The sequence below is a fragment of the Camellia sinensis genome, chromosome 10 (assembly GCF_055761805.1).
Source record: "Camellia sinensis isolate YWXY chromosome 10, ASM5576180v1, whole genome shotgun sequence".
Lineage (NCBI taxonomy): Eukaryota > Viridiplantae > Streptophyta > Magnoliopsida > Ericales > Theaceae > Camellia > Camellia sinensis.
Genome location: NC_138970.1, coordinates 145,324,874 through 145,385,821, shown reverse-complemented (window position 1 = coordinate 145,385,821; position 60,948 = coordinate 145,324,874). Strand labels below are relative to the sequence as shown.

General features: G+C 42.2%; 2 protein-coding genes across 2 annotated transcripts; both read left to right on the top strand.

Moving 5' to 3' along the window:
• Positions 1–15,807: 15,807 nt before the first annotated feature.
• Positions 15,808–17,057, top strand: LOC145800745 (uncharacterized). The gene is made up of 2 exons (XM_082890480.1): positions 15,808–15,885; positions 16,464–17,057. Exons 1-2 carry the CDS (start codon positions 15,808–15,810, stop codon positions 17,055–17,057), a joined length of 672 nt encoding a protein of 223 aa, XP_082746606.1.
• Positions 17,058–17,545: 488 nt separating this feature from the next.
• LOC145800744 (uncharacterized) lies at positions 17,546–18,697 on the top strand. The gene is made up of 2 exons (XM_082890479.1): positions 17,546–17,696; positions 18,081–18,697. The coding sequence occupies exons 1-2, from the start codon at positions 17,546–17,548 to the stop codon at positions 18,695–18,697; spliced, it is 768 nt and encodes a 255-aa protein (XP_082746605.1).
• The last annotated feature ends 42,251 nt before the right edge of the window (positions 18,698–60,948 follow it).

Below are 60,948 nucleotides of genomic sequence, written 5' to 3'. Positions count from 1 at the left end.
GAGGGGCTGACCGTGAGGAAGGCGAGCATGAAGGGTGACCGAGTGGAGGGATCAATCATGAGGGGGGCCGACCGCGAAGGGTGACTGAGTGGTGGGACCGACCATGCGGAGGGCCGATCGCGAAGGGTGACCGAGTGGTGGGACCGACCATGCGAGGGGTCGACCGCGAAGGGTGACCGAGTAGTGGGACCGACCATGAGGGCGGCCGACCGCGAAAGGTGACCGGGTAGTGGAACCGACCATGAGGAGGGCCGACTGCGAAGGGTGACCGAGTGGTGGGATCGACTATGAGGGGGGCCGACCGCGAAGGGTGACCGAGTGGTGGGACCGACCATGAGGAGGGCCGACCGCGAAGGGTGACTGAGTGGTGGAACCGACCATCAGAAGGGCCGACCGCGAAGGGTGACCGAGTGGTAGGACCGACCATGAGGGGGGCCGACCGCGAAGGGTGACTGAAATGGTGGAACCGACCATGAAGAGGGCCGACCGTGAAGGGGAAATGGTGGTGCGCGGGGCTCGAGGGGCGGCGGGGCACGTGATGAAGTCAAGTGGAATAGACAGGGAAGGGGAAAGGAGCAGTGGATCGTGGTCGTATACGTGGTGGAATCCCGTGATGGGGAAGGTTAGGCGTTGAGCGAGAAATGAAGCGATAGGTCAACATAGGGTGTTGAAAAGACAGTTTTGACAGATTTTTGAAAATTTTCAAACTGGCAAAATTTAATTGTGACCCTTGGAATATAGGCAAGCCTTGGGCTTTTGGTATTATACGTTTTATCCATCTCTTTGCAAAAAACCAAAACATCCCAGAAGTAAACTCGTTCGTTGCCAGTGATGCACCCCTGCAACATTTTGTGAATTTTCTTGTGCCCGCATCCGAAGTCATTTGCAGACACACAAGAGAGATGGCCCAGGAGGAAGCAACAACCGCTAGGGTTGATCCATTGGGCGACGATGATGCGGTGGATTTCGCAAAGCAGTATCGTGTGGAGCGTAGGGAAGCAGGGGTAGTCGGTGAGGCGGTGCGGGCTCGTTCAGGGACGATGATTGCAGCCGCGAAACCTATTAGCCAAGTGGAGCCGGACCACTAGCACACCAAACCAGACAGATCTACATTGACGAAGGAGGAGTTGGAGGGAATAAGGAAGAAGTACCAGATTCCCTCGGAGATAAGGTTAAGATTGCCCACATCCAAGGAAAGGGCGTCGAATGTGCGGCCGAGGGAGTTCAGCTTGTACGAGGAGGCCTTGTGAGGAGGTTTGAGGCTACCTTTCCCCCAGGTGGTGGTGGATGTGTTGAACAGGTTAGAGACGGCGCCAGGGCAGCTGATGCCGAACGCCTGGAACATAGTGGTAGCCTGCGCGAGTGCCTGGCTGCAAGGAACTGAAGGGATGGCAATGACAGTAGAGGAGTTCTTCTCCTGCTACAAGGCCTCCGGTCTGCAGGAAACTTGGGTGACTCTGCAAACAGTAGCGGGGTGAGGACTGGTGGCGGGTTTTCCATCTTCAATGAAGGGGTGGAGAGTGAGATGGTTCTTTGTGACGGCGAACGGTGGGGCTGGGGCGCATACCACGTGGAAGGTCCCCACCAAATCAGTCGAGCCGAAGTTAGACGGGGCGGCCAAAAACCAAGTGAAGAGGGTGAATGAATAGAGGGAAGAGAAGGGGGTGAGGTGGGACGAGCTGGTCCTTCCTTTAACGTTGTTTGCCCTGAACCTGAGGCTGCAACCGTTGAGAGAGGACCCAGCAAGGGGAGAGCTAGAGGCGCAGAGGAAGGCGGAGGAGGAGAGAAGATTGTTCGCCCGAACGGACAAGTATAAAGAGGCAAATTTGGGTCCTGCTCCAAAATTGGTAATGAGGGAGAGGATTTGACCTCGCTTTAAGCCTTTGGGTGATAAGAACCTGATTGAGTTTGCCCCATTGCCATAACCCATAGACCCACTGAAGGAGAGGGGCAGACGAGAGGTGGAGGTGGGACTGAAGAGGGCGAAGAAGATGAGGGTTGGCACTGAGGGGGCTAAAGATGCGCCTGGTTTGAAGAAGATGAGGGTTGGTGGAGAAGACACCCCCATAGCGGAGAAGGCAGAGGAGAGGGGGGTGAGGGCTGCTCTAGAAGGGGTGGTTGTCCCAGAGGCATAAGGGGACGAAGGTCAAGGGGCCCAAGTGGAAGGAGAATACATGAGTGCCATGGGCCCCAAGATACAAGTGGAAAGTGGGTCAATTGGCTCTGAAGAGTGGGTGGAGCAGCGGCCCTGAGGAGTGGGTGGAGCAGCGGCCCAAGGAGAGGGGATCAAGCTGAAGACTGCCATCTACTATGCTCCAGCAGTATCTGGGTGACTGGAGGGAGAAGGAGGCCCAGCCAAGACAGCTGAAGATCGCCCTTTGGGAGTAGTAGAAGACGCAGTCGTGCGCTCGATAGCCAGTTTCACTGAGGCTGAGCTGCTAAGGGGGTTGTGCTCTGCCCAAATAGAAGCGACCGCCTTAGTAGGGGCCCTACTGAACAAGGCAGAGGCTGCAAGAGACGAAGTGAGGCCATTGAAGACAAAGTTGGGGGAGGTGAAGGCCCAACTTGAAAATTTAAAGAGGAAGAGCGCAGGGTGGAGGAAGACCGTGTGGAGTGCGTGTGTCAGGGGGTTGGAAGAGGCCCAGAAGGCGAAGAAAATTGAGGTTTTAGCTGTGGTGCAGGGCAATGTTGCCGACCGTGCCCATGTTGAGCTACTCGTGGCCAAGTTGGAGCTGGAGACGGAACGCCGTAAGGTGGTGTCGCTCAAGTTCCAGCTGGTTGGCAAGCAGAAGAAGCTGGAAGAGGCGTAGAAGGCCTACACCGTCGCCAACGAACGGTGGGATGAGGCGATGATTTGTAATGAGGATCTGCGCGCCCAGTCGATCAAAGAAAAGGAAGAAGCAGATCTGAAGATCGCTGGGTTGGGGAAGGATCTGGCAGACGAGCGCGCCAAGTCAGCGGCAGAGAAGGTGGGGCTGGAGAAGGCCTTGGAGGAAAAAAGGGCTAAACTGGAATCTGAGAGGGCGGTGTACCCCGACCTATGTATTGCAACGGTTGAGCAGTTCAAGGGGTTCGCCGACTTCCAGATGGCCATTGATGCCCCGATCACCAGCAACTTGGCAAGAGAGGGGTCTGGGGGACTGGCCCGTCGGAAGCGACCGTTGGGAGTAGGAGTGAAGAAGAAGTGATCCAGAGCTTCCAGCGGTCTGACTTCTACAAACATGAGATGGCTGAGTTCTGGGACAGCGGCTGGAAGACTTTCAAGCACAAAGTAGAAGAGCTGCTCCCAGACTTGGACTTAAGCAATGTAAAGATAGACGAAGACAACGTGGCCCAGACCTCCCTAGACGAGGGCGTGGACGAAGAGGAACTTGTCTCAAGTGAAGATGAGTGACTGGTGTGAACAAATTTTGTAAATAAAATTTTGGTTTTTGTTGTTTTTGTTTTTGTTTTTTTTTTTTTTGGGATTTCTGTAGTAGACTTATGTATAAGTTGTGAATAAATGAAATTATGTGTTGTGTATTCTCATTTTTTGTTGGTATAAGGCCCGTCTGACAGCAGTGGTCTCTCGGAGCTCTTCGATTAGGTCTAGGTCTGCTTGACACAACTCTTCAGTTAGTTCCTGATTCGGGGTGCACAACCCTTAGGGTGGGCAGATCGATTTCCACTGGGATGACTGCCTCAGCGCCGTATGTTAAGCGAAAAGGGGTCTCCCTAGTGGGGTTTTGAGCGATATGGCGGTAGGCCCAGCGTACATTTCATAATTCCTCAGCCGAGAGTCCCTTAGCAACTTCCAGCTTAGTGTTGATGATCTTCAGAAGAGAACGGTTGGTAACCTCAACTTGGCCATTGGCTTGGGGATGACCTGGAGACGAGAAACATGGCTAGATTTGAAGTTCTGCACAGAATTTCCTAAACTTGGCATTGTCAAATTGTTTGCCGTTGTCGGAGACGATGGCTTGAGGGATGCCAAATCGGCACACGATCGACTGTTAGATGAATGTGGTTGTGTTCCGCTCGGTAAATGTGGCAAGGGGTTCCGCCTCCACCCATTAGTGAAGTAATCAATGACGACAATTGTGAACTTAGTTTGGCCTCTGCCAGTGGGCAATGGGCCAACTAGGTCGATCCCCCATTTGGCGAATAGGTAAGGACTGCAAAGTGTGATCAATTTTGTAGGAGGAGCATGGGGGATGTTGGCATAACGTTGGCACTTATCACATTTAAGTACAAAGTCAGCTGCATCTTGATTGAGAGTAGGCCAGAAATAACCAGTGTGAAGTATTTTGTGGGCTAGGGACCTGGCACCCGAATGATTACCACATATACCCTCATGGACTTCCCTCATCACGTAGGTCGCTTGAGCTGGATTGAGGCATCACAAGTATGGGCGTGAAAAGCCACGTTTGTACAAGAGGTCGCTGACGAGAATGTAGTTGGACGATCGGGCCCTGACTTTGGTGGCCTGCTGTTTGTCGTCTGGCAGTTCCCTCGTTGTCAGAAATAGAAAGATGTCGGCTGCCCATGGAATAGGTTCACTTTGGAGGAAGTGGACTTGCTGCTAGTTTGGGGAAATGGCAGGGTGGGCCAGATACTTGAGGCGAACACCGTGGCTGAGTTTTGATTGGTCTGCAGAAGCTAATTGAGCCATCTTGTCTGCCTTAGAGTTTTCCACCCGAGGGATGTGCTTGATGTGGAAAGTGTTGAAGAGGCGAGCAAGGAGGAGTGAAATATCCCTGTAAGCCCGCATTGTGTCTTACTTGGCATCGAATTCCCCCGTAATTTGTCCGACAATGAGCTGGGAATTGCTGAACACTTGGATATGGCTAACACTAATGTCTCTGGCTAGGCGGTGACCTGCTATCAATGCCTCATATTCGGCCCCATTATTGCTTGCGTCGAATAAGAAACGGAGAGCACACTTGAAATAACCACCCTCGGGGGTGGTGAGGATAAGGCCAGCCCCACTGCCTTCTTTACTGGATGATTCGTCGACGTTGAGGGTCTAAGAGTGGGGGTCTTCTACCTCAGTCTGGGGTCGCGAAGGTGGTGGGGCCGTGGTCGGAGTGAGATTAGTGAATTCCAGGACAAAATCGGCGATAGCCTGCCCTTTGATCGCCGTTCGAGGTCTGTAGGAGATGTCAAACTGGCTGAGCTCGACTGACCATTGCATGAGTCTGCCAGACAGCTCTGGTTGTTGCATTATCTTTTTCAAGGGTTGGTCAGTGAGGACCACTATGGAATGGGCTTGGAAGTAAGGACAGAGTCGTCTTGAGGCGGTAACCAAGGCCAAGGACATTTTTTCTAATAGTGGGTAGTTCTGTTCTGCGCCTCTGAGAGCCCAGCTAATGTAATAAACCGGACGCTGTACTGAACCATCCTCTCGGATGAGGGCCGCATTGACTGCGGTGTTGGAGACGGCTAAATAGAGAAAAAGGGGCTCACCTGTGAGCGCTTAAGAGAGTAAGGGAGGGTTGGCCATGCACTGTTTCAATTGTTGGAAAGCCTCTTCAGACTCGGTTGTCCACTCAAAAGTTTACCGAAGAACTTTGAAGAAGGGGAGGCACTTGTCCGTTGCTCGAGAAATGATGCGGTTGAGGGCGGCGACTCTGCCAGTAAGCCTCTGAACCTCCCTAACCATTCTGGGTGACTGCATTTCTATTAAGGCCTTAATTTTTTCGGGGTTAGCTTCGATGCTCCGCTGACTGACCATGAAACCCAAGAATTTCGCAGATTCTACGCCGAAGGCGCATTTCTCCTAGTTGAGCTTCATTTGGTACTTTCGTAGGGTGCCGAAGGTCTTTCGCAGGTTGGCCAGATGATCAGTGGAGAGTTTGCTGTTGACTTGCATGTCATCAACATATATTTCCATGTTCCGGCCTATTTGATGATGGAAGACGGCGTTGACTAGCCGTTTGTAAGTGGCTCCGGCATTTTTCAACCCAAATGGCATAACACGATAATGGTAGGTTCCTCGGTCGGTAATGAAGGAGGTGTGTTCTTGGTCAGACGGGTGCATCAGAATTTGGTTATACCCAGAAAAGGCATCCATAAAGCTGAGCATTTGATGACTGGCCGTGGTGTCAACAAGCAGGTCTATGCGAGGAAGAGGATAACTGTCTTTGGGGCAGGCTTGGTTGAGGTTGGAGTAGTCGACACAGAGTCGCCATTTGCTATTATTTTTACGAACTAAAACCACATTTGACAGCCATCTAGGGTAGTCCACGTTTGTGATAAATTGTGTCTCAAGGAGCTTATCTACTTCAAAAGCAATAAGGATATTGCGTTCCAGGTGAAAGATGCGCTGCTTTTGGCGGATGGGTCGAAAATGGGGTTCAATGCTGAGACGATGGGTGATGAATGAGGGGTCAATACCCGGCATGTCGGAGTGGGTCTAAGCAAATACGTCGTTGTGCTCAATCAAGAGGGCAGTAAGGTTGGCCTTGGCCTGGAAGGATAGTTGGCTACTGATCTTGGCGGTTTTTGTTGGCTTGGTGGGATCGATGGGGACCTCGACAAGCTCTTCCACTGGTTCCCCTCTGACCAGCTCATCCTCGTCCCTGACGTCGAGCCCTTCAATGATCATAGCCTCCTTTAGTTTGACCTCTTTAAGTGAAGCGACGTTACATTCCCTGGCCACGGTCTGCTCACCGCTCAATATGCCGACCCCAAGATCAGTGGGGAATTTGATGGCAAGATGGAAAGTGGATATGATGGCTTGGAAAGTATTTAGGGCGGTGCGGCCGAGGATGATGCTGTAAGTAGAGGGACAGTCGATGACGAGGAAGGTGAGCAATTTTGTGGTCTGCCATGGGTATTCTCTGATTTTGATGGGAAGATCGATGGAGTCGATAGAGGTCACCCAATCTCCAGTAAAACCGACCAATGGGGTCTGGAGAGGGGACAGACTTTCTTCCCCGACCTTGAGCTGGCGAAAGACATTTAGGAAGATGATGTCTAAAGAACAACCGTTATTGACGAGAACCCGTTTGACTTTGTAATTGGAGAGGAGGGCAGAGATGACGAGGGGGTCGTCATGGGGGTAACGAATGCCTGTGCAGTCAGCCTCCGTAAAGGTGATGGGCTCCATCCACTGCTTGGGCTGTTTACAAGGGCGGTCCAATGTGGCAACTTCTTTGTCTGAGCCCTGCCTTATCTTTCTGAGTTTTGCCCGCTGAGCCGAGCGGGATGGTCCTCCACAAGCAAACCCGCCAGCAATAACTCTGATCTCTCCGATAAGGAAGGCAGGGTTACCTTGTGCCCGAGGCTGCTGTGGAGGGCGATCATGACGTTGAATAGGTTGTGCGGGTTGCCTGGAAGAGGTACGCCGGCAGTTGTTTCTAATAGGTTCAGTCTTTTGTCTCTGCTGAGGGCGAGCTTCCGTGAACTGACTGAGACATCCCTGATGTATCATGCCCTCGACCTGGTCTTTGAGGTTAACACACTCCTCAATATTATGGCCGCGGTCCTGGTGAAAAACGGCAGTATTTGGACTGGTCTTGCCGGTTGGAAGGGGACCGTGACGGTTGTGGCCATTTTAAGGGGGTAGGCTTGTTGGATTTGGTTGAGGACTTTTTCCATGGGGGAATTAAGGGGTGTGTATCGCTCGAACCGGTCGGGTGGTCGGGTTGGCGCCGACCGGTCGGCTCGGGGTGGTCAGTTGGTATACTAAGGTGTTGGGTAAGTGCATTGGGTGTGTCTATTTTCGGAGTCCTTTCTTTTCTCTCTGGGGGTCGGGTGTTTGGCTATAGGATCTTGTTGGGCGACTAGGGAGTCTTCTGCGTTCATGTATTTTTGGGCTTTGGAAAGTAAGGTCGCCATGGAGGTCGGGGGGTTTTTAGAAAGGGAAAAAAGGAATTCAGATGAGTGCAGACCGGCCATGAAAGCCGTGAGGATGACCTTGTCATCGTTTTCTGCTACATGTAGGGCTTCGGTGTTGAAGCGGGTGACAAAGCTGCGCAGCGACTCCCCCTCGGTCTGACAGATATTGAGGAGTTGGGTTGCCGGACGCCACTGGCACTGGGCACCAATGAAATGGCTGAGAAATGAGTCACTTAGGTGTTGGAAAGTGGAGACAGAGTCTGCTGGCAGTTGACTAAATTAGAGTCGCGCCGACTCCTTAAGAGTCATAGGGAATGCGCGACACATGATCTCGTCAGGGAATGCATGGAGGATCATGAGGGTCCTGTAAGTTTCCAAATGGTCGACCGGGTCTGTTGTGCCGTCGAAAGAGTCAAGCGAGGGCATCTTGAATTTAGGAGGTAAGGGTTTGTCCCTGATGGAGGTAATGAATGGTGAGTTGGCTGTGGTTGATGGTTTATTCTGCATGTTCTGCATGACTCCTTGGAGCTGGAGCTTCATGGCTCGGAGTTCTGCGTCCCAGAGAGGAACGTTGTCACCATCGGAATGCAGCAGAGGCTGGACACTACTAGCCTCTCCCTCGGGGGTGGGTGCCTGGACTGACAGATGAGGGATTCGGGGAGGCGGGTTCATATCTGGGGGAGTGGGTTGCAAACCCTCCAGGTTGGGGGGGTAAGGCTGTTGGATGGGATGACTTGGAGCTCGCTCTTGGTTGGGTGGAATACCTGGAGGTAGTGGAGGAGGCATGGGAAGGTTTCTTTGGAGTAGAGCATTAATCAACGCTTGGTTTTGCTCGGCCAGGTGGTTAATGCTGTTGGTGAGCTCGGTAAAATACTGCGGTGGGTTGTTTGGATTGGGAGGGTCAGTTTGGTGGTCGGCAATATTGTGGTGAGAAGCCATGGATCTAGTTGTGACCATCCACCTTCGCAGGTGGTAGGAAGAGGTTATTGGGAAAAGGTCTCCGGCGATAATGAGCACAACTAGCGCTCAGAGCAAAAGGTTCCCACAGACGGCGCCAACTAATGATGCAGCGTGTTTCGGATGGAACGGGTCGGACTGATCCACGCTTCCCAAACCAGAGTCCGAGGTATCAAGCCCACCAGAAGACCTGCACAAGAGTTCAACGGGGAACGGGGAGTCTCCCAGCGAACCCTCTGACGAGCAAGTTAGAAAGAGAGGTGGAATGTAGAGATAGATTAGAGATAAAAAGCTTAACCTTCTTCTTGTCTTCAACGTCTGCTTATATCCTTTGGTAATCATTTCGTTGTCCCTTCTGACCTGTCACCATGGCCGAAAGTCTATGCTCTAACTTACCTTGTTCATGGTGAGGCTGTTCTACCTCGACGGGGAGGGCTTATCGCAATAAATGCTGCAAGGGCTTTCATTAATGGCTGATGTGCAGTGTAATAACTTTGCAAGATCTTTGTCTACTTATGTGGCTTGTCCTTCTCTTGTCACGTGTTTAGGTGTTATTGGTTCTTAATGCCATGTTGAGCTCCAACAGCGTTGGGCCTTAATATTTGAGTTATGTATTGGGCCCTAAACGGTGGGTTGTAGCCTGTATAGGCTTACCCGTGTCATCTGCCATTGTGATCTTTGCTATCACAATCGTGTCTTCCATCACCGACACCATCATCAGCCTTACATCTATACACTCTTCTTGTTCTTCTTCATTATCATCATCGTGTCTATCTCACTATTTTCTTTTTCACACGCATTTCTCTCTCTCTTTCTTTCTCTTTCTCTTTCTTTTATTCTACAACTCAAGAAAGAACAACATCGGTAGAGAGGAAGAACGACGCAAGCCCTAGATCTAGGGTTTTCAGAAAAGGAAATAACAAGGAAAAGAAAGAAATGAGATGGAAGGTTGCGACAATGATAGTAGGGAGATGGTGACGTTAGTAGTGGAGGGAAGAAGGAGGTAGGAAAGGGTTTGGGAGTGAGGCTGGCAGTGGTGAAGTAGGTGGAGTAAGGAGGAGATTCATCGGAGAATAAGAAGGAGGAGGTGACGGCGATGGGCTACAACCATGAGCAGCAACGGCTAGGGTGGAGGTGGCGACAGTGGCTAGTTAGGGTTAGAGATTAGGGTTAGTGTTGGAAGGATGAATAAAAAGGTATTTATGGTATAATGGTTTTTTTTTTTTTTTCGAATTCATTAAGTGTGTGAACTGAGATATGATATGCAAGAGAGTGTTTGGGAAGAAAAAGTTTTGGCTTTTTTTGGCTAAAATAGCACTAAAAGATAACAATAAATAAAATGTCACATCAAACTCATAATTATTTCACTTTTTCTTTCATAAAACATCACATCTAATTACAAAAAAATTCAACTCTGTTCCCAAACACAACTATTTTAACCTACTAAAATAGCCAACTTCCCAAACACCCAAAAAGAGTGTGTATAAATAGAATTTCCTGAAAATGAATAGGCAGATAGGATTCAGTTAAAATATATGTGATTATCCTCTCTATTTTGTAAATTTTTATAGGGTAAAATATGAATTACCTTTTGTGGTTTTAAAAATTACATCCAGCCTCTTAAATTTTTAATTTCATAACAAATGACATCTTTTATCAATAAATCATTAAGTCAATTAATAGTTTTTAATGATGTCATAAATATATTTCAATTAATAATCTAGGTAATTTTGTTATTGTATAGGAGAGCTATTAGAATTTTTTTTAATTAATTTTGTTAAATAAAAAAATTCTTACAAAGGTGTATTTATAATTTTCCAAATCGTAAGAGGCAATCTGTATTTTAAGTATATCTCAGGAGATTTTTATCTATTTTTATATTAGGCTAAGGTTACTCGCACATCAGGTCGAGTCTGGTGTCTGTCATCCGTTATTTGTATTTTATTGTTTTGGATCTTTTTCGAATTTCAATAATTTTTTACTATTTTGACCCCAAAATTATTAATTCTTCATTTTCTATATTTTTTTTTAAAAATTGAACCTTCATATTTTATAAATACCAAATATAATTACTAAATAAAAGGTCTTTTTTAACACATAATATAAAAGCATAATAGCATTTTCTTAGGTGCGTTGGTGAATCGAGTTAGGTCGGGTGACCTCTCATTTGCCATATGCATTTACATTTGTCCACTTAGACTATTGAAATCATTCATTCTATGATGCATTGGTTCAGGCCATCCAATTTTGGCGGATTGAATGAATGCTTACCCAACCCTAGGTTGAACATCTGTAACAACCAAAGGTTCGTTTGGAAAGTAAACTTTTTAGTTACAATATGAGTTAAAAATATAAAAACTGTTTGGAAATGATTTTTTTGATTTTTTTTAGGGAGCTTTTTCCATAAATCCATATTTAATTACTTATGTTCCATCCAATTCATATTCTTTTGGACTATTCCATTAGGTCCTATTTGAGATAAGAAGACCAAAATACTCTTTTCATCTACTTATGTTCTATTTAGTTCATATTATTTTCTTATGTTTCAATAAGTCCTATGGGTGACATAATTACCAAAATACCCCTAATGTGAATGTTCACACCTTCAATATGAATGTTCACATCGTCAATGTGTAGGGGCTCGGCCCATGTACAATGTGAATATTCACATTGACATGTTAACATTCACATTGATAGGAGTGTAAAATTAGCCCGCGGCCTGTAGGCGGCCCGGGGCGAGCCCGGTCCGGCCCGTGACAATGTGAATATTATTCACATTGACATATTAACATTCACATTGATAGGACTGTAAAATTGGCCCGCGGCCTATGGGCAGCCCGTAACCCGCCCGTTGCCAGGACGGGCCTGACCAGTTGATAATGTGAATATTTACATTGACATGTTAACATTCACAGTGATAAGAGTGTAAAATTGACTCGCGTCCCATGGGTGGCCCGAAGCCCGTGGGCGGCCCGGGGCGAGCCCGGCCCGGCCCGGCCCGTGACAATGTGAATATTCACATTGACATATTAATATTCACATTGATAGGAGTGTAAAATTGGCCCATGGCCCGTGGGCGGCCCGAAGCCCGCCCGCTGCTCGGGGCGGGCCCGGCTCAGCCCGTGACAATGTGAATATTCACATTGACATATTAACATTCACATTGATAGGAGTGTAGAATTGGCCCGCGGCCCGAAGACGACAGCCTCGGGTCGGGCCAGTGGGCCTAGGCCTAGGCTCGAGCTTAGGCTGGGCTTGGGCAGGCCTGGCCATTTTTTTTAATTCTTTTTAATTTTTTCTACCAAAATTTTATTATTTTCCATAAAAAAAGACATTGTGTCTCAGTCGGGCTGGGCCTCGGACCGAGCCTTGAATGGGCCTTAAGCAGGCTGATGGGCCGGGCCGGGCTTCAAAGTGATGGCCTAGGCCCTAGCCTAGGGTCTTGGACATGCTCGAGCTCGGACCCAAACGAGCCTGCCCCGGGCTGTGGGCGGGCTTTGAGCAGCCCACGGGCGGCGGGCCAATTCTACATTCCTATCAATGTGCATGTTAACATGTCAATGTGAATATTCACATTGTCAACGGGGCGGGCCTACCCCAGGCCGCGGGAGAGCTTCAGGCAGCAGGCAAATTTTACACTCCTATCAATGTTAATGTTAACATGTCAATGTGAATATTCACATTGTCACGGGTCGGGCCAAGCTCGCCTCGGGCTGCGGTCGGGCTTCGGGCCGCCCACGGGCTGCGGACCAATTTTACACTCATATCAATGTGAATGTTAACATGTCAATGTGAATATTCATATTGTCAATGGGTCGGGCCGGGCCCGCCTTGGGTTACGAGCGGGCTTTTGGCCGCCCATGGGCCGCGGGCCAATTTTATACTCTTATCAATGTGAATGTTAACATGTCAATGTGAATATTCACATTGTCAACAGGCCGGGTCGGGCCGGCCCCGGGCCGCCCACGGGCTGCGGGCGGGTTTCGGGTAGCCACGAGGCACGAGCCAATTTTATACTCTTATCAATGTGAATGTTAACATGTCAATGTGAATATTCACATTGTCAACAGGCCGGGCCGGGCCGGGCCCGCCTCGGGCTGCCTACGGGCCGTGGGCAAGTTTTGGGCAGCCACGGTGCGCGGGCCAATTTTATACTCTTATCAATGTGAATATTAACATGTCAATGTGAATATTCACATTGTCAACGGGCCGGGCCCGCCTCGGGCCGCCCACGGGCCGTGGGCGGGTTTCGAGCAACCACGGAGCGCGGGCTAATTTTACACTCCTATCAATGTGAATGTTAACATGTCAATGTGAATATTCACATTGTCAACGGGACGGGCCCGCCCTGGGCCGCGAGCGGGCTTTTGGCCGCTCACGGGACGTTGGCCAATTTTATACTCTTATCTCAATGTGAATATTCACATTGTCAACGGGCCGGGCCGGGCCCGCCTCGGGCCGTGGGCGGGCTTTTGGCCGCCCATGGGCCGCGGACCAATTTTATACTCTTATCAATATGAATGTTAACATGTCAACGTGAATATTCACATTGTCAACGGCCCGGATCGGCCCCGCCCTGGGCCGCCTATGGGCCGCGGGCGGGTTTCGCGCCGCCACGGGACGCGGGCCAATTTTACACTCCTATTAATGTGAATGTTAACATGTCAATGCCAATTTTAAGCAAAAGTTTATTTTTTTTGAAAGTTGGCAAAGGACTTTATGAGCTTAAAAATAATAATTATAATAATAGATAAATTATAAATTATTGTCAAGTACGCGCACACATGGTGTTTTGAATCTATAAAGATAATTTAGAATCGTGCTAACACAAAAAAGTTTTAAATATAGAATATACAGATATGAAATAAAAAATATTTGTATTTATAGATTCAATTCTTTCAAACATAGAAGCATAGATGTGAGACTAAATATGTAAAAACAATTATTAAAAAATTCCTTGAATAAAACAAAATATAAAAACATATTAAAAGTTTATATATATATATTTTGTGTTTAATGAATTTTTTTTTAAAAATTGTACAAATTTCATATTTTTAAGTGTATCTAGATTAAATGAATTTAAAAATAAAAAAAAATGACTAAAATATTTAAACAAATTTAGTATAAAATATATATATATATACAGATTAAAAACTCAAAAAATTATTTTTAAAATTTCCAAACCAAATAGAGTTATTTTTGTGACACGCTGATGTACATATTAAAGGGGATGAATAAGTTTAATTTAAACCAATTATTTTGAAAATTATAATGTGAATCAAGTTTGAAAAATCTAAAATCCTCGAGATATTGATTTGTGATGATGTATCAATTTTAACTAAAATTTGGCAATACCAATCAAACGATCAAAGACAAATCGTCACTACGATTTTACGTGAAAAAATCACAATAAGAGAGCCTCCAATTGTGATAAAAAAACACGGGCAAAAGCTACAAAACAATTTACTAAGAAGACACAAAAAAATTACACAAGTGTACTCTCAATTACCTAGCGAATCCACGCCTGAATTGAACCAATCCCTGTGTGCCTCTTCCAACCCCATCTTGACCTTGAAATTATCTTGCCTAACGTTGAATCCACAACACCGATGTCGAATCTACAACGATAAGCTAATCCGAAATCCACCAAAACTTCAGGCCCAAATTTCACGGAATTCACCAAAGAACAAATCTCTCTTTTGTGAATAAAACAAAATAAACAAATTCTTTGATATAATCTACTTAATTCATGATATAAACTCTCAGAGATTTCAAAGAAAAGTAGCAAAGAAACTCCAAATGAAAACCTTACTACCCAAGAAGAAGATTTGGAAGCCGTACCCTAGAAACTAATTTAATTACAACTTTATAGCAGATCGAATTGCGATCTCTACTCGAGCGTAGGAATGGACGATCAAGTGGACTGACTAAAACCCATGTTTCAGAACATGATCTATGCTCGAGCGCAAGAAAGGCCGCTCGAGCGTAACAATACAACTCTTAGTATTTTTGCAAGCGAGTGAAACTTCTGAAAGGATTGCATCTTCGCTCGAGTGCACAATCGACCGCTCGAGCGCATAATCGGCCACTCGAGTGATCAAACAACTTCGATTGCAATTTTGCTTTTTGTTTCGGGACGCTACCCCTCGACCCCACCTAGGCGCTACCTCGGACCCGCCATGGGGCACTGCCCCCTACACCCCTACGAGTTGACTAGGCAGCTTGATTCCCGACATAGTCAGCGAAGTGGCAAACATGATAGGATTAAGATCACAAACTGTTCTACGTAGGCACAATTCGGTTTGGATTTGCATCTAAATACTCATAAACTCACTTAAATAAAAGATCGAATAAAATTACAACTGAAGAGAGTTTTGTCAAACGAGATTGCCAATAATAAAAACCAAACAAAACTATAATAAAACCATTTTTAATTTATTAAAACTAGAATCTAAATAGTCACGTAAAAAATCTAAACCAAATATAGGGGTGTAATTTTGGCTCGCAAGCCAGTGGTTCAGGTGGGCTCAAAAATTGGTTAGGACTGTGTGTTCTGGAGCCTGGCCCGAATTTTTTTTCCACTAGCCTGGCTCATCCCAATAGATCTCTACGCCTGCACTATGCAACAATAAGAAATTTGAAAAGAAAAAAATTCAAACAGTTAAATGATCGTGAAATTCACAACAACCATATTTTTTTTATTATTATAAATTAACCCTTCATTCCTCCTAACTTCTACAAATACCACCCCTCTCCATTTTATCTCTTACAAACAAATCCCTCTTTCAAACTCTCATTCTCTCTAAATTCTGAACTCTCTCAATTAATTTTGAAATCTCATCCCTAAGTGGCAATTACAATTGTATAAGGAAAAACTTTTATTAGAAGAAGCTAATTTTTGTATCGCATTCGCCAGCCGGTAACATTAATTATTTCTTAACATATATTAGTTGTTATTGTTTACTTGTTATTGTTTACTCATTATTTTAATTAATTGTTGTTCATATATATTATTTTACTTATATTACTATGGATTCCAATATTCCTAATGTTTATGTCGATATTGATGCATATACACAACATGAATCTGTTGATTCTCCTTCTACTGTACCTAATATCCAGGGCTGGCCCTGGGCATAGGCCCACCAGGCCATGGCCTAGGGCCCCTTAAAATAGACCCAAAAAAGAGGCCCCCTCCTATTATATGTTTTAAGTCCGAAAAAAAAATTAAAGAAGGCCCAAACTAACTTAAAATAAATTGACCCATTAAAAAATTGAAAGGCCCATTCAAAATTGAAAGGGCCTATTCTCTCTCCCTATCTAATTCCTAACCCTAACTACTCTTAATCCAATTTTCCTAACAGCTTGACAGCAGCAGCCCAACAAAGAGCACAACGGAGCAGCACTGAGCAGTGAGCAGCACTGAGCAGTGAGCAGCACACAAACAGAGCATAATGGAGCAGTACGGAGCAGTATAGGTAGGTTATTTTTTCTATTCAATTAATTAAATATTTGTCTTGTCTTTTGCTCAATTGTTATTATAATATTGGTATTTACATCATCAAGAAGAATTTGTTTAAGTTTAATAGTCCACATCATATAATTTAAAAGTTTTGTGTTTTGTTAAGTGGTGGTGGTGGTGCTCTTGTTTTGAATTTTGATCTAAAAAAGAATTTTGTTCTCAGGTTATCATGACTCTTAAAAGAAATTATTCGTCTAGATTCGCGAAAAGAAAAAAGAAACAAAGAGTCAAAAAATTAGTTGAGTGTCAAACAGGAGCTATTGATAAGTTCTATACGAGTGACAAACAAATAGAACAACCAGTTGAAAACTTGAATAATGAGAATGAAAATTTGGTGGATAATGAGAATGAAAATTTGGTGAATAATGAGAATGAAATTTTGGTGAATAAAGAAGGAAGTGGGGAATTTGGGAGTGCAGAAGCCAATCAAGATGATGAGATAAAAGTGGAATGTGAGGATTCAAATATAGATGATCTGGGGACTTGGAAAATAATTGACCAGAATTTACGAGATTTTTTAGTTGAAAGAGATCCTATGAGAAGAAATTGTGAGTTCAACTTCCCTAAGGATGATTCTTCTAGGCATAGGCATTTCTCACCTATTCATTACATTCGACATTTACCAAATAGAGAAAAATTTGATAGGACATGGCTGATATACTCGAAACTTTTGGATAGAGTATTTTGCTTTTGTTGTAAGTTGTTTAAGCGAGAGAGAAATAAGACTCAATTGGCTACCGAAGGATTTAAAGACTAGAGAAATATTAGTGAGAGACTAAAGGCTATAAAAGTGGTAGCGAGCACATTACTTGCATGAGTAAATGGATTGAGTTGAAGGAAAGATTAGGAAAGCATCAAACAATAGATAAAAGTATATAAGAATAAGTCAACAAAGAAAGAAAGCACTTGAGATGGGTTTTATTGATGATAACTGCAGTTGTGAAAACACTTGCCAAGAATAATTTGCCTTTTCGTAGAAGCCATGAGAAGATTTATGAAGAGAGCAGTGGACTTTTTTTAAGCATAATTAAAATGATTGGCGAGTTTGATCCAACGATGGAATAACACTTGCAGCAGATAGAAAAGGGTAAGATTCGTTACCATTATTTGAGTCACAAAATTCAGAACGAGGTGATACAAATGTTGGCCGGGGAAGTCAAAAGTTCAATTTTGTCGATAATCAAACTAGCAAAATATTTTCCGGTCATACTTGATTGTACTCCGAATATAAGCCATCAAGAACAAATGTCTCTTGTTGTACGATGCATAGAGGTTTCAACAAGTCCAATTACGATAAAAGAGTTTTTTGTGGAATTCTTGAATGTGGATGATACATCGGGGCTAAGACTTTTTGATAAACTTCAGGAAGCATTAGTTAACCTTCAACTTGATATTGGTGACTTAAGAGGGCAAGGACATGACAATGCCTCTAACATGAAAGGCAAAAATAAAGGTGTTTAAACAAGAGTACTTCAAGTAAATCCTAGAGCATTCTATACACCTTGTGGTTGTCATAGTCTTAACCTTGTGCTTTGTAATATGGCCAACTCTTGCTTTAAAACAAAAACTTTTTTTGGTGTGGTACAACGCATATATGAATTGTTTTCATCTTTCGTTCAATGTTGGACAATTTAAAAAGATAATCTAAAGGAAGGCCTCACGGTTAAGTCGTTGTCGTAAACACGTTGGGAAAGTCGCATTGAAAGTGTTAAACCACTAAAATACCATGTTTCAAAAATAAGAGATGCTTTAGCTGACTTGTACAACAATCCTACCACAGATTCAATTGCAAAAAGTGAAGCTAAATCCCTGGTAACTCATGAACTTGAGACTTTTGAGTTCTTGTTTAGTATTGTAATTTGGTATAATTCGTTGTTTCATGTAAACTCTGTTAGCAAGCTTCTTCAAAGTGAAGATATGGATACAGCAGTTGCTGTAAAGCAACTAGATGGGCTTGTTAAGTATGCTGCAATGTATAAAGAAGTTGGTTTCATGGAGGCTATGGTTGAAGCTAAAAAAATGGCAAGTAAATTGCGAATTGAACCTATATTTGTTGAAAAGCGCATTATTTCTAGAAAGAAACAATTTGATCAGAATGTTAGCAAAGAAGTGATCCAGTCGGCTGAAGAATCATTTAGAGTTGATTACTTCTTCTATTTTGTTGATCAAGCCCTTTGTTCACTCAAAAATAGGTTTGAACAATTTAAAGTATATGAGGCAAACTTTGGCTTTTTGTTTGACTTGAAAAAGTGCAGCGATGCATCATTGAAGGCGGGGTGTGTGAACCTTGAAGAATTTTTAAAATATGGTGAGATTTCCGATATTGATGGAAGAGATCATCCGCAGTTGATTACAAATTGTTTCCCAAATTCATGGGTTGCTTATAGGATACTTTGACTATTCCGGTTATAGTTGCATCGGGGAAAGAAGCTTTTCAAAGTTGAAAATAATCAAAAATTACCTTCGATCAACCATGTCACAAGAAATATTGAATGGAGCATTGTTATCCATTGAAAATGATTTTACAAAAAAAGTAGATTATGCAAGTATGATTGATTTATCTACTTCTAAAAATGCAAGAAAAGCGAGGATCAACTGATACTTATTAGTTGTTGTAATGTAATGCTAAGTATTTTTTGTGATGTTGATACAAATATTTTGTCCTTTACCTTCAAAAAAAAATAAATAAATTCATTCAATGAAAAAAAAAAAATGTGAAAGGCCCCAAAAATTTATTAGTTGATTATCGGTTTTAGGCCCTAGAAATCTCAAGGCCGGGCATGCTAATATCTCTCTTCTAATAGTAGCATCATCATCTAGGGGCACATCTAGTACTGTTTGAGAGCATTTTAAAATAGTATTTGTAACTAGTCTTGATGGTACAATTGTATTTAAAGCAAAATGTAAATATTGTGTACATTTACTTAGTACTGCATCGGCAGGGGGTTACTAGCTATCTAAAAAGGCATGCTCAAAGACATTTACAAAGTCAACAACCTAACATTAGAATTCAAATGCAATTAGAAGGTTCATCAATTGATAATTTGTAAACATTTTCATATGATCCTATACATGCACAAAATTTTGTAATTGATTATGTTACTAAAAAAGAACAACCTTTTACTACTAGTAAATGTCTCGATTTTTTAGGAAAAATAATTCGCAGAGGTTTTGCCCTGCAATATCAAGGTTTTTCAAAGATACTACTAGAAACAAAATTTTAAAGAAATTTAATAATATGAAAAGTAAATTATTTGACATTTTAAAAAATCTGAATAGAAGAGTTTGTTTAATATCTGATCTGTGGTCAAATAACGATTTAGAATATCAAGGTATCACTGCACATTTTATTAATAATGATTGGAAATTAAATAAAAGAATCATTTTATTTAGATTAGTTGAACTTCCATACACTGGCCATTCACTTGGGATAGAAATAAGAAATGTATTATATGAGTGGACTTTGCAAAATAAAATTTTTATCATTAGTTTATATAATGCAATATATTACAATCAGATTGTAGCCTATTTGAAATCAACTTTTGTAGCGATCCTGGTTTCAATCCTTCTATCATGTTTTGCCACTGTGACTGGGCCGGTTGGGGGTCGACCTGCCCGGTCAGCTCGCGGGCGTCCAGGGGGCAATTCACGACAATTGAAAACTCATGAGAAAAATTCCCCGACGCATGATCTAGAATTAGCAGCTGTGATTTTTGCTTTGAAAATTTAGAGGCATTACTTGTATGGTGAGAAGTTTGAAGTCTTCTCCGATCATAAAAGTCTAAAGTATTTGTTTTCTCAAAAAGACTTGAATTTACGACAACGGAGGTGGATGGAATTTATGGAGGATTATGACTTTGAGTTACACTATCATCTAGGGAAGGCCAATGTGGTGGCCGATGTTTTGAGTCGAAAATCTGTGAGTAGTTTGGCAAGTGTGGCCATTCGGGAATGGGATATGCTACATGTTATTAGCAAGTTTGATTTGTACTTGGATGAGTCTGGAGAGAGTGTTACCTTGTTTACTTTGAATGCTCAACCTACCTTGGTTAGTAAGGTCATAGAGGCATAACGAGGAGGCCGTGATGTAGAATGAATCCGTGTTAAGATTTCCAATGGGAAGGAAGAGAAAGGTTTGAACGTTCACTCGGATCTGAGTGTACGTTACCTAGACCGTTTGTTTGTACTAGAATCTTGTAAAAAGGAAGTACTTTGGGAGTTGCATCACTCACGCCTTGCGGTACACCCGGGAGGCACTAAAATGTATCATGATCTTAGTCGTCAGTTTTAGTGGAGGGGTATGAAAGGGGATGTCGCTTGTGTCCTTGATTTTAAGGGGTCTTGGGAAAGGCACTTACCATTGATTGAGTTTGCTTACAACAATAGTTACCAAGCTAGTATTGGGATGGCACCAATTGAGTCCTTATATGGCCGACCTTGTAGATCACCGATTTGTTGGGCTGAAGTGGGTGATGCACCGTTACTGGGTTTGAAAATTGTTAAAGAGACAACCGAGAAAGTTGTTCTCATTCGGAAGAGGTTAGCTACGGTCTAAAGCCGACAAAAGAGTTTGCTGATAAGAGGAGACGACCTTTATCTTTTGAAGATGGTGACTGTAGACATCCCCGAACGTCCCGGGAGGGAATCCTGTTTTGTTCATTAGGCTCACTACAGTTCAGGACTCAATGTCACGGTCCTGTATCTAATCTCGCAGAGTGCAATGCAAGACCGATGAATCATCAAAGAGTCCAAATCCGGCAAATCGTTTTTGAAACCAGATTTTTTTTTGAAAGAAGTGCCAAACATGGACTGCTTTTCCAGATACAGAGTCGCCACCTAAATATTTTATTTTGGAAAATTTAGGAAACCCTGACTCGTTGCCTAAGGCCACGTATCCATCATTACCAAAGTTGCCTTGGCTCGGGAACTTGGGTACGATTGGGGAAGGTCACTTCGTGAGCAACCCTGCTCGCCCAATCAAAGATCGACCTCTATTAACCATGATATCGAGTTTTGAAAACATTATGTGCTCTTATTTCGGTTATTAGCCTAGAATTACTATGTGATGCACACAGCATACAAGTATAGACTGGATCGTTTGAGTTGGAACAAAACATCTTATGTTCGTTTTGAAAAACGGTTTGAAGGTGCTACTCGCAAGTAGGCTAAGACACGGGTTTTGCCACCCTTAGGTGGGCTTAGAAAACATGATTTTGCCACTCTCAAGCGGGCTTTTTTTTAAAAAAAACTCTCATTCAATGCATTGCTCCAATTCAAATAACCCAACCTCCACCCACAGGCATTCAGGCAGTTATATCACATAAGCACATAGCCTCATGGTAAGCATGCTATTATGGCAGTCACTCACACGCATGCAAGGATGCTAGAGCGTAAATACTTACCGAGTACTTCAAGCCAAAGAAAGAAGCTAATTAGAAAACATGCATGAATCCTAACTATGCTGAAATGCCTAATGCAACATATGCAAAAATGCAATTAAGATAGGCTCGGCTATTCTAAGATGGCATATGAGATGCAACAACTGATACACATATTCAACTCGGAATTGAAATACAATGCAGTTAGTATGATGCACCGAGCCCGGTGCATGCAAACAGATGAATGGATGCAAACATACGAGCATAAGGATGCTAATTTAAACATGCCCTAAAACTAACCATCATAAGCTGGTAAATAAAAGGGAGAAAGACACAGGGTTGGAAGACATACATCACACACACGCACACTTATTGCAACATTGCCCTCCTCGGAGGGTCCGAATAAATAATACACAACCAAATGAATAACGAATTACAGCTAATTATTACATAACCCTAATTAATTAACAAATTAACTAAGATAAATAAATTGGCATGCAAATTAAATGAAATGCACTGCCTCAGCTCGGTCTTGAATGATAAGGAAAGCATGCATGCTTGAGTCGCTTTGTCGGGAAATCCGTTGCAATGCCCCAATTTGCCTCTGTTTGCAACTGGTCCCAGAATGCTGTACAAAGCTCCAGAAGGTTGCTGACCAGTTTTTGCTGCCGGTTTCCGGTTTGCTACAACAGAGAGCGAGAAAGGGGCATAGCAAAGTATTTTCAACATATGTGTGCATGACCACTCTCTCCATCATTGCATAAGCTCTAGGGAGTGTAGTCCTCGATCCTCGTGCACCAATCACGTATCTCGATGCATGATGGCCGAGGGGTCAATTTGCACGACTCGATGTAGAATGAATGCACATATAAACACAACAAGGCCTAAACTTCGTCATAGGTAATCCGGAGTGTCGGCGATCGAGAATCGAGACACGTTTTGTCACACCTCAAATCCGGGCGTGACCGGCCGTGGCCCACAGGAACTTAACCCAAGGCACACGTAAGCCTAAACACGAATCCAATCACATTGAGAATTGAGAATCGAGAATCGAGAATCGAGAATCCAATCACATTTAGCCCAAGGCACACGTAAGCGATCGAGAATCGAGACACGTTTTGTCACCTTTTATTCCTCAGCTCTCTTTTCCTCTTCTACTCCCCTTTCAGCTAGTAATGCCTTGCTTACCAATGCAGAATATGTCTTCATCTCCAAAATAGCTACTTTTGCATAGATCTCTGACCGCAAGCCATTCTCAAACAACATCACTCTATCTTCCTCTATGGCCACCTGATGTGGGGCATACCTCGACAACTTCGCAAACTTGGCTTCATACTGAGCCACTGACATGTCATTTTGCTTCAAATTGAGAAAATCCACTTGCTTCTGCCTTCGCACCGCTTCAGGGAAGTATTTCTCATTAAACAATTCTAGAAACTTGCTCCACACTAGCTCTGTTTCTCTACCCTCATATTGACGCTTCACCATGCGCTACCAATGCTCTACTTGACCCTTGAACCTAAAAGCTGCGAAGGCCACCTTCTGGTCTGCTGAACAACCTAGAACATCAAATATTTTCTCCATCTCTAGTACCCATGCCTCTGCCTCCGTAGGGTCCACTGTTCCGTGAAATTCTGGAGGTTTTGCCTTCATAAACCTCTCAAATAAGGAACCTCTATCCAAAGTTAAAGTTGGGTGAACTGCTGGTTGTGGGGCTACATGACTGTTCAGTAATCCCAACAATGACTGTAAAACCTGTGCGGCTGGTGTAGCAGGAACAACTCCTGGTGCTTCAGGGACGACTGGAGCAATAGGTGGTACGGTAGGGGGTATAGGAACAGGGGGAACTCTACGATTAGTAGCTGGTTGATCAGTTCCAAGAGCATTGACATTTCTTCTCCTAGGTGCCATCTCTTAACCTTCAAAACGAAATTAAGAAAAGCTCAACACAAGCTTAAACAAAACTAACTTAACCAAACACTACTAAGGACTATAGGGACTTGGACCTCGTCTAAATGATGAAATGCAAGATATGTAACTCGATAACCTGGCTCTGATACCACAATTGTCACACCCCAAATCCGGGCGTGACCGGCCGTGGCCCACAGGAACTTAGCCCAAGGCACACGTAAGCCTAAAAACGAATCCAATCACATTGAACAATTGAACAATAGTCCAATAATAAATAACCAAAACTCAATCCTGACATGTCACAATTATAAACGGCAAAATCAACCGTAATAAAAAACCATCCAAACTTATGGGATATAAACAACCCACATATCAAAAATAATCCTAAATGAACTTCGATAAGAATAAATATAAATATGCACAAATTTGACAAAGCAACCTAAAACAAATTAAATAAACGCCCTAGAGGTCCATGCAATTGAGTCCCTGCTACGCCATGAGTCCACTCTAAGTCCTCCTAACACCTGGAATTGGTAAACAACTAAATCAGCTGATAGCTCAGTGAGCAGCAACATGGATAGTAAATACAGTTTTGAAAACAGGGTTCAATTCCAAAATAAGATATATATCACAGAAACTAGATTGGCATACAGTTTGGTAAATACAATCTGTTTCAAAAAGCAAGTTCCACAGTTCAACACTTAAAATACTCATGTCTCGCAAGAACATGATAAACGACATTTTCTACTTAAAACAGATTATAACATGAACACCAATAATTTTCTGGGTACCAATAAAAACAAATAATCTGCCACACAGTTCTCAAGGCTATAAGCCCCGTTGGATCCAATACCGAACTAAGAGTCATCCTCAGGGTGGCACCTGTGCCTTTTCTCAAAGATGATCCGATTGAAGGTCACCTAGTTGTTTTTAAAGGTCTTTTCTTTACAATCGTTGAGCACTAGAGTCATCACGACCTAACCCGGATTTGTTCCCTAGTGGCTAGAGTCACCACACACAGTGGAATAATTTCCCTGGACTAAATACACACATGGTCCCAATAATCAATACACATCAGTTTCACAAAACATGGTAGTTCATCATTATAAACATGAGACCAAAACAAATAGTTTACAGTATGCCAAGTTCACACATGTTTCATAAATAATTTGATTCAATTGACAATATAATAATTTATCAAAATAGTTTAGTCTTGAAACAACAATTTAATTTTCCAACAGTTCAGGGTAGGGGAACATTTATAAAAATACGTAGCATGAAACTACTCACCTGAAACCGAAATAATATAATCCTCGAATAGAGTGTAAAAGTCCAACTAGTGCCCTGAACCAAGTATAAAAACTATACGTCACAACTAATTTAAAAATACTAAAGAATACGAACTAAGTAACCCCAAACTAAAGCGCACTAACATGGCTCAACCCAACTCACTGTTACTCTTAAATATTATCTAAGTTCATGTTCTTCAAGGTTTAAAATCACCCAAGACATGGGTTCCGGCTGAAACTTAATTAAATGTGACTTTGAGATAAAACAGAGTTTTAAACAAATTTTCCCAATCTATTCGCTAACTTGGAAAATTACAAAACCCACTCCACGCTATTCGAAAAATTCCAAAAACCTCCAGATATCAACTAATATATCCTAAGTTTCAAAACCAATTGGTTTCACTTGATTTTCTTATCAAAATAATTATCTACAATTTATTATATCCAAACAGGTTGTTTTCTGCAGCACTTTAAAGAAATTGACGGTTCTCTTAATATACACGATAAATCAATGCAAGGCCAAAACGTACAAAACTAGACTCGTAACCGGTTCTAATGACACTAATTTGATAAGTTTTGGATTTATACCCAAAGAGAACAACACTCCTGAATTTACTGTTTCGGACTGGTTTCCTAGACAGATTTGAATACCTCAATTTATATGGATTTCGACTCCCAAAAATTGTGAAAAAAATCAGATATGCAATTCAATATGTAATTGATCTACTGTAAAAATTTCAGTTCAAAATTCCTCCGTTTGATATGATTCCTCAAAATTTAAAGTTTATGTTTTTAGGATCAAGAATTTCCATCCACCATAAATTTATTTTAGGTTTAAAAATTAATTAAAAGATCCTTCAATAATATTTAATTTGCACCTTAGAATTCACCACCAAAATATTTGAGATTGTAATATTATTATTTAATTATTTACTTAATTTTTATATTCAGGTTCTCACACGTTTCGTCACTTGGAGTACGAAATGTCCATCGTTTCCCGTGTTTGGACTAAACCCTATTCTAAACATAATGAAATAATGCGACTAGCATGCAATCTTAAACGAAATACAACTAAGACATGTGGACATGCAAGGAATGACATGCAAAGATGCAACTAGCATATGCAATGCTATGAACTACAAATGGCATACTCAATGCACGTGAAATATATGGCATACACAATGCACATACAAAGATGGACATGCATGAAGACATGAACAAAGCATACACAATGCGACGATTGAGCATGCGACAACATGGATATGGCATACATAATGCAAGATGGACTTAAACTAAAATGAGTGGGCCTCAGCCACACTCAAATCAGTGGCCAAACATGATGGAATTAGGCAACAAAACACATGCAAATATGTACCAATGTAGGGGACCGACCCTAAGGCACCAAATGCAACTTTATCGATGAAATATGGCATACAAACACACATTTTTCAGCCCTGAAACATGATGCACAATGGTCCCGAATCATGCAAATATGTCACACAATGCATACTAGATGGCCCGAATACCGAAACTAGTGAAGTGGATTACACTAGAGGTACACAAAGCAATGCACAAATGGCAAAACCAACCCCAAACAGACCCTAGGCAGGTCTAAGACAATGGAAAAATGGCCTAAAATGATGGCTCAACATGCATAGAAATGAAACTCATGCAATGGTCCAAAAACGGGGCAAACAAGCACGACTCTCAAACGCATTCAAAGAGTGGAAAACATGGGAATATGGCATACATATAAGCTCTGAAATATGATGCATAGTGGCCCCAAATCATGGAAACACCTCAACACAAGCATGCAATGGGCCCCGAAACTCAAAGCTAGGCAAGGGTATTAAACTACAACCATGCATAGAAAGCATTATTTGACCATGCGGCATAAAAATAGAGCTAAGGTAGTCCAAAACATGCACAAGATCAGTTTAAATCATAGCCAAAAAGTGCTAGAATCAAGGACCAAAATAGCATGCAACACAAGCCAGTAAAGAGGATTTGCACTACAAGTATATAAGGCAACCAAGTGGCCACCAAACCAGAAAAATTTAGGGGTATGACATGCTAAATAAAGTCCATAAACTCAATGAAACATGGTCCATGCATGCAAGAATGATAGGCTCCTTTGATAGGCTATAAAGAGGGTTATTCTACACATGCATGATGGACACCAAAAATGGAAAAACCACCTCTAGAAAGAGGTTATGCAGGCCCTAAAACTCACTGAAAGGGGCCTGAAATAAGGCTTGGAAGCATGCACACATGGGCTCCCTTGTTACGCCAAATATGCTAGAAAACAAGAAAAGGGGTGAGAGGGTCACCCCTCTCTGATTTTGATGCTCAAAAACACATAATAACCACTGCAAATCTGCTGGATTTCAGTGGTCAAAAGGGCCAACAAATCTTAACACAAAGGCCCTAATGCATGGCTCAAAACAAAGGGAAATGAAGCATGCAAGGGGGTAGATGGCCCCCAACAGAAAAATGGTCTTAAACAAACATGTTAAAAAGCTCAAAATAAGACTTTTTTCAGTTTATGATAAAGCTCAAATATGCTTGCAAACTAGGCTAAAAGATGGAACAAAAAGATGCCAAAAAGAGGGAAAGAAGTGTTACCCTTGAAGCTCAGCAACTCTAGCAGCTTTGAGGCCAAAAACTCAGACCTTAGGGCCTCTCAAGACCTTCTAACAAGCTTACGTTGGTGTTGGAGGTGTTAGGCTAAGAGGTGTAGTGTAAATGTGCAAGAACAATGGAATATTGAGAGAGATGTATATTGTATGCCTTAGAGCCAATTTCTGAACCCTTGCAAGGGAAGAGGAGCCTTTCCTTTATAGACCAAGAGCTTCAAAGCTTCTCCTAGAAACTTACAACCAAGTTTAAATATGGAGGATGCAATCTGAGGCTTCTAGCTGGCATCAACTCAGTGAGACAGAAAATGAGAAAGCTGGCCGACCAGTTCAGGTGGTCGGCCGACCAAGTTCAAAAGGTCCAGGTGGTCGGCCTCCTCCTAGGGTGGTCTCCCAAGTGAATGCAAGCTAGTAGTGTGGTGGGAGACCAGTAATTGTGGCCTAAAAGTGAGGGAGACCACTTACCTGTCAAGAAAATTAGCCGACCGAGGAAAGGTGGTCTCCAAGGAGAAAAGGTGGTCTCCCACCCTTGTACCACCTTCCAAACAATGAAAATAGGGTCCATGCCAAAAATGGACCAAGACGGATGCAAAACGAAGGTTCGGGGGCCAAAACGCGCGGTTGGAGGCCCCGAAAACAGGCTGTTAAGCATCGAAAGTGGCGTGCAACCACGAAGGTGGTCTCCCGGCGCACAGTGTCCCTCTAGAGAGAGGAAACAAGGTGTGTGCCAAAAATCGGAGCAAACAGAGGAAGTTAAGCGGTCCCGAACAGAGGCGTACGACCGACGGCTTCGAAAACTGGAAATTGGTCTCCAAATGGGAAAAGCGGCCTACAACCACGAAAAGTAGCCTACGGCCACTGAGAGATGATCTACGAGACCTCTCCCTCCCTTTGGGAAGAGACAACAGAACCTGGTTCACAAATCGAGGCAAAGCACAAAAAAGTCCCGAAGTCTAGAGGCAAGGCTTTCAGCCGAGGCTCCGTAACCTCAGAACGAGCACAACATGCGCAATCACCGAGCGCTCAATCAATGACGTCTGAGTGTTAAGGTTAGTTAAAAATGGGGTGTCTACAGTGACTATGTGTTTCTAAAAATATTACCAAGGCGGGGTTTGATGAGATTTGGTAAGAGTGGTAAATTATCTCCAAGGTTCATTGGGCCTTTTGAGATCTTAGAGCGAATTGGGGAAGTGGCATACAGGTTAGCTTTCCCGCCACAACTTTCGGGAGTTCACAACGTATTTCATGTATCTATGCTTAGGAAGTATGAACCCGACCATTCTCATGTTCTTGATTGGGTTGACTTGGAGGTAGATGAGGATGCCTCTTACGAAGAACGACCGATTGAAATATTAGATACCCGGGAGCAAGTGCTATGGGGAAAAACTACACCGTTGGTAAAGGTGTCGTGGAGACACCATGGGGTTGAAGAAGCGACGTGGTGTAGCTCAGCTTTTCGCGCTTCCTTTTGGAAGGATGAATAGCCCTTACAGTTCGGACTCCACTTGTGTGTTGGTTCTGATTTTGATTTCGCAAATGCAAAACAGTGAAAACACAAAAAGAGTCAAAATCTGGCAATTTCTTTTGAAAAATTGATGTTTGAATCAAATGCAAAAAATGGACTGCTTTTCCAGATATCAGAGTCGCCACCTAAATATTTATTTTGAAAAATTTAGGAAACCCATAACTCGTGCCAAAGGCCATTAGTTTGTCGTTACCAAAGTGTCTTGGTTCGGGAACTTAGGTATGAGAGGGGATGGTCAATAATTGAACACCCCACTCACCCGATCAAAGATCGGCCTCTACTAATTATGATGTGATTTTTATGTACAGTATATGCTCTTGTTCTATATGTAACATACAAGTATAGACTAATTTTCACGAAAAGTTGGAATGTTTAATTTCATGTTTGTTTTGAAAAAAAGTGTTTTGAATATGTATCACTTAAAATGGTCATCTCATATATACATGAATCAAAGTATCCCAATTCAAGTGATTAGCCTTCATCCACAGGCATTCAAATAGGTATATCAAATAAGCAGTTAGCCTCATGGTAGTATGTTTGATATGATAGCATTCACACTTATGCAATATGCTAAAGCAAAAATGCTTACCTTAATGTCCGAAGGCGCGTCCAAGAAGAAAGCAAATAGTTAGAAAAAAATGCATGATTCTAATTTAATGATTAATGCAACACATGCAACGTGCATTTAAGGTTCGGTTACTAGTATGGCATGTGAGTCAATTCAAGGCCTGTGATAGCGCATGTACTCAAGTAAAGAGTTTGAATTTGACATTTGAATAATATGATGAGCCGAACTTTTATGCATGTAAACGAATGGATGCAAATCATGGAAAATGCTAATTAAACATGATGTCCCTAATCTAACCATCATAAGCAGTGAAATAAAAAGGAGAAAGAATGGGGGTTGGAAGGCATACAACTTATTACATATTTGTCCTCGCGAAGGAGGGTCCGAATGTCCAAATGCCCGAATAAATAATTATTACAAAGCCAAATGAATAATAAATGAAAGGGGCTGTCTAATTTATTACAAGAATTGATATAAGACAAGCCTTGACACAATAAACTCGGTATAACGTCCGACCGAATTCATTTAATCATATTGGTTCTTTATGTCAATTGTAATCTAATTTTAACCAAATTTATTAGCTTTTTTTTATTACCTTTCCATTTCTTTATCTTTTCTTCTATTTGTGTAAAAGTGATATTTACATCCACTAAGTCCAAAACGCAATAAAGAGAAACAAGCATCAACTTAACCCGAGAAACAAATCTTATTTTCTTCAGGGGAAATTATAAAGGAAGAGTAAAACTTATTTATAAGCGATAAGGGATTCCAAGTCAAACTCAAGATGTGCAATAAGGACTAGTCAAACTCAAAAGAGTGATAATGACTTAGAAAATTCCAAACTTGAGTGATAATGACTTGAAATCCAAACTTGATAATAAGTGATAATGACACTTTCCTTGGTGATTCCCAATGATCAATTGGTCCTTTAAAAGTAAACACACTGATGAATAAAAACAAATGAAAAATAAAAGATTGTGCTTTAGTACAAGAACATGTATACATTTGGGGTAGTGAACCTCCAAAGAATTTAAACCGTTAAGTATAGAGCGTCTTATGCCTTTGGTAGTAAATCTCCAAAGAGATTAAACCATTAAGCATAGAACATTTTATACATTTGGTAATAAACCTCCTAAGCATAAAACGTTTTATGCCTTTGGTAGTTAATCTCCAAAGAGATTAAACCATTAAGTATAGAGCGTTTTATACCTTTGGTAATGAACCTCCAAAGAGATTAAACCATTAAGTATGGAAGAGTTCCTTTCTTATACTTGAACCACAATCTTAATTTTTCACAACTTTTTAATCGAAATAAGCAAAGAATAGAGGGAGGTTGCAGAGATCATTATGCAAAGTTGATTAATTGGTTAGTACAAACAAACTTGATATTTAAAACATAAATCATTGAAATGAATTAAACAGCCCCCTAAATAGCATACAACAGTGTTGAAATTAAGCTATAGAAAGCGAGCAAAATTAAATAGGATCAAGTTAGTAAACAAGTAGAAAGAAGGGTGGCTAACCCCTCCACTTTTACAATTTCAAATCACATAGTTTAGATGTTGAAAAACAGCCCCAAAAGAACTTGAGAGAAACCTACCACTTTTACTATTCACCGTCGGAGGTACTATTCATCGTCGGGGTTACTATTCACCGCCGGAGGTTACTATTCATCCGGTGGGGTATATTATTTAAAGTAATAAATTACAACAATTTATATACAATATTTAAATTACAGCAAATATGTAAGTGGTGCAACCTTCTCATTAAAGCGATAAAAAAACAGTTATGAAAAGAAGTAAATGAAATATTTAAACAAATTATATCACATTTTTAAATTAAACGAAAATTTGTGAAAACTCACCTTTTGGGGAAATGATGAATTTTCTGAGTCACAAACTTTCATTTGATTACTCAAGTCTGTGGAATGGGTTATCAATTATCAGTCCAAAATTTGGAATTACAGCTTTAGTGGTTGGTTTTTGAATGGTGTATTGATGAAATGGAAATAAAAATATCAAAGAAAATATTTTATTTTCCCTCTCTCTCTCCCAAAAAAAGCTAATTTTCTTTCTTTCTAATTCTTTTTTCTTTCAAACTCTCTCACACCACTTCATTCTCCTCTCTTTGATTAGCCTCCCCCTTCTTCTGATTAGCCTCCCCCTTCCTCTCATTAGCCTCTTGATCACCTTATATAGGCAACAAATCTATATAATATAATAATAATATAATCATAAGATATATTTATATATATATGCTTGATCTGGGGGATGTCGGCAGCTGAGCTGACCGACATCAAATTCTTTTATTATTTTTATTATATAATATATATAATATAAATATTATATAAAATATATAAAAATATATAATTTATACCAAAATACTAAACATATAATATAATAAAATATATAATTTATACCAATTTATATAAAAAAACACCAAAATTATGAACAAACACATAAAATTATGTAAAATTACAAAAATACTAAACTAATGGAATATTTAGTATTTTAAAACAATTTGGCTATAATGTTGAAAGTTGGGTTTAAAGTTCAAATTCCATCTCTCTTACTGAGGATTCTGTGAGAAACACTTTCTAATTGTCATCATCGGATAATCAAAAGAAAGCACCCAAGTCTTAGGGCCGGTCAAAATGGTGTGTCTACACGTGGGAACGGGAGGCGGAAGTCCGCTCCAAATATCCAGATTTATTTGAAAATGCTTAAGTTGCTTTTCTTTGTAATATTCCTTAGTGTTGAGGGAAAATGTATTGAAAGTTGTTAACCACATATTGATATGTGCGTTGTTGTTTTAAGTATAATGTTGTTTAGAGTTGCCATTACTTTTTGGGAAATTTCATGTTTATGCATATTTGAGAGGTTGTTGTTAATGAGATAACCATGGTGGAAATGGTGGAATTTGGTTGAGAGTTAGCATTGTGATTTGAAAATGAAATAGCGTGGCTTTGATCGCTAGAAACCCTATTGTTTGGGTAGTTTGATTTGAAATTTCGGGGACGAAATTCTTTAAGGAGGGAAGGTTGTAGCAATCCCGGTTTCGATCCTTCTTTCATGTTTTGCCACTTCGAATGGACCGGTCGGGGGCTGAGCTGCCCGGTCAGCTCGCGGGGGTCTAGGGGGCAGCGCCCCTTGGCGGGTCCAAGGGCAGCACCCTGGTGGGGGTCGAGCTGCCCGGTTAGCTCGTGGGGGTCCATGGGGAAGAGCTCTGGCGGGGTTGAGGGGCAACGCCCCCAAAAACAAAAATGCAAAATGCATTCGAAGTTGCTTGTCCGCTCGAACGGCCGTTTATGCGCTTGAGTGGAGAATGTTTGGTTTCAGAAGTTTGACCTGTCTGCAGAAGTACTGGGTTAGTGTATTTGACGCCCGAACGGGGCATTCCACGCTCAAGCGGACCATGTGATATCAGTTCGTGAATCTGATATTTCAGATCACTTTTTCAGTCATCTCTGTCTCTAAAACTCTCTAGAATTCCAGATCGAGAGCTTCTCTCTCCAGAGGTCATCTTCTCTCTTTGATTTCTCCAAATCCATGGGGATTTAGACCTAAGTTCTTCACCAAAGTTGGTTATCATCCCGAGGGCTTCATTGTGTACGGTGAAGATCAAGTTTCGACACTGTTGATTTTGGAGGTTTCATCTCATTTTTTCTTCAAAACTTGAGGTAGGGATTTTCTTAGAGTTATATATATGTTTTTGCAAGAGCTAGATGATTTTTGAAATCATCCTTTGATTAGCTTTGAGAAATTGATTGTTGATTTCAAGAAAATGAGTGATTTTGAAAGAGGGTTTAATTTCTTTTCCTTTTAAAATAGAAATTGAAGGTTTTGAACCATATTGATTGAAGAAAGATGATTTTGGGGAGATTCTTCTAAATATCTTGGAGATGAATGGTTTTGGTGAGAAAACCTAGAAATTGGGTCTTTTCTTTGAAAGATGTTGAAAATCCTTGGAAGATGTTGTCATATTTATTTTGTGTATCAAAATAAATAAATGTTTTGAAAATTGTTTATTTATATATATAAATGACGAATTTTGTGAGAAAAAAAATGAGAAATGTTGTTTATTTTGGAAATTGTTGTCAAAATGTTGATTTAGTCTTGAATTGACTAAATTGTTGAGATTGCTCGAAATGTGAGAATTATGTTATTCTCTTGAATGAATTAGATATAAAAGTATATATATATGTATATTCATCTTGTGAATTGTGTTGAAAAGCGGATTGAGAATTTTGATCACAATGGTATATTGTGTGGAACAATTGAATATGGAAGTAATGTTGCATTGCATTATTAAGCATACATTGGCATTTCAATTCATTGGACTAAGTTAAGCTTTGGAAATTTGCATTGAGAAAAGAATGTTGGGAAATGGGTTTTCATGAAATGGTTTTGGGATAAATATGGTAGAAAATCTTGATAGATAGTGTAGATGAAATTATTTAAGTTGGCCTGAGTGTCGTTAGTGAAAGACTAGAAAGTCACGCAGATAGGTGCCGAGCCTTCCGGTTAATACCGGTAAAAATGACAATTGGTAGTACTCGTATAGTCTACTTGCAAACACCGATCTAGGGATTACCAGAATTGTATTTACCGCCCCCTTTAATTATATTGATAAATTTTGAACAGTTGAAGTTGCATAACATCATTGAGCATGATGGTTTTCAAAAGATGAAAATGTATTTTATTTTTAAAAAGGCATGACATAGCATGTGTATTCATCTCTTGAGACTTGTATAAAATGTATATACTTTGTTAAGGATTTCCTACTGAGCTTTATGCTCACCCTACCGGATTTTTGTGCAAGAAAAGATGTGGTGAATCCGCCTAATTGAGGGCGTGGAAATGTGTGTGTTGAGAGCACTAAAATTCTCATTTGCTGTGATCCTATTTGTAAGCCAAGGGCAATGTATGTGTGGGTTTGAATAACCATTTTGTGTACCGGGCTTAAGTCTTGGAAGATTGTAAACCCTTGGGGAGTGCTTATTTGGTTATTTACTTGTTGAATCAATGTAATATCGCATGAGGAACTATTATTATTATGTAATGCAAGTATGAGAAGTTATATTTGGTTTTCCTTTAAGAAAGCCATGATTGTTGCATTATCATTTGGGCTAGAAATTTGGGGCGTTACAACTTTACAAATACTTGTTAATTGTGATTTATTTTATGTTCGTTGTTCTACTCATATTTTAAATTTGATTGTTAAAGAAGCAATGCATGTATATTACACTTCTGTACTGGTAATAAAACATGCGGCTGTTACCATTATGTCTTCTACTAATCAAATTTCAGAATATAGGAAAATTTGTCAACGAGAAAGTATGTCATTTAAAAAATTAATTTTAGATATAGACAGTAGGTGGAATTCAACGTATAATATGTTAAAGAGAGCTTATAAACAAATAAAAACAATAGATTTATTTGTTGCAACAACATCAATAGGAGGAGTACTGATTTCCATATAACTTAATTGGCACCAAGTAGACTTACATAAAGATTTTCTAAAAGTTTTTGATACTGTAACAAAATTATTTTCTTATATGTATATATATATATATATCCCTACTTCACCATGTATTTTACATTTGTTAGTAGAAATAATAAAAGTTTTCACAAAATATATGTGTAATGAATATTATATAACCATTATTACTGCAATGAAAGAAAATTTTGATAAATATTTTGATCAATCGCCTCATTTTTTAGGTTTAATCATCGTAATTGACCCCAGGTGTAAAGAAATAGGTTTATAAGAATTTTTAGATTGTATTTTCGTTGATAAAAAATCACTTGCCCCTATTATGAAAACATGCACAAAACTATTTGAAGAATATAGGGAAGTTATATTTGCAAATACAATGCCAGCCTCATCTCAAGGTGAAAATTAAGTGTTTCTTCAACAATAAAAAGTAGAAGAATATCTCAACATACAAGCATAAGTATTTCTAAATTACAATGTTATTTGGATAGCCTACCAATAGATAATAACAATGATTTTGAAAATTTGGATTGGTAGAAACAAAATCAACCTATGTGGCCTGTACTTTCACAGATAACTCGTGATATACTAACCATTTTTATGTCTACAGTTGCTTCTGAAATAGTTTTTAATGCAAGTAAACGAGTATTGAGTGATTACCGCAGGAGACTTTCACCCCAAATGGTTGAAACGCTGATGATATCAAGAGATCATATGCATGCGCTTTTGAGAAGACAAAATTATAGTAAAAATGAAATAATTCAAAGCGATTTGAATGATATATCCTAGGATAACGCGAGTGAATTTTCTCCGATGATTGATCAACAATTTTTTTTTTTACTATTTCATTTCGTAATATATCTATTAGATTATTGAGGTGGAGCATAATATAAATTATTAGTAGGCTAATATGTGCCAATCTAGTTGAGATGTACTTAACCTATAGTGATGCAATTTATCTACCATCATCAATGACGTGGGTAGGCCCATAAAGGCCATAACCCACTATGAACAACCCAAGCCTACCACTTAGGGCCCAATACGTAACCCAACTGGTAAGGCCCAGCATAGCCGGAAATCAACATGACTTGTAGGACCAATGATATTCAGGCACGTGGCAGGTAAAGGGCAAGCCACATCAGCAGACAAAGATCTGCAAAGTTATTGCCACTGCACATCACCATTAATGCAGCCCCTCACAGCATTTATTACGACAACACCTCTCCGTTGCGACGGCACGCCCTCACCCTGAACAACGTAAGCTACAGCATAGACCTTTGGCCAAGGTGACAGGTCAGAAGGGACAATGAAATGATTACCAAAGGATATAAACAGACGTTGAAGACAAGAAGAAGGTTAAGCTTTTTATCCCTGATTCATCTCCACATTTTTCCACCTATCTCTCTAACTTGCTCGTCGGAGGGTTCGCTGGGGGACTCCCCATTCCCCGTTGAACTCTTTTGCAGGTTCCCTGGTAGGCTCGCTCATTCGTATACCAACTCGAGAAGCGTGGATCTGTCCGACCCGTCTTGCCTGAAACCCGTTGCATCGTAATCGTATCATCAGTTGGCGCCGTCGGTGGGAATGCTTTGCTCCGCGCGCCAGTTGTGCTCATTGTCGCCGAAGACCCTGTTCCAGTAACCCTTTCCTACTACCCATCAAAGTGTATGGTCACGACTAGATCCATGGCTTCTCACCAAAACACCACCGACCACCAAGCCGACCCCCCCAATCCAAACAACCCACCACAGTATTTCATCGAGCTTACCAACAGCATTAACCGCATGGCTGAGCAAAACCAAGCCCTGATAAATGCTCTACTCCAAAGGAACCTTCCTATACCCCATCCACCACCTCCCGATATTTCGCCCAACCAAGAACGAGCCCCGAGCTATACTATACTGCAGCCCTATCCATCCAACTTGGAAGGCTTACAACCTCCTCCTCCTAATATGAATCCACCACCTCGACCCCCACACCCATTGATCCTGGCACCAGCCCCTGAAGGGGAAGCCAGTAGCGTCTAACCCCCGCTGCCTTCCGGTGGTGATAACATCCCTCTCTGGGATGCAGAACTCCGAGCCATGAAGCTCTAACTCCAAGGCATCATGCCGAACATCCAACATAAACCCTCCACCACAGTAAACTCACCATTTGTCGCCTCCATCCGGGACAAACCTATACACCCCAAGTTCAAAATGCCCACCATCGACTCTTTCGACGGTACCGCGGACCCAGTCGACCATCTGGAAACCTACAGAACCCTCATGATCCTCCATGCGTTCCCTGACGAGATCATGTGTCGAGCTTTCCCCGTGACACCAAAAGGGGTCAGCTCGGCTGTGGTTTAGCCAGTTACCGGCAGACTCCGTCTCCACTTTCCAGCATCTCAGTAACTCCTTCCTCAGCCATTTCATTGGAGCCCAGCGCCAACGCCGTTCGACAACCCAAATCCTCAACATCTGCCAGACTGAGGGGGAGTCCCTACGCAGTTTCGTTACCCGCTTCAACACCAAAGCCCTGCAGGTAGCGAAAAACGATGATAAGGTCATCCTTACGGCCTTTATGGCCGGACTACGATCGTCTGATTTCCTCTTCTCCCTCTCTAAAAACCCCCCCATCTTTATGGCAGCCCTACTCTCCAAAGCCCAAAAATACATGAACGCAGAAGATTCCCTAGCCGCTCGTCAAGACCCTACAGCAAAAAACCCGACCTCCCGAGAAAAGCGAAAAGACTCAGAAACCAGAAACACCCAATACAATAACCAAGCACCCCACTTTACAGACCGACCCCCCCGAGCCGACCGGTCGGCACTAGTTCGACCGCCTGGTCGATTCGAGCGGTACACACCCCTTAATTCCCCCATGGAGCAAGTCCTCAACCAGATCCAGCGGGATTACCCCCTCAAATGGCCTCAACCATCACGAACCCCCTCCGGTCGGAAAGACCAGTCCAAATATTGCCGTTTCCACCAAGACCACGGCCATAACATCGATGAGTGTGTTAACCTTAAGGATTAGGTCGAGACCTTCATACGTCAAGGACGTCTTAGCCGATTCACGGACACCCGCCCTCAGCAGAGGCAAAGGAATGAGCCCCCCAGAAACAACCACCGGCGCATCCCTCCCCGGCAGACAACCCCACCTAACCAAGGCCATGATCACCCTCCATAGCAGCCTCGACCGCAAGGTAATCTGGCTCCACCTGTTGGAGAAATCAGAAACCAAGGCCATGATCAGCCTCCACAGCAGCCTCGACCGCAAGGTAATTCGCCCCCACTTGTTGGAGAAATCAGAGTTATTTCTGGCGGCCTTGCTTGTGGGGGACCATCCCGTTCGGCTCAGAAAGCAGAGCTCAGAAAGATAAGGCAGGGCTCAGACAAAGTAGTTGCCATGGTGGATTGACCTTCCAAACAGCCCAAGCAAGGGAAAGAGCCTATCACCTTCACGGACGCCGACTGAGCAGGCATCCGCTACGCTCATGATACCCTCTCGTCATTTCTGCCCTCCTCTCCAACTACAAGGTCAGACGAGTTCTCATCGACAACGACAGTTCTTCAGACATCATCTTTCTCAATTGCTTTCGCCAGCTCAAGATTGGGGAGGAAAGTCTGTCTTTTCTCCAAACCCCTTTGGTCGGTTTCACTGGTGACCGGGTGACCCCCATCGGCTCCATTGACCTTTCTATCACAATCAATAAATACCCGCGGCAGACCACAAAGTTGCTCACCTTTCTTGTTGTCGACTGCCCCTCCGCCTATAACATCATCTTTGGCTGCACCGCCCTAAATGCTTTTCAAGTTATCATATCAACTTACCACCTTGTCATTAAGTTTCCCACCGATCTGGGGGTCGGGACAGTGAGGGGAGAGCAGACAGTTGCTAGGGAATGCTATGTCGCCTCACTCAAAGAAGTCAAGCTAAAGGAGGCAATGATCATCGAAGGGCTTGACGTCCGAGATGAGGACGAGCTGGTCAGAGGGGAGCCTATGGAGGAGCTCGTTGAGGTTCCTATCGACCTTGACAACCCGACTAAAATTGCCAAAATTGGCAGCCAACTATCCCTCCAAGCAAAGGCCGACCTTACAGCCCTCTTGATCGAGCATAATGATGTATTTGCCTAGACCCACTCGGACATGCCAGGTATTGACCCCTCATTCATAAGCCACCACCTCAGCATTGAACCCCATTTCCGACCTTACCGCCAGAAGCAGCGCATCTTTCATCCAGAGCGCAACAATCTCATTGCCGCAGGGGTCGACAAGCTCCTTGAGGCACAATTCATCAAAAACGTGGACTACCTTAGATGGTTGTCAAACGTCATCCTGGTTTGTAAGAACAATGACAAATGGCGACTCTGTGTCGACTACTCCGACCTCAACCGAGCTTGTCCCAAAGATAGTTATCCTCTCCTCCGTATAGATTTGCTGGTTGACGCCACGGCCGGTCATCAAATGCTCAGCTTCATGGATGCTTTCTCTGGGTACAACCAAATTCTGATGCACCCATCTGATCGTGAACACACCTCCTTCATTGCCGACCGAGGTACCTACCACTACCGTGTGATGCCATTTGGACTGAAAAATGTTGGGGCCACCTAGCAACAGTTGGTTAATGCTGTCTTCCATCATCAAATAGGTCGGAATATGGAAGTATATGTCAACGACATGCTCATCAAGAGCAAACTCTCCGCTGATCATCTGACCAACCTGCGAGAGACCTTCGCTACCCTACGCAAGTACCAAATGAAGCTCAACCCGGAAAAGTGCGCCTTCGGTGTAGGATCTGGGAAGTTTTTGGGTTTCATGGTTAGTCAATGGGGCATTGAAGCCAATCCGGAAAAGATCAAGGCCTTGATTGAAATGCAATCACCCAGAACAGTTAAGGAGGTTTAAAGACTCACTGGCCGAGTTGTCACCCTCAACCGCTTCATTTCCCGCGCAACAGATAAATGCCTCATTTTCTTCAAGGTTCTTCGGCAAACTTTTGAATGGACGACCGAATCTAAAGAGGCTTTTCAACAGTTGAAGCAGTGTATGGCCAACCCCCTCCTCCTTTCACAGACAATCACGGGCAAACCCCTTTTTCTCTATTTAGCCGTATCAAGCACCGTAGTCAGTGCAGCTCTTATCAGGGAAGACGGCTCTGTCCAACGGCCGGTCTACTACATCAGCAGGGCTCTCAGGGAAGCAGAGCAGAATTACCCACTGTTAGAAAAATTATCCCTGGCCTTGGTCACCGCCTCCAGACGACTCCGTCCTTACTTCCAAGCCCATTCCATAGTGGTCCTCACCGACCAACCCTTGAAGAAGGTAATGCAGCAACCAACACTCTCTGGCAGACTCATGCAGTGGTCAGTAGAACTCAGCCAGTTTGATATCTCCTACTGGCCTCGAACGGCGATTAAGGGGCAAGCTGTCGCCGACTTCATCTTGGAGTTCACTAAACCTACCCCAACCACGGTCCCTCCGCCCCCACCAACCCCTACCGACCTAGAAGACCCTCACTCTTGGACTCTCAACGTCGACAGGTCATCCCGCAGGGAAGGCAGCGGGACTGGTCTCATCCTCACTGCCCCTGAGAGGGGTTACTTCAAATGTGCTCTTCGTTTCTTGTTTGAGGCCAGCAACAATGAGGCCGAGTATGAGGCATTGATAGCAGGTCTCCGCCTAGCCAGGGATATTGGTGTCAGCCACATCTGGGTGTTCAGCGACTCCAAGCTCATTGTCGACCAAATTATGGGGGAATTCGAGCCAAGGAGGATACAATTCGAGCTTACAGGGATATAGCACTCCCCCTTGTTCGCCTCTTCAATACTTTCCACATACAACACATCCCTCGGGCAGAAAACTCTAAAGCGGATGAGATGGCTCAGTTGGCTTCTGCAGACCAGTCCGACCTCAACCATGGTGTCCGCTTCGACAACCTAGCCCATCCTGCCATTTCCCCCAATCAGCAAGAAGTCCAGTTCCTCCAAAATGAACCCATCCCTTGGGCGGCAGATATCTTCCTGTATCTAACCACAGGGGGACTTCCAGACGACAAACAACAAGCCGCCAAAGTCAGGGTCCGATCGGCTAATTACACTCTCGTCAGCGGACTCTTATACAAAAAGGGCTTCTCACGCCCATACCTAAGATGCCTCAATCCTATTCAGGTGACCTATGTAATGCGAGAAGTTCATGAGGGCATATGTGGCAATCATTCGGGCGGCAGATCCCTAGCCCACAAAATACTTCGCACTGGTTATTACTCTCAATCAAGATGCGACAGACTTTGTGCTCAAATGTGACAAGTGCCAACGTTTTGCCAACATCCCCCACGCCCTTCCTACTGAATTGATCACATTCTGCAGTCCCTACCCCTTTGCCAAATGGGGGATCGACCTAGTCGGTCCACTGCCCACTGGCCGAGGCCAAACCAAATTCGTCATTGTCGCCATCGATTACTTCACCAAATGAGTTGAAGTAGAACTCCTTGCCACCATTACCAAGCGGAACACAACCAGATTCATCTGGCAGTCGATCCTCTGTAGGTTTGGCATCCCCCAGGCCATCGTCTCCGACAACGGCAAACAATTTGACAATGCCAAATTCAAAAAATTCTGTGAAGAGCTCCAAATCCAGCTATGTTTCTCCTCCCCAGGCCATCCCCAAGCCAATGGCCAAGTTGAGGTCACCAACTGTTCTCTTCTCAAGATTATCAAAACTAAGTTGGAAGCTGCTAAGGGACTCTAGGCTGAGGAATTGCCGAATGTACTCTGGGCTTACCGCATTACCACTCGAACTCCTAGTGGGGAGACCCCCTTTCGCTTAACATACGGCACTGAGGCAGTCATCCCAGTGGAGTTCGGTCTTCCTACCTCAAGGATTCTACATACGAATCCAGAACTAACTGAAGAACTGCGTCGGGCAGTTCTAGACCTGATTGAAGAGCTCTGAGAAACGATTGCAGTCAGACGGGCCTCTTACCAACAGAAAATGAGAACACATTACAACCGTTGAGTCCGACCAAGGGAATTCGTCGTGGGGGACCTTGTTTTGCGCAAAGTAACCCTCGCCACCAAGAACCCGGTCGAGGGGAAGCTGGCGGCCAAGTGGGAAGGACCTTATATTGTTACCGCCAGACCCCGTCTAGGCACTTACCGACTTCAGGACATGGAAGGCCACGATCTCCCCCACGCATGGAATGCCGAGCATTTGAAGCGTTATTTTCAATAAAAGTTCAATTCTTGTATCAATCTTTTGCTATATTTCCTTTTGACAAACTTGTACACCTCATTGCTCTCATCCTTCTCTTCTATGATGTAAATTTCTGATCAAATGGGTTACACTTTCATGACGACAAGCTTATATTCCACATATATGCGTGATCTTTCAAATAACGCTTTGATTGTAGCCTCAGCCAGACTGAGCTTAAAAGCCTCGGCCAGACCGAGCATACAAGGCCTCAGCCAGACTAAGCATAAAGCCTCGGCCAGACCGAGCATACAAGGCCTCAGCCAGACTGAGCATAAAAGCCTCGGCCAGACCGAGCATGACAAGCCTCGGCCAGACCGAGCATGACAAGCCTCAGCCAGACTGAGCATAAAAGTCTCAGCCAGACTGAGCATAAAAGCCTCTGTCAGACCGAGCCTACTCAGCCTCAGCCAGACCGAAAATGACTAGCCTCAGCCAGACTGAGCGTAAAAGCCTCGGTCGGCATGAGCCTACACAGCCTCAGCCAGACCGAGTTACTTCAAGCTACTGAATTACTTGCAAAGTCAGTTAATCATAGATTGACACCAACTGAGCACGCATGCAGAACTGGTTAAGGCTATTCATGCAGAATTCATACTTGTGACATTAGTAGATACACTTGGCCAACATTCCAGGTCCATGCTATTACACAACTCTTCACTTAGTCAAATTCCAAAACTCTTGCAACATGATTTACAACTCCAGTTTTGGGAATAATTTGAAACTCCACATCTTTGACATTCTTACATGTTTCCTTTACAAGTCAGATTATTTTCTTCCTCTTTCCTTGCAACTCAAGCCTAACTTGAATCAACCTCCCTCGCTCACTTCAGACTCACCAAAATAAAGACAGCAGTGTGGCAAACACAAATTTATAATTTTATCACATTTTTAACTTCACTCTGCATAGAGTTTTTCTTACAAGTTCAACTTCACTTAGCATTGAGTTCTTCTTAACTTTACTTTGCATTCAGTTTTTTGTTCATTTCAACCTTGGCTTTGCATTGCGTTGCAAGCCCACATTTTCATTCATCATACACAAGCAAAAACAGTGGAAGGAAAACACAACCGAAATTTTATTTATTCACAAACTTGTACATAAGTTCATTACAGCAATTCAAAAAAAAAAAAAAAAGAGAAAAACTTGTACAACTCACACCCCTCACTCTTCTTCACTAGAAATGAGGTCTTTTTCTTCAACGCCCTCATCTAGGAGGGTCTGGGTCACGTCATCTTCATCAATCCGTACACTACTAAGGTCCAAGTTTGGGAACAGTTCTTCTGCCTTCCGCTTGAATATCTTCCAGTCACTGTCCCAGAGCTCAGCCATTTCGTGTTTGTAGAAGTCAGACCGCTGGAAGCTCTTAATAACTTCTGCTTCAGTTCTATCCCCAACGGCCGTTCCCGACGGACCCGCCCCCCCAGACTCCTCCCTGGCCAAGTTGCTGGCAACCGCCGCGTCAACTGCCATCTGAAATTCAGCAGACCCTTTAAATTGCTTTATCGCTGTGATGCAGAGGTCGGGGTATGCTGCCCTTTCAGAGGCTGCTTTGGTTCTTTCCTCCTCTAACTCCTTCTCCAATCTTGCCTTCTCCTCCATGGCCTTGGCGCGCTCATCTTCCAGCTTCTTCTGCAGCCCAGCAATCTTCAAGTCTGCTTCCTCATTTTCTTTGATCTGCTGGGCGCGCAGCTCTTCATTACTGGTCATAGCCTCTTCAAACCGCTCGTTGGCGACCGTGCAGGAATTTTGAGCATCACCCAGCTTCTTCTGCTCGCCAGCCAGCTGGAACTCGAGCGACACTACCTTGCGGCATTCGTCCTCCAGCTCTAACTTGACCGCGAGCAGCTCAGCATGGGCTCGATCGGCAACATTGCGCTGCACGATCGCCAGTACCTCCATCTTCTTTGCCTTTTGTGACTCTTCCAACCCCCTCGCACAAATGCTCCGTGCGGTCCTCCTCTACCCCGCAGTCTCATTCTTCACACTTGCAAGTTGGGCCTTCGTCTCCTCCAACTTGGCCTTTGCAGCCATCGCCTTTCTCAGCAGAGCTCCTGCTAGGGTGGTTACCTCTATTTGGGCAGAGCACAATCCCCTTAGCAGCTCTGCCTTATTGAATCTGGTCGCCGAGCGCACGGCTGCGTTGTCCATAATCCCCACAAGGCAGTCTGCAATCGCCCTGGCTGGGCCTTCTTCTCCCTCCAGCCGCCCAGACACCGCCCGAGTGTGGTAGATTGCAATTGTCAGTCTGGCTCCTTCTCCTTGGGGAGCAGGGCCCCCCTTGAGTTGTTGCTCCATCACTTTCTTAGGCCCAACTGACCCATTCTCCCCTGGCCTTTTAGGCATGGTACTCAGGTGCACTTCTTCCTCCTGGCCTCCTTGGCCGTTGTCCCCCTCCATGATTGGGATAACCACACTCTCTGGGGTCGCCTCCACTCCCTTCTCCCTTGTTGCGGTTGACTCCTCCACCATGGGGGTAACTTCCTCCCCAACCCTCACCCTCTTCAGCCCAGGCTCACCTGAAGCCCCCTCAGGGCGAACCCTCCTCATTTTCTTCTTTTTTTTCTTCAAAGCCTCCGCCTCCCTGTTTGCCTTTTCCTTCACTGGATCCACGGGAGGCGGTCGTGGCTCAAAACTGCCTAAGTCTTTTTCCCCAAGTGGCTTGGGGCGCGGTCGGATTCTCTCCCTTGCGACTGGTTTTGGTGGTGGGCCTAACTGCGCCTCCTTGAATTTTTGGGCCCTGGCAAAAATGGTCCGCTCCTCCGCCTCCAGCGCTTTTCTTCTCGCCTCTAGTTCTGTCGGGGCTAGATCCCCACCGGTTGGCTGAGGGCCCAATCCTGTGGCGAACAAGGCAGACGGCTGGACGAGGTCATCCCATTTGACGCCCTCTTTCTCCTTCCATGCCTTTATCTTTTTCACCCTCTCCTCCGCCGCGGCCCCCAGCTTTGGCTCCATAGACTTGGTGGGTACCCTCCACACCGTGTGTACTCCAACTCCTCCGTTCGTGGGTTCGTAGAACCACCGCGACCTCCATCCCTTAATTGAGGACGGTAACCCCGCCACCAAACCCCTTCCTGCTGCTGCCTGTAGGGTGACCCAAGTTTCTTGTTGGCCCAAGGCCTTGTAGCAGGCAAAAACCTCGTCCACCGTCATGGCCGTCCCCTCGTTCGCCTTCGGCCACGCACTTGCCCAAGCTAGTGCAATCTTCCATGCGTTCGGCATTAGTTGGCCTGGTGCCACTTCCAGTCGGTTGAGGACATCCACTACCACCTGTGGAAGCGGCAACCTCAATCCTCCCTTCAACGCCTCCTCGTAAAGGGCAAACTCCCCCGGCCGGGCGTCGGATGGCCTCTCCGTTGCTGTCGGCAACATTAACTCTATTTCTTTAGGCACCTGGTATTTTTTTCGCATACCCTCTAACTCCTCCGCCGTCACAGTTGACCTATCGGCCTTCGTATGCTAGTGATCTAGCTCAGCTTGGCTAATTGGCTTTGGCACCGCTATCATTGTCAACGGGTGAGGTAAAACTGCAGGCTCTCCTGACTTCTCCACTTGTCTCCTCCTCCTATATTGTTCCGCCAGGTCAACCGCGTCATCATCCCCTAGGGGATCAACCCTTGCGTTGGTTGCTTCCTCTTGCGCCATCTCTCTCGTATGTCTTCGAATGGCTTTGGACGAAGGCGCAAGAAAGTTCCAAAAACGTTGTAAGGGTGTATCACTTGCAACGAAGGAGTCTACACTTGGAATGTTTAGATTTTTTGAAAAAAGGTAGGTAAAACGTATAATCCCAAAAGCCCAAGGCTTGCCTGTATTCTAGAGGTCACAATTAATTTTCGCCAGCTTGAAAAATTTTCAAAACGTCCGCCAAAACTGTCTTTTCAACACCCATTATGACCTATCGTTTTATTTCTGACCCAACGCCTCCCCTCTCCCACCACGAGATGCAGCCACGTGTATGCCCACGATTCCATGCCCACTTCCCCTACCCTGTCTTTTCCACTTCAAGTCATTACGTGACCCACCGCCTCTCGAGCCCCGCGCCCCGCTACCCTACCCTTCTGGTCGGTCCCTCCACTAGGTTGCCCCTCGCGGTCGGCCCTTCTTCTGGTCGGTCCCTCCACTCGGCTACCCCTCGCCGTCGGCCTTCCTTCTGGTCGGTCCCTCCACTCGGCTACCCCTCGCGGTCGGCCCTCCTTCTGGTCGGTCCCTCCACTCGGCTACCCTCACGGTTGGCCCTCCTTCTGGTCGGTCCCTCCACTCGGCTACCCCTCACGGTCAGCTCTCCTTCTGGTCAGTCCCTCCACTCGGTTACCCTTCGCGGTCGGCCCTCCCCACGATCGGTCCCCCTACTCGACCACTTTTGGTCGATCGTTCCTCTCACTTGACCTTCAACCCCTACCTCTCTCATTATTCCCTTCGTTGGACTAAAGCTGCACTTGGGAATGGGGGACTATTGACATGGGTAGGCCCATAAAGGCCATAACCCACTATGAACAACCCAAGCCTACCACTTAGGGCCCAATACGTAACCTAACTGGTAAGGCCTAGCACCGTCGGAAGTCAACATGACTTGTAGTACCAATGATATTCAGGCACGTGGCAGGTAAAGGGCAAGCCACATCAGCAGACAAAGATCTGCAAAGTTATTGCCACTGGACATCACCATTAATGCAGCCCCTCATAGCATTTATTACGACAACACCTCTCCGTCGCGACGGCACGCCCTCACCTTGAACAAGGTAAGCTACAGCATAGACCTTTGGCCAAGGTGGCAGGTCGGAAGGGACAACGAAATGATTGCCAAAGGATATAAGCAGACGTTGAAGACAAGAAGAAGGTTAAGCTTTTTATCCCTGATTCATCTCCACATTTTTCCACCTATCTCTCTAACTTGCTCGTCGGAGGGTTCGCTGGGGGACTCTCCATTCCCCATTGAACTCTTGTGCAGATTCCTTGGTAGGCTCGCTCATTCGTATACCAACTCGAGAAGCGTGGATCTGTCCTACCCGTCCTGCCTGAAACCCGTTGCATCGTAACCGTATCATCAATCAATAATCTATATCTATTTTATTTAATGATATAAATTTTTGTAATATTTTATTTCATTTTGAAATAAAAATTATTTATTAAATAAATGTTATCTATTTAATTTGATGATTGTAATATTTCATTTCATTTTGATATATATAAAATTATTCATTTCAAAAGAAGAAAATTAATAACTTTATACTTTTTTAGTTATAACCAAAAAAATATAAGTCATACATAATTAAATAACACCACATAAAATATAACCAAACATCTCATTAATCTTAACTAAAATATTCTAGTTCAATTTTTCTTTTTCTTTTTTTATCCCTCATAAATAATCTATCTACCATTCATTTTGCGCAAAAAAAACAAAAAAAAAAAGACCCGCCAGGCTTGGCCAAAGGTCCTAATTTCAATGGGTTTGGACCGAATTTTTCAGCTGGTAGGCTAGCCCAGCTTGGCCCAAAAATAAGCGGGTGCTCGTGAGGCTAGAAGACGGGCCGAGCCAGACCCAAATTACACCCCAAACCAAATCATACGATTTGATCAATTTAGATTGGTTTATTAGTTAAGTGTTGCTAATAGCTCCCACATTTTTCTTTGGACCTCAACTTCTTAGAACCACCACCTACCAAAATTGCTCAACCTTTTTTTCTTTCAACCCCCCCACCATAATCATAGCTATACCCTTCAAGACCCTCCACTCCTACCACCCTTTTTTAGTAGCCCTTGCCCTTGTGCACACCCTCCTCTAACAAACTTTTATTCAAAATTCTATATCTAAACAACACAAATAATATGTGCTGAGATTTTCTATGATATGTGAATAAAATTACCCCTATTATTTTTGTTGTTTTCAACACCAAAAACCCTGAAACATCAATAATGTGTTTCCTTAAAAAATTCTTATACACAAGGATGTAGTTTAACCTATTTGCATATGAGATGACTCGTTACAGATGGAGAATGCTATGCTTACAAATTGGGTTTCTTTTAGATTATATAGAAATTAACCTATGCCCGTGGAAAAATTATTAAGAAACCTTGGAATAATAATGTGACATTACTTATTTAGTAATCTCAACAAATTAAAAATCATAAAACACATTAAATGTGATCTCAACAAATTAAACATCGTAAAACATATTATGTGAATTATCTTATCTCTCAACTATTTAATAAAGATGTGTCAATACTCAATATCATTCTATCAATAATTTTTTTTATACTAAGTTATTAATTAAAAGTGTAACTTGAACAATTCCGCGTAATATTATGAGATTATTGAATATAATTAATTACCCATGCCATTTTAGCAGGCTAGCTAGACGGCTACAATTATGAGAGGAAGTGTGCTTAAATTCGAGGTTTACTATTACAAAATCAAAGTTCTCGAGGCCAATAATGTGATCTAAACAATCGTTGAAATGCCAAGAACAAGGCTTTTGGCTATAGACAGATGGCCTTCAATTCAATATTTCGAGTGAGGCCTTCATGATTTGATCAACAATTCTAAACGATCGTTGAAATGCCAAGAACGAGGCTTTTGGCCATAGAAAGATGGCCTTCAATTCAATGTTTCGAGTGCGGCTTTCATGATTTGATCAACAATTCCATTTGATTTTGTTCCTCGGATTGGATAATCAAACCTAGAAGGGAAGAGCCCCTTTTCCCTTCCATGGTTGTAAGCTGCTAGCTCATGCAAGACTTGAATCCAATGAAGAAAATGCAGGTTCTAGAGGCCTAGATAAGGCATGTGATTCAAGCTCTTGTATTCCCACCAATTTTGCACCTTTGCTTTGTCCTCGTAATAAAACTTTAATGCATTAACAATAAATATAAAAAGTTTTCTTTAAAAAGTTTAACACATAGCAGTATTATCAAAATATACTTAGTGAGTAATTTAATATTTTAAACTTTAAAATAACATAACTTTTGATTTAGATGTTGAAGTATTTTTAGAATTCTCTCATCATGATCTATCAAACAAAATTCATGTTGACTATGAAATTCTTAAAAAATAAATAAAATGCCGTCGAAATTGATGTAAATAGTAACATATTATTTTATTTGACAGCAACATGTTATTTTGGTTCACAGTAATATTTTACTGTTACAAAAAAAACAAAGTGCATATTAGATGAACTAACTAAAAATACAAAATCACAATATTTTTAAACTTGTATAAAATAAAATAAAAGTATTTCTTGTCAAAAGAGTTTTGTAAGATATATATGCATGGCAATATTGCCAAAGAAAAAAAATAATGAAATTTTACTCTATCATTGCTCAATTATTTATGAAACAAAAAAAATTTGATTATCAATTTCACCAAATAAGGGTCTAATGGAAGGGTTTTAACTAAATTTTCCTTTCATCAAGGCCTTTGCATGAATGATTGATTTGTGAAGAAAAATAAAATAGAATGAAAATTTTATTTTCTTTTTACTTTCACAAATTAAAGATTCAAATACAACCCTTAAGTAAAAAGATCACACACAAACAATGAATTCCCATTACATTTTATGGTGAAATTCTTGAATTCATGAGAATTGCGCAAACATCAACAAGAGTCTAGAATTTGCCCTAATCCATCGAGGCCTTTAGACCATAAAGACTCAAACATCAATTAATTTCCAACCAGAGTCAGGTCTCAAGTTTACACTTCAAAAATGTAGTTTTGGACTTTTTATATCCGAAATAGAAATTGAGAGTTTTTCCTTCTAAAGTATAGATTTTTTAATTTTTGATACCCACAATGATTCCCTCATCTCTTAAGCTTTCTCACATACCATTGTGGGTGTCCTTTCTCAACTCTAACTTCTTGCAATGTTCGATATCTGGCGGCGGCGGAGTAGGGCAACAGCAGCAACATGAACGATGTCAACGAGAATGGCGGGCCTTCAAATAGTTCTTACTTTTCAAACTATAACTTTAAGAAGAACAATGATTTTTCTAAACTCGTAACTGTTTTTTTGGCAAATTTATTTTTGTTTTTTGTTGTTTGTTTTTGTTCTGTTGTTTGGTTGGGATGGCCCTTTAGGGTGTGTTTGATTGGACGGACTGGATAAAGAGATATTAGAATACATCGGACTTGAATATTGAGACTGTGAATTCCCCAGACTATTTGGTTTGATTGGATGTGTATTCTATGTTTATTCTCTCATGGGATTAGATATTTAGAAAAAACTATTTTTAGTGAATTCAATGTTTGGTTGGACGGACTAGATAGGATAAATGAGCAAAAGACTATTTTATCCTTTTTCAATTGTTTACTAAGTAATAGCAATATTAAACATATCTTTAATATTTTAATTATTTTCAGCTAGATTAAATAACAATTTATTTTATTTTATTTTTTACACAATTAAATAAATTTATTTTTTAAAAATTAAACAAATAAAATATCAATAAAAATATATGTTATTTTTTAATTAAAATTTTAAATAAATTTATTTTAAAAAATAATAATAATTAAATGATGAAATTAAATAAAACATCTATTAAAATTTAAATAATGAAATTAAATAAAATATAAACAAAAATTTAAAATAAAACATCAATAAAAAATTTATAATTTTTTTTTTCAAAAATTAAATAAACAAAACATCAATAAAAAGTTAAATAAAATAATTTTATTTTTAAATTGATACATTTAAATTTTATTGAATTTTACTAAATATAATACATAATTAAATAGTAGAGTGTCAAAATGATCATTTTATCACCTAATCCCAATAGTAAATAATCCCATCCAAATTGTCCCACACCTCCCCCTCCATAGTGTAATCCCTCATATGAGGGATAAGGAGTCCGGCTGGATTCTATGTCCGACGAACTAAAAAAAAAAAAAAAAACGCCGGATTAGATGCTTCCAATGGATTACAATCGGCACAGTAAATAGTCCCCCCTTATCCCCCCATAAGGAGTCCGGCCAGACTCTATGTCCGGCGAACTGAAAAAAAAAAAAACCAGATTGAATACTTCAATAAATTATAATTCATACAGTAAATAATCCCTCTTATCCCCTTAAAATTTTTTGGGAGGAAAATTGTAGCATATTTTATTTTTATTTTAAACGACAATAGTATTGTAGAGTAACAAAGTCTTTAGTCAAACATTTTTGAAAATCTACAGTCACTGAGACTGTCGTGGAAAATCAGAAAAAAAAAGAAAAAAAAGAAGACAAACTAATGAACGAAACTGCATACCAAATAAAAGCATTTAATGACAACATACCTCAGATTGAGTTTCTGTATTTATATGTTTATCACATCTAACTCCTCGGAAGAACAATTCTCCACCAGCAAATTCCTTACCCAAGCAAACATTTAAAGTAACTTCTGAGTCATCCACATGGAAACCTATAAAGGTAAAACAGTTCAGATTCTCAAGCCCAAATAATATTGCAACCATTTCCATGTTGAAATTTTTTAGCACCAAACACAACTAAGTAAAAATATTTATGTGTGTATTTATACATAGGTGATGAAATTATAACAACTAAAGGAAAAAAGGAAGGGGGGAAAAACGAAAAAATATGGACATATCTAACCAGAAAACTTATCCATTTTGCAACGCAGACATAAAAGCACATACACAAACATGTGGTTGAAGGTGAAAGCAAACAGAATGATGCTAGAACCAAAACATGATATCTTTTGCTAAAATGGATGAAAAGCATGAGAATTTAGTATTAACATTGGGACTAGGAAGGAAAACAAGAAGAGAAAAAAGTTGCACACAATACTTCACAAGAAAAGATTGATACGCTTTCAAGGAAGCATGGATTAGCAAGAAACAATCACAAAGGAAAGTGGAGTTAGACTTAACAGTACATCGTCCAGCAATCATACTAGCTGTTGATAACATAGTAAAGCTTCAACAAAAAAACTACCAGCCCTTACAGTCCCTTTTCCACTTTAAAATAAATTTAAAAAAAGATTTCACGACAACAATACAAGAGCCCATAAATGTGAATAATGATTCTAGAGGCACACTAAATGCAAAGGTCAAATAGAGAATGCTCATATTTTTACTTTGACAACTGTTGACATTTAAGTGGGAAAAAGTGACTTTACTACAGGAGATAATAAGACGAATGACATGGTGACCATATATTGGACATGGAATATCATGTATGTGCCTGACACAGGTAAAACTTAAGAGGTGTCTAAGATGGTCTCCAGGCAAATTTTAGAAATTACATGCTTTCTGCCCGAGAACAACCTAGTGATGGAGGTTGTATTGTTTTGGGGGAGGCACATTGACTTGGCAAGGATGCAATGACAGTCTTGTTTAGCCTTATGAAAGGTAACTAACGATAGGAAAATACCTGTAACTATTAATTGATAAGTAAGGAATATTATTGGTGGTCAGGAACATCACCCACCAGTCCAAGGTTTTCTCAAGCAATCACTTCTATCATAACATCCAAGGGTTTCTCAAGCAATCACTTCTGTGTAACTATTAAAATGTGTTTAAAATGGTTTGCCATATATGCCTATATAAGGGCTCATACTCAATATTGGGTAGATATACCAAAAACAATAAGTTCTCTCTCTCTATTCATCTATCTCGAGGTTTCCATCTTGAAAGCTTAGGAATTTAGAGCGTGGATAAATATTGAAAAACTCTAATTTTCCAGATGAGACTCGCAATTCAAGCATTTGATCCAAATCGTTTGTGCATCATGTAATATGATTACTCGTATATTTTTCCTTTATTGGTATAAGAGTTATATTAGTTGTTTTCGCCTCATACGATTTGCATATCATCGATTAGTTTTATTCATGTTTAATTCAATGCTACTGAATATCATGGCATGTTGAGAAGAGTTTTTGAAAAACTCTATAAGAGCAGTTTTCCTATCTCAAAATTCTGTATCAAAAATTTCATTTCTTAAAATTGAAATTTACATATTCTGAAAGTACTTTTCATGAGCTTTCCATCCATATAAAATGGATTTTAATTGGAATTATATTGAAAAAGTTATGATTTTTCAAAGATTTTTGGTCCAAATCGTTGGTTTTTTTGAAGAAGTTTTGGAAAGTTATTTTTTTTCCTATCATATTAATTATTGTGTATAATTTAATGACTCCTTTTGGTATTGCAACTTTGTTTATTATCTATCTTCAATCACTACTTTGCCTAAAACAAAGAAAAATTGAGGGGATGTTTTATCTTTGCGTTACTTATGAGACGTTATGTTAATACCTTTTAAGATCTGTCAAAAAGATAGTTTTATTATCTAAGGTGGTTGGACTTAGAAGGGAGGCTATATTGACTCATCTGATCTTCTTGAGATCTTACTTGGTTATTGAGCAAAAGGACTTTGTAGTGACGTTACCTTGATCTCAATCTTTAGAGTAGAATTTGAGGCGTCACATATTATGCATGGTTTCATGTTGTGGATTTAAGAGATGGCTTTGCCTGTTATATAATTTTATTCAAAAAATTAATTGGGTGCCATATTTTAACTCATATAGAGGGAGATGATTATGAGCTTAGCTAAATTTTCGATCTCTCTATGTAAGTGGAAATATTGTATGCCAATTGTGTTTTTGGGAATAAAATTTAAAATAAAAAAAAATGTGTGCTAACCTTGTGCAATACCAGAAGTGAAATGGCCTCTAAGAATGTTGTTGCTGACTTTATCAAAAGAGAAAAATTGGATGGGTCCAATTATGATATGTGGCACTGAAAAATTCAATACTTGCTTAAAGAACAAGAAGTTTTAGATACTTTGATCACCTTTATGATCTATCCCGAGGAAGGAACCACTGCTCAACATCGCCATGATATGGAAAACTATAAGAAATGGGTCAGGAAAGATTGGTGCATGCTATACTATGCTTAGTAGCATGCACAATGATCTCATTGAGAAGTTTGAAGTAAGCCCCACTACTCATGATATATGGAATTAACTGAAAATTACTTATAGGACCACATCTACAACTAGGTTGCGTGCCCTAATTTTGAAATTTGAGCAATATGCTATATATCCTAAACACTCAATGGTTGAGCATCTTAGAGCTATGTCCGCCATAATACATGATTTGAAGGCTACTGGTAATATTCTTACTGATGAGTAGCAGTTTACAGTTGTGATAAGTTCTTTGCCTGATTCATGGGGGCAAATGAAACTTGTGCTTGCACATAATGAGAATATCAAGAATTTTGCTGATATTTCTCGCCACCTTGAGCTTGAAGCGGAGCACCTGGGGTCATACCGCAGCACTGTCCTTGTCACTTAAGATGGGCAGTGTAAGACATTCAGGCCTAAGCGCAACAAACAAGGAATACATGGTGGGGTAGCTGGTAACCTTGGTCCTAAGCTGTAATGCCCTAACCCTTCACACATCATCGATACTGTTCGCTTTAGGCCACGCTCGCACGAAATTGTTTTTCCCAGTGGGTCATATAGCGATCCTGGTCTATCCTCTCTTTATTTATTGTATTCCGGACTCGGTTCCGTGGATGTGTTGTTGTCTCATTCTCATTTGAATCCTTTACTCCTTATATTTGAGTTTTAGGATGTATTGGGCAGGTTTGCTTCAGGTTGGGTGTGTTTAGAAACCCATAGTTGATGCCCAGATTTTGGCCTTCACGCTCGAGCGGAGCTTTTGACGCTCGAGCGAGCCCTTCGTTGTTGCTTCTCCGCTCGAGTGGGAGTTTTGATGCTCGAGTGTGAATATCCATCTCCCAGTATTTTCTCTGCAGGTCTTCGTATGCTCGAGCTGGAGTTTTGACGCTCGAGTGTGAACCTTTGATTTTGTTCCTCCGCTCGAGCGGGGAGTTTGACGCTCGAGCGGGGACCATGTCTACAAAACTTCTGCAGGTGTGCAATCGACGCTCGAGCAGCGCTTTTGACGCTCGAGCGTGAGTCTGTGTCTGCCGCTCGAGCGGGGGTCTCCACGCTCGAGCGGGGAGACTTTTATATAACTTCGGGATTTCACTTATTAGATCACTTTTTACATCTTCACTCTCTCTCTTACTTTTTCAAAACTCCATTGGAGAGCTTCTCTCACTAAAAACCCACATTCTCTCTAGGGATTGATCTAGTTAGAGTGTTCTCCTACCCTTTGGCCTTTACAAAAAGTGTGGGATTTGTCTTGCTCTACATTTTGATCTGAAAAGTTTGGTGTTTGGAGCACTTCGAGTTTTCCTCATCTTCTCCTTTTGAGCTTCGAATTTGAGGTAGGGATAACTACTCATTCATATGGTCTTTGACTTAAATTGTTGGTCATTTTGATAAAGTGTGGGAGTTGGGAAATTTTGGGACTTAAGGTTTGAAAATGTACAAAGGGGGTTTTATTATTTTGACTCTTAAATGTGTATTTTGGGTCTCAAGATGATGGTATTGTTATTGGATGTTGTTATTTGAACCTTTGGGTTAACATTGAGAAATAGAGGAGAAAGCCCTAATTTGTGCATAAATTAATTGGTATGATTAATTTGGGAAAATTATGGGTTTATGAAATTGAGTTGAACATAATGGAATTGGCTCATTATGAGATGGAACGGTGGAGTAGATTTTATTAATCTCTCACTTTTGAAAATATTGATTATATATCTGTTGAGGCATTTATTTTCTGTTTAGAAATAATTGCTTTGGGCTACCGTGGAGGGTAGTCTTGATTGTTGTAGACAATGCATGATGATTAGGCAAACCAAAACTAATCAATTGAATGTGTCATCGAATATGACGGTTGGAATAATACATTAACATTTTGTATTGATTGATTGTGTATATGATCTGTGTTTATATACATTGTGTAGTGTGGGAGGAGATAGGGGATGTACTCCACGATTTAGGGAATGATAGGGGATGGACCTCTAAACCGGATAGTGTTTGGGAGGAGATAGGGGATGGACTCCATTGATACAGCTCATATGCTTATCTATTGAAGGGTTGATACAGCTAATATGCTTATCTATTGAAGTGTTGATACAGCTCATATGCTTATCTATTGAAGTGTTGATATAGCTAATATGCTTATCTATTGGGAAGTGTAAAGCGTTTAATATGAATGGAACCTCATTGAAATGGAAGTATTGTTGATACGAGTGTTATCACATTTAAATTGTTTGGTCAGGTTCTGGGCCATAGTTATGAAATGAGAATTGGATAAGAGAAAGAAAATGGAATGAAACATGGACATTTTTGTCATGTAGTTGAAATGGTTATGAAAATGATTTCTGTGAACTAAACATTTATCAATTACTAACATTTTAGTTATTGTTCATATTATGTTTAGCATATCTCTACTGGGCGTTGGCTCACCCTATATGGGACATCATTTTCAGGTTCAGGTATCATGCCGCCTCCGAGATCATAGCTTGGATGGTTATGGGAGTTGAAGACTCTTTTTGGTTGTTTTGTCTGTATTACATGTATATCAAGCCAAGGGCTTATTTTGTATAGAGTTAGTACTCTTCTATTTGTAACCAAGTGTTGACTTGGAAAGCTGTAAGCCCACATGGCATTTGCTTTTGTTATTAACATGTAATACATTTGTAAGGAATACTTTGATGAAATGTAATTATGCTTTGTTCTCTTTTGTCTAAGCATGTTAATATTATTTGATTTATGGGTTTATTTTGAGGCGTTACAACTTGGTATCAGAGCTTACCGGGTTTGAATACTTTGGGTACGTGGGAAGTGATTAGTATCACAATGGGTTTGTCTCGCTTGATTAGAGACTTAGATGTAATGTTATGTGTTTATGTGATAACATGTTTTTGTGACTACTTGGGTATGAGATTTAGTTTCTAGGATGTTAATTGGATCCTTGGGTTTCTGTGAGTCTGGTTGGAAAAGCACTTGATCAATGCTGTTTCTAACCGAAACTCTAGTAACGCCTCGGGACTATCATTATCCGGAAATGAAATCCGTAAGTGCTTATGTGATTATGTGCTTACGTGGAGTGAATTACAGTTGTCCATGTGTTAGGATGTGAGTGTTATAGCTTTGGCACATTGTGAATGTGCTAATGTCTTCGTTATCTTTATTAGGATGTCAGGACGAGGACGAGGTGGTAGGCGTGGTAGGCAGGAGATGCCTTTACCGGATGATATTCCGGTGCAACAGGAGGGGGTTGGCCAGGCCAATGTGGCCGAGCCAACAGGTCAGCAGGCTATGGGCGCTTTAGCCCGTGGGATAACTGATGCTTTGAGGGAGTCCATGGGCATTTTCAAAGCTGAGAATCCAGTTCAGGCCCAAGTTCAGACCCCGGTTGTTGATGCAGGACCTTCTTTCTTAAAGAGGGAGTTCTTCTGATCTAATCCAGATGAGTTTGTTGGGGACCCGAAGGAGCCACTTAAGGCGGATGAATGGTTGGAATAGATAACAAAGACGTTTGAGATGCTTGGCATCGAGGAGGGGGCGTTGAAGGTGACCTTGGCATCTTTCCAGCTTAAGGGGGATGCGGCTCAATGGTGGAAGTTTACGAGAGGCCGTATTGATGGCACGTGGGAGGCTTTTGTGGATGCTTTCCAGGAGAAGTATTTATCTCCAGCTATTAGGGAAAAGTTGAGGGACCAGTTTTGCCAGCTTAGGCAGATGGGTTTGTCAGTGGCTGAGTTTGAGGCTGCTTTTACTAGCTTGTCCAGGTTTGCACCTGAACTTGTGGCGTCCGAGGAACGCCATTGCCTCGAGTTTGAGAAGAAGATGAGGCGTGGACTCAAGATGAGAGTTGGGGGTTCTATGACTCGGGACTTTGGGCATCTTGTGGATGCTGCAGCCCATATGGAGATCATGATGCCGGAGGAGAAGGAAGAGGGGCAGAGAGGCTCCAAGAGGAGCCAGGATGGCCAGGGTGATGGCAGGAGACAGAGGGGTTCTAACCCTCAGCAGTCTCAGGGTGGTTTTACTAGATTGACCTTTCCAATGTCGAGTGCAGGCTCGGGGAGAGGCAACCAGGGAGATATCACCTGTTTCAAGTGTGGTCAGCTGGGCCACAAATCTTCAGTTTGCCTACAGAGGGGAGGAGGTCAGCGAGCTGCTTCTTCTTCGGCTCGACCTCAGAACCAGAGTCAGGGCAGAGGCCAGCCTTTGTCTTGTTATCAGTGTGGCCAGCCTGGCACCTGAAGAGGTTTTGCCCGCAGTTGAGTGCCACATCGAGTGTGTCTGGTTCTAGGCAGACGAAGAGTTTTCAGCTAGCTCAGTCTGTGCAGGCCTCGAGGGCCAATCCGGGAGCTTCGTCGTCCCAGTCTGTGCAGCAGTCGTTTGCTCCTGGGGGTGAGTAGGTGGATCAAGGGCCTACAGGGCGTGTGTATGCCGTTACCGCGCAGGACCTAGTACCGGCTCCATCTGTTGTGAGAGGTACCTTTCTGTTTTGCAACTCGGTTGCTAATATGTTGATTGATACGGGTGCATCCCATTCTTTTATATCTGCTGCATTTGCATCTGTCTAGGGGTTGGAGTTGGCATAGTTAACATCTCCTATATGTGTTGTATCACCTGTTGGGGGTGAATTGATTTTGAGACAAGGATGTAGAGGTTGTGATACAGAGGTCACCGATCACAGGCTTCCGTTTCCTTTTGTAGTTATGCCCATGTCGGGTTTTGATGTTATTTTGGGTATGGACTAGCTATCATCATACGAGCTGTTATCGATTGCTATCGCCAGAGGGTCACAGTATATACCCCGAGCGGGGAGTGTTTCCATTTCTTGGGGAATCGGGTTGGTAGTGTGTTGCCACCGGTGTATGATCCGCGAGGGCGGAGTGAGCTTAGTGGTCTTCTTGCTAGCCTTTTGAGTAGTGAGTGTGATGAGACCCAGATTATATTACCGAGAGTGATTTGTGAGTATTCAGATGTCTTTCCCGAGGATCTCGTTAGTTTGCCACCTCACCGAGAGATAGAGTTCTCTATTGACTTAGTGCCTGGCACGGCGCCGATTTCTATGGCACCTTGTCGTTTTGCCCCAGCCGAGTTGAGTGAGTTGAAGATTCAACTCCAGGAATTACTAGATAAGGGCTTTATTCGCCCTAGTGTTTCGCCGTGGGGAGCACCGGCCCTCTTTGCTAAAAAAAAAGATGGCGTCTTGAGACTTTGTATCGATTATCGAAAGTTGAATCAGGCTACGGTTAAGAATAAATACCCTATGCCCCGTATAGATGATCTGTTTGACCAGTTGAAGGGTTCCCGTTGTTTCTCTAAGATAGACTTGAGATCGGGTTACCACCAGTTGAGGGTCAAGGAGGAGGATATTCCGAAGACGGCATTCCGTACGCAGTATGGCCACTATGAGTTTCTGGTGATGCCATTTGGGCTCACCAATGCATCGGCTGTCTTTATGGACTTGATGAACCGGATCTTCCGGGAATTCTTAGATCGTTTTGTAGTCGTTTTCGTGGACGACACTCTTATCTATTCACCTTCGGAGGAGGAGCACGAGGAACACTTGAGAGTGGTGCTTGAGTTGCTTAGAGCCCATAGGCTGTATGCCAAGTTTGGGAAGTGTGAGTTCTGGCTAGGAGAAGTCAAGTTTTTAGGCCATGTGGTTTTCGAAGAAGGGGTGTCTGTTGATACATTCAAGATAGAGGCAGTGCAAGATTGGGCACAGCCTAAAAGTGTTTTTGAGATCCGCAGTTTTCTGGGATTAGCTGGGTATTACCGTCGATTTGTGAAAGATTTCTCCCGGCTAGCTTCGCCGTTGACTAGATTGACGCAGAAAGTGGCCAAGTTTGTATGGAGTGAGACTTGTAAAAAGTCGTTCCAGGAATTGAAGGTTAGATTGACCACCGCTCCAGTTTTGATTATTCTGGAGAGAGGTTTGGGTTATGCAGTTTATTGTGATGCCTCACGAGAGGGTTTGGGTTGTGTGTTGATGCAAGAAGGGAAAGTGGTAGCCTATGGCTCACGTCAGTTGAAAATTCACGAGAAGAATTACCCTACACATGACCTTGAGTTAGCAGCCGTGATTTTTTCCTTAAAGATTTGGAGACACTACCTTTATGGTGGGAGGTTCGAGGTGTTCTCGGATCATAAGAGTTTGAAGTACCTGTTTACACAGAGGGATTTAAATTTGAGGCAGAGGAGGTGGATGGAGTTCATTGAGGACTACGATTTTGAGTTGCACTATCACCTGGGAAAGGCCAATGTTGTGGTCGATGCCCTTAGTAGAAAATCCATTAGTGATGTAGCTTGTATAGCCATCCGGGAGTGGGAGATATTGGGTGATTTGCTTTTGGGCGAATCCGTTGAGGTTGCGGCTCTGTTTTCTATTGTTGCGCAGCCTACACTTGTGACTCGAGCGTTAGAGACACAGAGAGGTGACCTTGAGGTAGAATCCCTCCGAGAGAAGATCTCCAGTGGGAAGGTTGAGAAGGGTTTGACGGTGTATCCCGATCTGAGTGTGAGATACCGGGACCGTTTGTTTGTGCTGGAGTCTTGCCGAGAGGAAGTACTCTGAGAGTTTCACCATTCACGCCTTGCGGTGCATCCGGGAGGCACTAAGATGTATCGAGATTTGGGGTCACCAGTTTTGGTGGCGGGGTATGAAGAGAGATGTGGCAGTTTTCGTGTCTAAGTGCCTTACTTGTCAGCAAGTGAAGGCCGAGCATCAGAGG

Coding starts and splice junctions, on each gene's coding strand:
- LOC145800745 (XM_082890480.1), top strand. CDS start 15,808: ATGGATTCCAATATTCCTAATGTTTATGTCGATATTGATGCATATACA. Junction 15,886..16,463: donor CTGTTGATTCTCCTTCTACT/GTACCTAATATC, acceptor TTTTGTTCTCAG/GTTATCATGACTCTTAAAAG.
- LOC145800744 (XM_082890479.1), top strand. CDS start 17,546: ATGTCTCTTGTTGTACGATGCATAGAGGTTTCAACAAGTCCAATTACG. Junction 17,697..18,080: donor TAACCTTCAACTTGATATTG/GTGACTTAAGAG, acceptor ATCCTACCACAG/ATTCAATTGCAAAAAGTGAA.